Here is a 67667-nt window from a genome sequence, read left to right on the forward strand (position 1 = left end):
CAACTACCTTAAAACCTAACTTATCAGTTGTTACTCAGTCATCGCAATCCACTCCTAAAATCCTTCCACGCATATCTAATTATGTGAAGCATGGTCAATTACTAACAAGCAAATTCTTAGAATCAGGGAAAGAGGAAAAGAACACCGACTCTAAACAACAAACTGCAATCACAGGGGAAACACATGATAAGAAGGAAATTGCTGAAATCAAACGATCATCAAGGTGGGGTGTAGATGCAAAAGACAAGGAAATGGCAGGACCTTCACAATCTGCTCTAGCTTATGGATGGATCTATGAAGCGGGTCAGCCTATAATTGAATGGTTGATCGCTTGGCACAACTATAAGATTTTCGACTTGAGGACAAGTCGTGTCTCCGGGCCGGAAGTATTGATAGAAACCTGGTTCGGGTTAATACCCATAATGCCAAACGGGTTAAGTCAATTAAAGAAAAGATTCAGTTTCCCGCCTATCATTTAATTTAAAGAGTATTCAAATGAGAGTCAAAGTCAAAGGCTTAATTTGAGGAGTCAAAGGCTAAAAAGCATTGGAGAAGTTTCAACACTCATTTAGAATAAATAGGCATAGGGCCTTATCTTTATAGATATCAATGTTTATTATTATCTAAGTATTAGGTTGTCTTTAACTTTGTATTGAAGACTTCCCATCTCGAATTGGGTAATCGGAGACCTCCCATCTCGAATCGGGTTATTATGTTTCAACAATTGAATCGTTTGTTTGAGTCCAGATTCTAGACTCTATCATCAGCGTTGCTAGTGGAGGACCGATTTCCACTGACAATCAGTTCAACTAAATTAGTTAGACTAAAATAATAAAAAGTGACTAGTAATCCACACGTTTTCAAAAAAAAAAAAAAAAAAAAAAAAAAGAAACATATCAGTTTATAAGGTTAAATTATGACCAACGTTCAAATTGATGGTTGTATTTTCTTTGGTCCCCTCTATTGTTAGGTTACTTTCAACATTTTTTTTTTAAAATTTGGGTGTTGTTTGGTCGTGCATATTTGGCTGGTCAAAGGTGAAATGTTCTCCTCGGTAAAACTTAAATGTAGGGAATTGCATATAACTTCTCTAGATGTTAATGTGAAAATATATAATTAAATAGATTATAAATCAATAAACTATGGTGTGTTTCTTAAGCAGGTATTACATATAAAGCTACCTTATATATACCGTTTCATAATATCATTTGTCAAGATTAGTATGACCATCTTCATTTTCCCATATAAAACGTAACCAACTTGTTAGTAAAAAATATCCAGATTAATGCAATGCCAGAAAGGGAGAAAAGGTCATCTCGTTTGTTGATATCCTGTGGGTTTATCAGTTTGTCGTCGCTACCTACCTCTTTTAGAAAAGTTTATTTGGGCTAGCTCACTTGGTAGAGGGAAATACCTCTTGAAAGAGAGGTTTCAAAGCTAGGCAAGGAAGTAAATTTATTGGTGCAAGAATATTTGTCGTTCCGAAAAAAGAAGAAAAAAGGAAAAGGAAGGTCAAACATGGAAAGACCAAATAATCAGATGTGGCCTAAACATGTATACATTGCACTCCCATTGAAATTTTTGAAAGTTCGAGGTGTCCTAGAATATGAAGATTGAAATTAAGTTATACCATTTGTTGCAAAATATAAAGGTATAAATGCATTATACGATTTTCACGTGTCTTAACATATTGCTTTGAAAGTTAAAAACACAGAAAAATCACTAATAGATAGAATATATCAGGGAGTCGCACATGATTAGGTTTATTTGCACAACCAGTTAAATATAGAGCTTGTATTATGTAAATAATATATTATTACTATCACTATAGATAAGACAATATTGTGTTGCTTTGATTATTGTTCTAGTTGTACATCAATTTTCTTAATGGAACGCCATAATTTTTTTTAACTGGAACTATCCATGATATCTAGTAAGCCTTTCGATCATGATATCTAGTAAGCCTTTCGATCTGAGACGGAATGTCAACCGTTCATACTAACTTTGACTGTGAGAAAATCCCCGTGAGTCATGTTTCAAACATGAGACCATGAAGATCTCAAGCCATAACCATCACTCTCATGCCCTTGGGACTGAAATGATAGTTGCAAAAACAATGTCATGGATGGTTTAACATTTCTAAAACATTTGTGCCAAAATAGGACTTAATTTGGGATGATTATTGATCATACATTAATAAATCACAACACTCTGAAAGTCTGAACATAATTTTTTTTTCCTGCATGACTTTCTCTTGACTCGGTCAATATATACACGTTATAAGAATCCTTTTGATATTAAGCTCTTCTAAGTTCTAACTTCCCTAACATAATCCTCCCATATCAAAAACAAGTCATGTCCATATTCGTAGGAAAACTACTCTTATGGTTCCCTTTAATCAATTACATCATCCTAGCGCAATCGAATTTCATTAATTACAATCCTTGCGAAAACACCGAAAACTATACCCTCAACGATATGTACCAAAGGAATCTAGACGCCACCCTCTCCGCCCTCCCCAGCACCAACTCGGGCTTAGGTTCTTCAACTTTTCCACCGGAGAAGGCAATGATGCAGTCCACTCTATAGCACTTTGTCGAGGCGACGTCGACCCAGATGCATGTAGTAGTTGTCTAAATGACTCCATTGTTAACTTGCAAAAACTCTGCCCTAATAAAAAGGAAGCAGTTGGAATGTATGACTACTGTTTGTTGCCATATTCCAACTATGCCTTATTAGTATACCCACAAAATAAAGACTATTTTTTTCAGTTTAATCCAAATATTACAAAGGATGTTGATGGGTTCAATGGTGCTTTGCGACCGTTAATGGATGAGCTCATAGGTGCTGCGGCAGCTGGAGGCCAGCTACTGAAGTTCGCCACGGGGTCCACTACTGGGCCGGGTTCCACTACGATTTATGGGCTTGTGTAGTGTGCTCCGTACTTAACGGCACAGCAGTGTCGTGAATGTTTGGAGGATGAAGCCGGTCGCATTTCGTTGAATGATAATGGGAAAATTGGAGGGAAGATAGTTCTAGCTACTTGCAATTTTAGGTTCGAGATAAATCCGTTTTATAACAAGGATACACTAGTTATTCCTCCACCACCATTTCCGCCTTCAGCACCAGGTATGAATATTGAATTCAAAATTATACTAATAAATTTATTTCTTAACCTATTCCTGGTTGATCATATAAGACAAGAAAATTTGTATCAAGTTGAAGTCCACAAGACTTCTTTCCTTCAATGAGAATCTTTAAATTAACTTAAACTTAGTAATGGTTCAACCACAATATATATAATAGAACTTATAAAACTTTGTACAAGCAAAACTTGTTCCCGGCCAGTCACTCAACTGCTAATTAGAACAACAAAACTGTGTTTTCCTTCAATCCTGAGATCACCGTAATAAATTGATGGTTAATTTTGAAATTCAATCATGATCGTTCAATAAATAATTAGCTATTAACATGACTTATAAAACGATATTTAATTTCATCGTTTAAAATCTTTTTATAACATAAAGTATGCGCACCAGGACTGTCTCCGAGGATTTAAATATATCAACCGAGCCGAAATAAAAGGGCATGTAGGCCTTAATGAGATTCGAAATATATAAGCTAATTTTTATAAACGACGATTAATGTCAATAAATATAACAAAAGTATAATATGAATGTAATATCCAAATTTTCGAAACCCTAAAACTTAATACGTATACGAGCTATTAATACTAAATTTATTAAAATTAATTTAGTTATTTTAATATATGCTCAATTTTTTAAAATTGTTTAAAGGATTTTAAATGATATGTTGAAATAAAAGTTAACGGTGAAGTATAACTAAAACAAAACTAAAAAGGGTGAGTATGTAAATAATATATTTAATTTTGAAACAAAGAGCAAGAGCTATTTGTACTACGTATCTACTTGTAATTTTAGGTTCGACCATTACCACTCCCGGACCAGCATTACCGTCTGCACCACCATATATGAACTAAAATTAGAGTGAACACCATTTTATTGAAAAATCAAATTACAAGACCCGAATATATTGTGTTAATGCAACTATGAAAAAATAGCTTTCATTTTTGTTGGATTGAAACTTTCTATATGAGTAAACTCTACCAAAACAAACCTCCTCACACAGTCACACACCACATCCATCCGTCCCGATAATACCAAAAACACACACACACCTGGGACTAGGACATGTAAAAAAAGGCAAGGGGTCGGATCAAATAAAAATATACGACAAGGGCTCGAATTCGATACAAAAAAAATTAACATCTTAAATGTGTAAATAACTAAAGTAATTATTATTGCTTTACATTTTTTTTAACTAAAGTGATTACAGTATATAAAATGAAGTAAAGTAATAATAACATCTTTGTTGAAAAGCTGTAGAACATTAACAATTATTCTAGTGAAGTAATTCGAAGTAATCATTTTGGAGATTTCCCATTTAATATAACCTATGTTTATATATGTAACATACGGCCTTTCGTATCACAAATATTGTCCGCTTTGTCTATGAATAGCTTACGCATTTGTTTTTGGTTGCTCATGTTGAGACTCCTTAGGAGGTCACCCATCATGCTATTACTCTCACCTGAGCACGTTTAAATGGGGAGCTCTCCTCTCATCCAGTACCATGAAGCCAAAACGTGTTGATGATTTAAGAGGCGGAACATTTACTTATGAACCAATGATGTCTCCTATCCACAGCTAATATGAGATTTGCCTAGGGTGTTACAATATATATATATATATATATATATATATATTCTAAGTAATATGGCTTAATATATTATCAACTTCTTAATTCTAATATTTCCAATGTTTTAAAAACCGATACGTACCGGCCGGTTAAACTGGATTTCGGTAAGGGAACCAGTGCCCGATATTTTTTGGCGGTTTGCTAGAATATCGTATCGCCGATTTTTTCAAAAATACCGGTTTAAACCGGATTGGCAAGTCGGTTTTAAAGCCTAGAGATTTTTGATATTTTTTTGCGGCCCATATTTTTTAAAAATGACTTTTAACCTAGCGGATAAAATTAAAATGACTAAATACAGTAAACAACGATTTGTTAATCAACCAGTTTTGTATTATGCAAATCTAAAGTTGGTTTATTTACATATTTTTTTATATACAAAATATAAACTTCCTATTTGACTCAATCATTGTTTATGTATGATGTTTGGATCATGTGATGTTACTAATGCACTTTAAAGTTGTTTTTAAGTTAGAGTTTATTTATATGCAAGGTTAAACTATTTAACCCGGTTGAACCTTTAGGTACATTACGGTTTAACCATATTTTAATCAATTCGATCCGAGTTAAATACCGATTTTAAAACATTGAATATTTCTATTGGCCTTTTCTTCCGCTGACTACCACTTTGGCACTTTGCCATTTTAATAATACATTCTGATCGTACCGTTACCAATTATATAAAAGAAAGTCAAATGCATTAGGAACACCAAAAAGAATATCAATAATACTTGTACGTATTATAAGAAAGAGTAAACTTCAGACCGGCCGCATGACATTCTCCTGACTCGGTCGACAGTTTTTGAGTGTTTTTAAACACTATTAAACTCTTTTAACTCCCCGACCATATCCACAATAAACCATGTCCTTATTCCTAGAAAAACTGCTCTTCTGGTTCCCTTTGATTTACATATATTTAACCAATAAGACCGTCATCCTAGCGCAACCCAGTTATGTTAACTATACTTGCGAAAATGCCGAAAACTATACCGTCAATGGTTTGTACCATAGGAACCTTGAAGCGACCCTCTCCGCCCTACCCACAACCAACTCGGGCTTCGGTTTCTTTAACTTTTCCACGGGAGAAAGCAACAATACCCTCTACTCTATCGGACTTTGTCGAGGCGACGCCAACCTAGATGTGTGTAGAAGTTGCCTGAATGACTCCATTGCTAAATTACGAAAAGTATGCCCAAATCAAAAGGAAGCACTAGGACTATACGATTACTGTTTGTTGCAATACTCCAACCGTGCTTTATTGGTGTACCCACAACCAAAAGATTATTTCTATCAGCTTAATCCGCGGTTAGCAACGGATATTGATGGCTTCATTGGTGCTCTACGATCATTTTTGAAAGAGCTTATAGGTGCTGCGGCGGCTGGAGGTTCGCTACTAAAGTTCGCCTCTGGGTCAACAGCTGGGCCGAATTCCACTACGATTTATGGTCTTGTCCAGTGTTCTCCGTACTTAACGGAGCAGCAGTGTCGTGAATGTGTGGCGGATGAAGTCGGGCGCATATCGTTTAATGATAATGGGAAGATTGGAGGGAAAATTGTTCTGCCTACGTGCTATTTTAGGTTCGAGATACGTCCATTTTTTGACCGTAGTACTCGATCTTGCCACTCCCGGACCACAGTTACCTTCTTCATCACCAGGTATGAATTAAAATTAGAGTGACCGCCATGCTTATTCAAAAATAAAATTATAAGACCCGAAAATTTGTTTTAATGCAACTATGAAAATTAATATTATTTTTTTGTTGGATTGAAACTTTCTATATGAGTGAACTCTACTCATCATTAGAATAATACACATCATGGTCATCGTATGGGTATGTAAGAAAAGGCAACGGGTAGGATCTGTTATAAATAAAATTAACTTACTAAACGTATTAATAACTAGAGTAATTCTTATTATTCTACACTTTTGAACTCCATTAATTACACTACAAAAAATGAATTAGAATAATAATAATAATTACTCTTGTTTAAAAATGGCAGAATATTAATAGTTACTCTAGTTATTTGTATGTTTAGCACGCTAAGTCTATTTGTATTTGATCCAAACACTACACGACAAAATAGATTGCTAGCCTAATTTGTTGACAAGCCCGCTTTTTCAACACGTTCTCTTTCGTTACCTCAAGAGAAACACTACATGAACTATGATTTCAAGAAATTTTGTTGTTTTCATATGAAAATTAATATTTCGAACCAATGTCCTCCATTGTTGCTATTTTTACCAACAGACTTCTCACCAGTGAACTTCTTGTTTTTCAGGAATAAAGAAAAACACTACACGAAATTTGATAATTGTAGCTGCTCTTGTTGTGGCACTCATCGTTTCTGTAATAATTTCTTTGGTGTGTATCTTCATGAGATTGAGAAAGAAGACTAAGCACACTCCATCTCCGAGGATTCAATGTAAGGTCGCTATCCTCCAAATTTCATGACATGTCACTTTATTGTGTGTTTTTTTTAATGACATATTCTCTTTGTCTATATATACTAGCTGAAACTATTGATATCGGGGTTATTGAATCTTTACAACACAATTTTAGAACAATCAAAGTTGCAACAAATAATTTTTCCGATGAAAATAAGCTTGGAGTAGGAGGATTTGGGGTTGTTTACAAGGTAGACAAGTTTATCTTGCTATTTGCCTAAGCCAAAAGTTAAAAAATTCTTCTTATCATCTATCGTATGATATGCAGGGTAAGCTTGCAGATGGTCGTGAAGTAGCGGTAAAGAGGTTAGCAAAGAATTTTGGACAAGGTGATCTAGAATTCAAGAATGAGGTTTTGCTAGTTGCAAAGCTTCAACATCGTAATTTGGTTAGGCTACTTGGTTTTAGTATAGAGAGAAGTGAGCGACTTCTCATATATGAGTAACTACCAAATGGTAGTCTTGATAAACTTTTATTTGGTAAGTTCCTGGCATTTGTTTGCTTGTTTTTTTTCTTTTTTTTTAAATTCCACATGCTAATAGTCAAAAAGAAAAAAAAGAAAAAAAAAGCCATGCATTACAAAGTTTCGTGGTTGTATATTGTAATTTAGAAAAATAAAATAAAGAAGGAAAAAACCAATATAGATTCTTACGTTCCATTAAGAAGTCCTTTTTGAAAATCATAAATAACATCATCAAATTCCTAGAAAGGATTTAAGAGACAATGAGCAATCTAACATACTAGTCCCACAACTTCATGGTGATGTTTGTAGATCCGACTGAACATACACTTCTTAATTGGGAAAAGTGATACAACATCATCAAAGGTGTTGCAAAAGGACTCTTATATCTTCATGAAGATTCACGTCTAAGGATAATTCATCGTGACTTGAAAGCTAGTAATGTGTTATTAGATGAAAACATGAATGCTAAAATTGCAGATTTTGGCATGGCAAGATTATTTAAACCTGAGGAAACACAAGGCAACACACGACGAGTCGTTGGAACATAGTATGCTTCCTTTCTTTAAATATTTTTTCATCATGACAATATTACTGCAATTTATTTAGTTGTTCATTGTGACAACTAGTTGCTATAGTAGAAGACTTATGCTTGCACGTTTAGAGCATTTCTAGCGGTTTCTTTATAATTATGTGAGAGAGTTCTCTAACTTTTTTGTAGAGGGTTATAAGTGTGTTTTGAGTGAAGAAAAGAGAAAAAAGATTGAAGATATGAGTAAATTTAGAGGAATACTATTCATCATCTATTTATTTTTTAATATATTTGAAAGTGGTTGTGAGTGAGGATAGAGAAAAGATAAATGATAAAGATATAATAAATTATTATTTAATTGTATATAAGAGAGAAAATGTAGTGCTTTTTAGTGTAATTATAGAGATAGAGATAAAGAAGCTGTTAGGAATGCTCTTAGAGCATTCCCAACCCGTTCCACATCTCTATAATTACACTAAAAAACACTAGATTTCTCTTTACTGTTAAATTAAATAATACTTTTTATACCTTTATAATTCCAGTTTTCTCTCTCTACTCCATAATTTACAAAAAAATCATTACCTTTTTCCCAAATTTACAAAAAATCACTACATTTTCTCTCTTCACCTCATAATTTACAAAAAAATCATTACCTTTTCCTCAAATTTACAAAAAATCATTAGCTTTTCTCTTTCCACCCTATAATTTACACTCACAACCACTCATAACCCCATCATATAATTTACAAACTCTTTTCACATAATTTTAAGGGATGAGTTGGGAATACCACTCATGTAACACCCCGACCAAAGGCGGATTATACATCGGGGCGCCACATATTGTTTCATTACTCGTGACACTATTGGGTGTCAATATTTAATAAATATATTCATTCACGCATGCGCAACGTATACATAAGATATAAATAAACCAACATAAATCAATATATTATAAATCAAAATATTCGAACAGCAATAACTTGTCTTGATACATTTTAATCTAGGTCCAAAATAAAGAACTTCCTACGTGTCCTCGAACTCCAAAACAGCTACTGCAAACCTGAACATGTGTTAAAATAAACGTCAAACACTTGCGTGTTGGTGAGAAATCAAGTTTAATAGATAATAATAGATAACAATAAATCTGCGCGCAACATGTGTATGTCTGGTTTTCAACAAGGGTGTAATCTGATCGGGACCAACTCTAAGATTCATAGACTGCCAGTGCTCACAATTGAGCTCACAAACAAGACAAACTGTGCATGTGTAAACAAAAGAGAAAATCATAAACGATAGTTCTCCCGTGTTCATCTAATGGTACCATGAGAACTGCGGAATAGACCGACAAGACGGTTAATGATCCACACATACAAATAAACAACCAAGTCTACGTCCTCAACACATGGGATACTGCGCGACTAAAGTTCATAAACAAGTTTAAGACTCTAAGTTTGTATGAACACATGAACATCCCAAAACATTAAAAGCAAAAAGGGATTAGGTACGAGATTACTCACTTGATAAACGATGCGGTGTAAGATAAAGCAAGAACCAACTTTAAACAAGCACAAGTTAACCTATAAATAAGATTATTGTTTTAATGATTGGTTTTAAGTCTTGATTATAAGTTAGCATAATTAATAAGTAAATTATTATATATAATATATATATATTACCGGAAGAGCAGGACAGAACAGGGAGGAAGACGGAGGCAGAGAGGGAGGCGGCAGAGAGAGCAAGGAAAACAGGAGAGATTAAGTGTTTTGTGTGCGTAGTGTTAGGAAAAATAATACTATTATTTATAGGGAAACCCTAGGGAACACAATCCCTAGAAAAGGGGAAAAGATCTCAAAAAGCAAAAGATTCCAAAAGCAAAAGATATCAAAAGATATGGCAGCAAGGAAAAAGAGAAAAAGGCTGACAGGGAACAGTAAAAAGGCATGGGCAGTTCAGAAAAAGGTACTGGTCAAGCATGGCAAAAGCAGATCTCAAAAGATTATGTCAGTCACTTTATCTGCCAACCAATGGGGTTGGTGCGCATGCTGCGCCGAAAGTAACTTTTCAGACATAAAGCAGATTAGGTCAACAGCTCAAAAGATAAGACATCACAAAAGCAAACGGCTAGATTAAACAGAAGAAAAGACTCAAGACATAGCGCGAGAAGGCTGACACAGAAGGTCAAGAGAGCGCGAGCGCGAAGGCAGACAGAACTAACCTTAACGCGTCGCGGAAAGAACTACATTTCTAAGCGCGCCGCGGGAAGAATCACATTTCTTAGCGCGCCGCGGGAGGAACTAAAATTCCTAGCGCGCCGCGGGAAGAACTATAATTCTTCGCGCGTCGAGGGATGAACTACGATTCTTAGCGCGCTGCGAGAAGAACTACAAATCCTTAGCGCGTCGCGGGAAGAACTACCGTTCTTAGCGCGCTGCGAGAAGAATTACAATTCTTAGCGCGCTGCGAGAAGAGTTCGTCTCGCGTATCGCTGAAACAGGTGGTCTTCACGCAGGATTCCTTGTAAGGGGTCTGGCGCGTGGAGCTGCGCAGACAACCTTAGGCGGGAAGGAACAAAGGACAAGCAAAGAGTTAGAAGAAAAAGAGGGAAACAAGGCGTAAGGGCGGGACGGCGACAAGAGGGAAAAGAAGGCGGAAAGAGAGAAGGAGAGGGACGGGACGGCGGAAAGAAAGAGAGAGAAAGAGGCGGGAAGGAAAAGTATATTATTATTATTAAAAGTAAAATATAGGTATAAATAAATATTAAATCATAAAAGAAAGAGATCGGGTCAGAGAAACGGGTACCTGGGTCGGGTCGGATCGGGGCAGATGTCACAGTCTCCCCTACTTTAAGAAATTTCGTCCCGAAATTTATCTCGAAGTAGGTTGCGCAGAGAACAGGTGCGGGTACTTGATCTTCATTTGATCTTCCCTTTCCCATGTAAACTCGGCTCCGCGCTTGGACTCCCATCGAACTTTCACGATAGGGATACGACTGCGCTTGGTTTGCTTTACCTCGCGATCCATAATCTCAACAGGCTTCTCAACGAAATGCATAGTTTCATCAACTTGAACTTCATCAAGTGGAATGTGAAGGTTCTCGTCAGCTAAACACTTCTTGAGATTGGATACATGGAACGTTGGATGCACATTACTGAGAGCGGGTGGCAGGTCAAGTCTGTAGGCAACTTTTCCCACACGCGCGAGAATCTTGAATGGTCCAACATATCGAGGAGCAAGCTTACCTTTCTTCCCAAAGCGGACAACACCTTTCCAAGGCGACACTTTGAGGAGAACAAGATCACCAACTTGAAATTCGAGAGGCTTCCGCCTACGATCTGCGTAACTCTTCTGTCGGCTTCTGGCAGTCAGCAGATGATCACGGATCTTGGCGATTTTATCGGTTGTCTCTTGAACAAGTTCGGGTCCTGTGATTTGAGTTTCACCCACTTCGCTCCAACAAATCGGGGAGCGGCACTTACGACCGTAAAGTGCTTCAAATGGGGCCATACCGATACTGGAATGATAGCTGTTATTATAAGAGAACTCGATCAAAGGCAGGTGCGAATCCCAATTACCTCCAAAATCAAGAACACTAGATCGGAGCATATCCTCAAGAGTTTGAATAGTTCGCTCAGACTGACCGTCAGTCTGAGGATGATATGCCGTACTCATGTCCAAGCGAGTTCCTAGCGCAGATTGGAGAGATTTCCAAAAGCGAGATATAAAACGGCCATCGCGATCGGATATGATGCTCAAAGGAGTACCATGGCGGCAGACAATTTCCTTGACATAAAGCTGCGCGAGTTGCTCAACACGGTAGTTTTCACGAATGGGCAGAAAGTGAGCAGACTTAGTCAACCGATCCACTATTACCCAAATGCTATCATGTTTGCTTGCTGTCAAAGGTAACTTGGTAATAAAGTCCATCGCTACACATTCCCATTTCCACGTAGGAATTTCTGGTTGTTCGAGCAAACCAGATGGGCGTTGGTGTTCAGCTTTTACTTTAGAACAAGTCAGGCATCTAGCTACGAACACAGCAATATCCTTTTTCATACCGGGCCACCAATAAGTAATGCGCAAATCCTTGTACATCTTATCAGCGCCAGGATGAACGGAATATCGAGATTTGTGCGCTTCACACAGGATATCAGCGCGAAGATTCTCATCAAAGGGAATCCAGATGCGATTAAGATAGCAGAGAATTCCACTCAGATTAGGGACAAAGTGCGCTTCCGCGCCACACGCTAACTCGGCGCGAAGGTTACCATTACTGATGGATGCGCGCTGCGCGTCACGAATACGCGATTCAAGGTTGCTTTGAATCGGCGCAAAGTGAAGATGCGTGCGCGGCAAAATACAGTTAAGCTGGCAGGGTTTTCGGCTGAGCGCATCGGCTACCACATTAGCCTTACCAGGATGATACCGGATCTCACAATCGTAATCGCTGATGAGTTCGTTCCATCGGCGTTGCCTCATGTTAAGTTCCTTTTGATCAAAGATATGCTGAAGGCTTTTATGGTCAGTGTAGAGGATACACTTAGTACCATAAAGGTAGTGTCTCCAGATCTTCAAGGCAAAAACAACTGCGCCTAGTTCGAGGTCGTGAGTTGTATAATTCTTTTCATGAACCTTAAGTTGCCTTGATGCGTAAGCGATAACCTTGCCTCGTTGCATAAGAACACAACCGAGACCTTGGTTGGATGCATCGCAATACACGACAAAATCTTCATTACCCTCAGGTAGCGCAAGAACAGGAGCTTCACACAACAATTGCTTGAGCGATAGAAAGGCTTCTTCTTGCTTCGAGCCCCAAATATACGGTTTACCTTTGTGCGTTAGAGCTGTTAAAGGCAAAGCGATCTTCGAGAAGTTCGAAATGAAGCGCCGGTAATAACCAGCTAAGCCCAAAAAGGAACGGATCTCGGAAAGAGAGGATGGCGTAATCCAGTTCTTGATTGCTTCAATTTTGGATGGGTCGACATGAATACCCATCTTGTTAACAACATGGCCAAGAAACTGTATTTCATCAGACCAGAATTCACACTTGGAAAGCTTAGCATAGAGCTGCTCGGTTCGAAGCTTTTGCAACACCAACCGGAGATGTTGCTCATGCTCGGCCTTGGTCTTAGAATACACCAGAACATCATCGATAAACACAATCACGAATTTATCCAAGAAAGGCCTACACACCCGATTCATTAGATCCATGAAAACGGCGGGTGCGTTGGTTAAACCGAATGACATGACCAAGAATTCAAAATGGCCATAACGAGTTCGAAAAGCAGTCTTTGGAACATCTTCATCGCGGATGCGCAACTGGTGATAGCCAGAGCGGAGATCAATCTTGGAAAAACAAGAGGCACCTTGGAGTTGATCAAAGAGGTTGTCAATGCGCGGTAAGGGATACCGGTTTTTAATAGTGAGTTTGTTCAACTCGCGGTAATCAATACACATGCGAAACGATCCATCTTTCTTCTTAACGAACAACACCGGAGCACCCCAGGGCGAAGAGCTAGGGCGAATGAATCCTTTAGCTGTCAACTCTTGAAGTTGGCTTGCCAATTCTTGCATCTCAGCGGGTGCAAGACGATAAGGAGATTTAGCTACGGGGGAAGCACCAGGGACAAGATCAATACGGAACTCGACTTCACGAGCGGGAGGGATACCAGGAAGATCATCAGGAAAAACTTCAGGAAAATCACGCACAACAGGGATATCGCGAAGCTTCTTCTTTTCTTCAGCAGGTTTGACCACATGGGCTAAGAATGCAATACACCTTTTCCGCATGAGCCTTCGGGCTTCGGCGCAAGACATAAGTTTAAGACCGCGGGAGGGTTTTTCGCCGTAGATATGAAGATCACCATTTTCCCGAGGTATGCGAATCATCTTCTTGGCGCAAATAACTTCGGCGCGATTCTTCGAAAGCCAGTCCATACCAATAATAACATCAAAGCTTCCAAGAGGCATGGGGATGAGATCGATTAGAAAATCGTTTTCGTTAAGGTTAAGCGTGCAATCTTTAATCACTGAGTTAATTAAAACAGTTTCACCGTTAGCCAATTCAACTGAAAAATCTTCTTTTAAATCGCTGCGCGGTCGCGCAAGCTTCTGCTCGAGGGCGCGAGAGATAAAACTTCGATCGGCGCCAGTATCAAAAAGTACAGAAGCATAAAATCCGTTAAGCAAAAATGTACCATTAACTACGTCATTATTCGCTTGCGCTTGGTGCGCGGTTATGTTAAAAGCTCGTCCGCGTGTCACTTGGTTCGAAACCTGGTTCACCGGTTTCGCTTGCGTGATTTGCACTTGTAGTCTCGGGCACGCGTTCCGGAAATGACTGGGATCACCGCAGTTAAAGCACGATCTGGGTCGTGGGTTTTGGTAGGTTGGTTGAGGGTTTTGCGGGTAGACTGGTGGTGTTGGCGCAATTGGATTGGCGGGAAGGACTCTACAGTTTTCTGCAAGGTGACCAGCGCGGCCACATCGGGTACAAAGTCGACATGGGACTTGAGGTGGGTGGTGGAGTCTACAGGTTGGGCAAAAGGGGTGGTTTCCTGTGTAAGGTTTCTTAGTTGGCGGGGCAGGGAGTGCTGGATTGGTTAAGGCATAGTTGTGGACTACAGGAGGTGTTGGGTAGGCTGACAGAGGGTTAGGCGCGTAAACTGGAGGTTGGTAGATGGGTTGCTGGACTATGGGCGGGTTGGTAAGCGCGTAAGCATGTCTGCGCCTACGTTTCGGGTTGTTATGGTGTGAGGGTTCAGGTTTGGTTTCTGTTGGTTCAGGGACAGTCTTGGTGGGTTTGGTCTTCTCAGTTCCTCGCAGGAACATGGTTCCTGCTCTGACATGGTTGTCGCTGAGTACAGCGGCCAACTCGATGGCGTCAGAGAGGGTTACTGGGTTTCTGGCCCATACAGAATCTTGAATTTCCATGGGGAGACCCCCAAGGAATTTCTCTATGGCTCGGCGGGAAGGGGTAACAAGGTGAGGGACAAGCAGGCTTAGTTCATGGAAGCGCGTCGCGTACTCGCGCGCTTCACCACTGTACTGCTTAAGATTCCAAAATTCCTCCTCCAGGCGCTTAACTTCGTTGGGAGGGCAGAATTCTCGCGTAAGAATTTCCTTGAATTCCTCCCATGTCATGCTAGAAGCAGCCTCTGCGCCACGCGCATGAGCTACTCCATTCCACCATGTAAGCGCTCTGGATTCCAGGACACTGGAAGCATATAGGGTTCGTCTGTCTGAGGGGCATTGGGTATGGAGGAAAGTGTTTTCTATTTTCTCAAGCCACTGGAGCATCACAGTGGCTCCTTCAAGACCTGTGAACTTTGGAGGGTTACCCGCATTGAAGGATTTTATGTTGTAACCGGAGGTGTTGGTATTGTTTTGGCTCAAAGCTTGGGCTATTGCGGCGGCCATTTCCTGGGAACGTTGCTGTCTACGCATGCGCGAGGCTTCTCTTCTCTGAAATCGGCGAGATAGCGGAGGCATTCTATAAAATTTTTAATTTTAGTTAATATCTTGGTTTTAGCACAAAGTATAACCTCGAAAAGCTTGGTTTTACGGAGTCAGTTACTGTCAAAAGTTAAAGTAAAATAAATGACCCTAAATGCAGACTTAATAAAGGTAACAAATTCGAATCAAGAATCGACAATTCATGTATCACCATGACTTTCCGAATTCTAAATTTAAAATGACGAGCAAACGAGTATTGGAGATTGACGATTCATGTATCACCATGACTTTTCAATCTTCAATATAAAATACACAAGAAAATGAGTATTGGAGGTTGACAATTCATGTATCACCATGACTTTTCAAGTCTCCAACCTCAGAACATAATCGTAAATGGAAATTGAAAATCAACTATTCATGTATCACCATGACTTTTCGGATTTTCAAACCCAACAAACGAATATGTAAGAAAAATCAATAAAAATCGAAATTCAACAAAAAAATCGAAATATCGCGAAATAAAATCATATACTGCGCAAGCGCGAGCATATTCATAAATAACGAGTAATTAACAATAAGCGCGCAAACATGAGATTTCTCTCATGCGCGAGAAGGGACTCTTAGGTATTCTAGGCCGTTACGTCTAACCACCTATCCTAAAGTCAACGAGCTCTGATACCAATCTGTAACACCCCGACCAAAGGCGGATTATACATCGGGGCGCCACATATTGTTTCATTACTCGTGACACTATTGGGTGTCAATATTTAATAAATATATTCATTCACGCATGCGCAACGTATACATAAGATATAAATAAACCAACATAAATCAATATATTATAAATCAAAATATTCGAACAGCAATAACTTGTCTTGATACATTTTAATCTAGGTCCAAAATAAAGAACTTCCTACGTGTCCTCGAACTCCAAAACAGCTACTGCAAACCTGAACATGTGTTAAAATAAACGTCAAACACTTGCGTGTTGGTGAGAAATCAAGTTTAATAGATAATAATAGATAACAATAAATCTGCGCGCAACATGTGTATGTCTGGTTTTCAACAAGGGTGTAATCTGATCGGGACCAACTCTAAGATTCATAGACTGCCAGTGCTCACAATTGAGCTCACAAACAAGACAAACTGTGCATGTGTAAACAAAAGAGAAAATCATAAACGATAGTTCTCCCGTGTTCATCTAATGGTACCATGAGAACTGCGGAATAGACCGACAAGACGGTTAATGATCCACACATACAAATAAACAGCCAAGTCTACGTCCTCAACACATGGGATACTGCGCGACTAAAGTTCATAAACAAGTTTAAGACTCTAAGTTTGTATGAACACATGAACATCCCAAAACATTAAAAGCAAAAAGGGATTAGGTACGAGATTACTCACTTGATAAACGATGCGGTGTAAGATAAAGCAAGAACCAACTTTAAACAAGCACAAGTTAACCTATAAATAAGATTATTGTTTTAATGATTGGTTTTAAGTCTTAATTATAAGTTAGCATAATTAATAAGTAAATTATTATATATAATATATATATATTACCGGAAGAGCAGGACAGAACAGGGAGGAAGACGGAGGCAGAGAGGGAGGCGGCAGAGAGAGCAAGGAAAACAGGAGAGATTAAGTGTTTTGTGTGCGTAGTGTTAGGAAAAATAATACTATTATTTATAGGGAAACCCTAGGGAACACAATCCCTAGAAAAGGGGAAAAGATCTCAAAAAGCAAAAGATTCCAAAAGCAAAAGATATCAAAAGATATGGCAGCAAGGAAAAAGAGAAAAAGGCTGACAGGGAACAGTAAAAAGGCATGGGCAGTTCAGAAAAAGGTACTGGTCAAGCATGGCAAAAGCAGATCTCAAAAGATTATGTCAGTCACTTTATCTGCCAACCAATGGGGTTGGTGCGCATGCTGCGCCGAAAGTAACTTTTCAGACATAAAGCAGATTAGGTCAACAGCTCAAAAGATAAGACATCACAAAAGCAAACGGCTAGATTAAACAGAAGAAAAGACTCAAGACATAGCGCGAGAAGGCTGACACAGAAGGTCAAGAGAGCGCGAGCGCGAAGGCAGACAGAACTAACCTTAACGCGTCGCGGAAAGAACTACATTTCTAAGCGCGCCGCGGGAAGAATCACATTTCTTAGCGCGCCGCGGGAGGAACTAAAATTCCTAGCGCGCCGCGGGAAGAACTATAATTCTTCGCGTGTCGAGGGATGAACTACGATTCTTAGCGCGCTGCGAGAAGAACTACAAATCCTTAGCGCGTCGCGGGAAGAACTACCGTTCTTAGCGCGCTGCGAGAAGAATTACAATTCTTAGCGCGCTGCGAGAAGAGTTCGTCTCGCGTATCGCTGAAACAGGTGGTCTTCACGCAGGATTCCTTGTAAGGGGTCTGGCGCGTGGAGCTGCGCAGACAACCTTAGGCGGGAAGGAACAAAGGACAAGCAAAGAGTTAGAAGAAAAAGAGGGAAACAAGGCGTAAGGGCGGGACGGCGACAAGAGGGAAAAGAAGGCGGAAAGAGAGAAGGAGAGGGACGGGACGGCGGAAAGAAAGAGAGAGAAAGAGGCGGGAAGGAAAAGTATATTATTATTATTAAAAGTAAAATATAGGTATAAATAAATATTAAATCATAAAAGAAAGAGATCGGGTCAGAGAAACGGGTACCTGGGTCGGGTCGGATCGGGGCAGATGTCACAACTCATAACCCCATCATATAATTTATAAACTCTCCTCACATAATTTTAGGGGATGGGTTGGGAATGCTCTTAGAGCATTCTCATCCGGTTCCTCAAAATTTTGTGAGAGGAGTTTGTAAATTATAGGGTGGGGTTGTGAGTGGTTGTGAGTGTAAATTATAGAACGGAGAGAGAAAATGTAATGATTTTTTGTAAATTTGAGAAAAAGGTAGTGATTTTTTGTAGATTATATGGTGAAGAGAGAAAACTGTAAAAAAAATATTATTTAATTAAAAAAAATATATAGTATAATTATAGAGATGAAGATGGATGATTGGTTGAGAATGCTCTAGTCCCTTTAATTTAGGATGGAACAATTGACTTTTGGAATTTGTTACGGTAGAAAATTCGGTTTGTTTTGATGTCATCTTTGCATATTTAGTCCCTTGACTTTTGGATATTGCAATTTTTTGTGACTTTTAATATTTGTTTGCCATAACTAAAAGAACTTTTGTAAACAACTTTCCAACATACTATCCAATGCCCTATGAAAACGGACAACCACCCAAGAACAGCGTAGCACACCTGAAAAACATTTAGTTCCATACATGGTAAACTTTTCTAATATTTTGACTTTTGATCTATATAGTGGTTACATGGCACCGGAATATATTAAACACGGTAAATTCTTGGAGAAGTCAGACGTCTATAGCTTCGGAGTGTTGGTACTAGAGATGGTAACATGTCAAAAGAATCAGTCTTTTCAGAATGAAGACAACACATAATTTCTTCTTTGCTTTGTAAGTATCCAACTACATACTTCTAGCAACTCTAAATTATCTATGTGTGTGCATGAAATGTTTGTTTAATTTGTTAGAAACTATACCTTGAAAATTCAGTTTTCATTCAAATGTATGCATCTTGAACAAAAGCTTTCTATTTCCTCCCAGGCATGGGAAAGTTGGAGAAATGGGGCGGGGGCAAATATGATAGATCCGACATTAAGGACAAGATCATGTTCATTACGTGACATCATTAGAAGTATTCATATTGGGCTCTTATGCGTTCAGGAAAATATCATTGATAGACCAACCATGGCAATGGTAGTTCTAATGCTTAATAGCTTGTCCATCACGCTACCTGCACCTTCAAAACCTGGATTTTATAATATACGAACTAACATATCAGAAGCAAGGCAAAGATCATCTCAATTTTCAGCAAATGATGCTACAATATCTGATATATTTCCTAGATAGCTGTGTTGAAAGCTAGTACATTGTTGAATTGTTTTTGTGAAAGTTTCTTGTATTATATCATAAAGGGGTGGTGTGTGTTATTTCTCCATTGGCTTTGCCTTGTTTGAAAATTTAGAAATTGATCGCCTGTATATTCTGTAGAATTCAAAGTAAACATTGTCTATGTTGAAGATTTTCCCATTAATATGACGTTTTAATCTTAATCTTAAATATATATACACGAAACCTTCTTAAATTCTTTCAAACCACCAGATTGTTTTATTTGTAAATGAATGCTTCTTATACATTTGACCCGAATTCACGGATATGGGTCTCACCAAACCCAGATAGCTGACGGATTATAACATCTCATTATATTAAAAATTAATCTAAAAAATATTTGATATGAAAATCCTATAAATAAGGATATACTAAAAATTAGTATCCAATTTTTTTTTTAAAAAAATATTATTTATTATTAAGAAACAATTTTATAATAAAAAAAGGGTAATAGGTTTCACTAAACCTAGATAGCTTTAAACCGGGTTATAATATCTTATTTATTTGTAAACCTTTTCATCATCAAATACTAAGTACATTAACTTCTTTACAATAAATAAAATTAAAATCCTAAAAAATATATAAAAAGTAGAAACGAATAATGTAAAACAACCCCGTTATACGGAAGATAAAAGCTAGTATGTTTATATATGTTCAAAGTAATCTAGCTTAACATATTCTCAACTTCTAATATCGGTATGCAGTAGTTTGCTTGTAATCTAGCTTAACATATTCTCAACTCCGGCTACCAGATCCGTCATCACCAAGTTGCTAGAAACCGTCACCTCTCTCATCGGCCACTGCCAACAACATCCTCCGGACTTCACTGCCGGAAAACTCGAACGCCGTAAAAAGGATTCGAATAGCGAATCGAATCGAGTTCCAATCAAGTTCGATTCATTTCGAACGGATTTTACGATTCGATTCAAACGACCTCGATTTTAGAGCCGAAAGCCGGCTGCCAACATTGTGACCAAATCTGACCCGCTGGAAAACCAATTCCGGTGACCAGCCGCCGGAAAAATGAATTGCAGAAAACGCAGCCACCACCACTACCGCCAGCAGTTATCGGCAAACCCCTCGGTCACATCTTTATCCAACACTTGCCACGATCAGACATAACCGACGCTCACGCACATCGTGGTTTGATTTTCACATATTCAACCTCTGAAATCGTCACTAGGAAGGACCGTAGGGTCGCCGGATTTTCGGTGTATGGCGGAATGGTTCCCGAAACACTCGGAGTTGGCACTTGTAGATCCTAAACATCCGGATCTACAAGGAGAAGATTCAAACACGCTTATTTCCCACTTTATTTCCAATCTTATTTCTAGATCTAGAAACTTTTTTTTCAAACTTCAACTAATGTCTCAGTTCGGGTAATCTTGGAAATAGAACCCGAATATCAAGAGCAAAGTTGAATCATAAGATTCAACCCGCTCTCATACCACTTGTTGCCCCTAGCCGGATCCGAAAAAAAAAACGGATTTGTTTTTGATAACATGCGAGACAAGTGTGGTAAATCAAACGACCGAACATAAATATAAAGAAAGGTAGATGAACAATCAAGTAATCGGTTAAAAGATTTATATATTGAACTAGAACCGACCCCACCCAAGGTGAGCTCTCCTTGGGTGGGTGATTTACACCATGAAAAAACACACACAAAATTAGAAATACAAGTCCCTATTTATAGCTAAACATAACATATTCTAGAAGCCTTATCCCATTGAAGCTAAACACGCGTGCCGAAGCCCTCGTTTCGTGTCCGGCTTTCTCGCCAACATAAATTATTAACTTAACCGTAAATATATAATGGATTTCGTAATTTGATGTTCGTAAGTCACAACATTTTTGCCTTACAATTTCCGTCTTCCTAGGTATGAATATTAATTTTCTTTCTTAACCTATATCTGATTGATCATGTAAGACAAGAAAATTTATATCAATTTGAGGTCCACAACACATCTTTCTTTCAATTAGATACTTAAACTTCAACTTGGTAATGGTTCAACCAAAATATAATAGAACTTATTATAAAACTTTGTACAAGCAAAAGTGAAGCCTAATTATATTGATGTATAGTTCCCAGTCACTCAACTGCTAATCAGAAGAACAAAAACTGCATTTTCCTCACCGTAATAAGTCGATGGTTATTTTTGAAATTCAATATGCATGATCGTTCAATAAATTAGCTATTAACATGACTTATAAACGTATCTTTACATTTCATCTTTTTTAACCGTTTTATAGCATAGAGTATGCACACCACCTTGAAAACACGTACATAAAGGGGTTAGAACTCTCCTGATCTGATCTGCTACATTTCAATCTCAACGAGATTTTTCACGAACTGGACTTTTGATCAACTATACGTACAAGGCCACATGCAAAACTTATCGCTAAAGCGAAAACTATAGAGTTATCAAAGGAACCGCTCCAACAAAACTTTTTTTTTACTGCGTCAAACAATCATTTTCGTGTTAATGATATACAAGTCGAGAGAGGTGTGGTTGAGGGATGTACCTCTTGATCGCACTTGTGATATAATCATCAAACACTTTATGTCACACACCAATAAGTCGATAACTAAATTGATAATAAATGTAAGTAATCCAGCTTAATTGTGGTATCGCTCAGTCTACTTGGATTTCAGTTTTCAAGTGGCTAGAGATCCATTTTACAGGCCCGTATCGCTCTGCTGCTCTCTTAGAATGGTTAGATTGTCCAAAGTTGAGGGTTTTAAAAAAATCAGTGGTGGAAGGCCTCTTCTCAACGACATGGCGGGTGTTATGGAATTCCAAGAATGAAGCTGTGTTTCGAGCCTCGAAAAAACCTTCTTCTAGAGACGATCATTCATTATTTTTATCTTTGGAACCGTAATAGGAATAGTAAAGTTAATATTGACGGGATCGAGTGGATGAAAATCCACTTTTATATATGTAATTCCTTTTGGCTTTGGTTAGTTTTTCCTAACCATTTTCGGTTGTCTATATATAATATAATTTTTTTTGCTGTTAAAAAAAAAAAAAATCTAGCTTAATTCTTACCTTCTAATATTGGTATTCAACTATTCCCTAGTTAGTTGGTATGTTCCATTTCTAAATTTTCTATTTGGCCTTTTCCCGTTGACTACCACTTTTAGTAGTTATCTTTTTATAATACATTCTAATCGTACCGTTACCAATTATATAAAAGTCAAACGCATTAGGAACACCGTAAAGAATATCAATAATACTTGTTACGTATTATAAGAAAGAGTAAACTTCAGACCGGCCGCAATGACATTCTGCTGACTCGGTCAACAGTTTTTGAGTGTTTTTAAGCACTATTAAACTCTTGTAACACCTCACCTCATCTGCTACAAACCATGTCCATGTTCACTGCAGGAAAACTACTCTTCTTGTTCCCTTTGATTTACATAACCTTAACCAATACCGTCATCCTAGGGCAGCCGAATTTACGTGAACTATACTTGCAATAATGCCGAAAACTATACCGTCAACAGTATCTATCAAAGAAATCTCAACGCCACCCTCTCCGCCCTCCCCACCACCAACTCTGGCTTAGATTTCTTCAACTTTTCTACAGGAGAAGGCAATAATACGGTCCACTCTATCGCACTTTGTAGAGGCGATGTCAGTCCAGTTGCGTGTAACAGTTGTCTGAAGGACTCAATTGCTAAGTTACCAAAACTCTGCTCTAATCAAAAGGAAGCAACAGGACTCTACGACTATTGTTTGTTGCAATATTCAGATAATACTTTATTATCATACCCACAACCAAAAGATTATTTCTGGCAGTTTAATTCACAGGATGCAATCAATATTGATGGTTTCACTCGTGCTCGACGATCACCATTGGAGGAGCTAATAGGTGCTGCGGCGGCTGGAGGTACGCTACTAAAGTTTGCCTCCGGGTCAACAGCTGGGCCGAATTCCACTACTATTTATGGACTTGTGCAGTGTGCTCCATACTTAACGGAGCAGCAGTGTCGTGAATGTGTGGAGGATGAAGTCACTCTGATAGGGGTTAATGATAATCGGAAAATTGGAGGGAAATTTGTTCTACCTACTTGTAATTTTAGGTTCGCGGTATGTCCGTTTTACAACCATAGTATTCTTGTCACTCCCGGACCTTCACCACCACCACCACCAGGTATGAACTAAAATTAGAGTCAATGCCATTTTTAATCAAAAATAAAGTTAGAAAAACCCGAAAATACTGTGTAAACTCTAAAACTCACCATTAGCAGCTATGTACGTACAGAAACAAGCCTCCTCACACACCACATCTAGGGCCGTCCCCAATGATAATAATAATAATAATAATAAACTTGAGTATGGGACATGTAAAAAAAGGCAAGGGGTTAGATCAGATACAAATATTTGACAAGGGCTTGAATCCAATACAAATGAAATTATAACACACTAAACATACTAATTGTATAAATAACTAGAGTAATTATTTAACAGTTTTGAACTGGAGTAATTACACTATAAAAAATGAAGTAGAGATAATAATTAATTTAGTTTAAAAGGTGTAGAGACTAACAATTACTCTAGTATTAGAATAGTTACTGTAGTTCTTTGTATGTTTAACATGCTAAATATGTTTGTACGTGATCCTAACGTTATACGACAGAATAGATTGTCAGCCTAATTTATTGACAGGCCCTTTCTATTCAACACGTTCTCTTTCGTTAATTGAAGAAAAACACTACACGAACTCTATGATTTCAAGAAATTATGAATTGTTGTTTTTATATGAAAATTAATATTTCTAACCAATTAAGGTCCTCCATTGTTGCCATTTTAACCAACTGACTTCTCACTAGTGAGCTTGTTCTCTTTTAGGGATAAAGAAAAACACTACACGGACTATGATAATAGTAGCTGTTATTGCAGCAGTCATCGTTTCGGTAATAATTTCTTTAGTGTGTATCTTCATGATATTGAGAAAGAAGAGTAAGCACACTCCACCTCCAAGGGTTCAATGTAAGGTTCAGATACCTCAATGCATCAATCACTTATTTTATGATTAACAAAATATATGGCCACTATACTCCAAATTTCATGACACAACCCACCTTATTGTGCTAATTTTTATGATATATTCTCTATACTCTATACTAGATGAAACCATTGATATCGGGACTGTTGAATCTTTGCAATACAACTTTAGAACAATCAAAGCTGCAACAAATGATTTTTCTGAAGAAAATAAGCTTGGAGTAGGAGGATTTGGAGTTGTTTACAAGGTAGACAAGTTTATCTTGCTAGATACAAGCCAAAAGTTAAAATTCTTCATATTATTTATCGTATATATGCAAGGTAAGCTTGTCGACGGTCGTGAAGTAGCGGTAAAGAGGTTAGCAAAGGATTCGGGACAAGGGGATCTAGAATTCAAGAATGAGGTTTTGCTAGTTGCAAAGCTTCAACATCGTAACTTAGTTAGGTTGCTTGGTTTTTGTATAGAGGGAAGTGAGCGACTTCTCATATATGAGTACCTACCAAATGCTAGTCTCGATAAATTTATATTTGGTAAGTTTCTAAGAGTATTTGTTCTTTTAATTCCAGTGTTGATAGCCAAAAAAAACGTGCATCACAAATTTTGTTGGTTCTATATATGTTCTGTTTTAGTAAGGAAAAATAACAAGTAAAAAACCAATATAGAGTGGTTAACAACTTAGCATTTTCTATGTGCGTTCATTTAAAAAGTTCTTTTTGAAACATTATGAAAGTATGACTGTATGAGCAATCTAACATACTAACACGCTTCCTGGTGGAATTTATAGATCCGACTGAACATACATTTCTTACTTGGGAAAAGCGACACAACATCATCAAAGGCGTTGCGAAAGGACTCTTATACCTTCATGAAGATTCCCGTCTAAGGATAATTCACCGTGACTTGAAAGCTAGTAATGTGTTATTAGATGAAAACATGAATGCTAAAATTGCAGATTTTGGCATGGCAAAGTTGTTTAAACATGAGGAAACACATGGCAACACACGACGAGTCGTTGGAACATAGTAAGCTTCCTTTATTTAAATATTTTTTCATCATGACAATTTTACCATAATTTGTTTAGTTGTACTTCATGAACGAAATTTACCCGCTTAATTTTTTGTGACGCATCATTCATAAACTTGCGGTTACTTGTCACGACCAATTTGGTCTAGTTGCGTTTGTGACTCACATCCTGGCTTGCTCTATTGGCTTTAATATAGTTTTGTATCCACCATATAGTTATAAGAATATATTTGTAGAAGTCTATATATTTTTCCTTTTATTGAAATATATGGTGCATATATATAGGATAAAAACAATACTGCTTTCCACGCTTGTACTTATTTCTCACAATCACTAATGATGGCTTCTAAAAGAAATGATACAATGCTTATTTTTGCTACAACAAGGTGAGTGGTAGACTAAAATTCGGTTACTAATACTATTTACAAATCAACAACTGGTTGCTATAGTAGAAGACATGTTTGCATGTTATGTCCCTTTAATTTAGGATAGTACAATTGACTTTTGGAATTTACTACAGTAGAAAAATCGGTTTGTTTTGATGTCATCTTTGCATATTTAGTCCCTTGACTTTTGGATACTGAAATCTTTGAACTTTTAATATTTGTTTGCCACAACTATAAAAAACTTTCCAACATAATATCCAATGCCCTATGGGAACGAACAACAGCCCAAGAACGGGTTAACACGCTGTTAAAACATCTACTTTATAGAAATGATAACTTTTTAATATTATGTCTTTCGATATAGTGGTTACATGGCACCGGAATATATTAAGCATGGTCAATTCTCAGTAAAGTCAGACGTCTATAGCTTTGGAGTGTTGATATTAGAGATGATAACAGGTCAAAAGAATTAGTCTTTTCGGAATGAAGATAACACAGAGTTTCTTCTTGGCTTTGTAAGTATCCAACTACTTCTAGCAACTCTAAATTATAATATATATGTATGTGTGTGTATCAAATGTTTTTTTTATTTGTTAGAAACTATATATACCTTTGAAAATTCAGTTTTCATTCAAATGTATGCATCTTGAACAAAAGCTTTGTATCCCAGGCATGGGAAAGTTGGAGAAACGGGGCAGGGGAAAATATGATAGATCCGACCTTAAGGACTAGATCATGCTCATTGCGTGACATCATTAGAAGTATTCATATTGGGCTCTTATGCGTTCAGGAAAGTATTATTGACAGACCAACCATGGCAATGGTAGTTCTAATGCTTAATAGCTTGTCCGTCACACTACCTGCACCTTTAGAACCTGGATTTTATAACATACGAACTAACATATTAGAAGCAAGGCAAAGATCATCTCAACTTTCAGTTAATGATGTTACAATATCAGATATCTTTCCTAGATAGCTGTTTTGAAAGGTAGTACATTGTTGATTAATTTGTTTATAAAAATTGTGAAGATTGTTGTAAAGTTTGTAAAGAGTGTTTAAAAGTGAGGAATTTTGTAGATATTTGGTGATTATATAGGAAAAATAATTGATTTTTTAAAAAAGTAGCCGTTAACCAATTGCTAGTGGTACCAACACACCGGCGCTTTGTGGGAAATGCTCCCCCCCCTCCAAAGCGACCCGGGGGCAGTGTTCCCGACGCTTTGGGGGCGCCTTCGGGGTGGGAAGTGCCCCATTATGTTTGGTCTTATCCATTTATTGGGGGATATTCAACCTAATCAATGCACCAACCATCAAGGATATCTATGTTATGATCTTCATAGTCACTATACCTACACCTTCCGACTCCGGCCTCTCTGTCTGGATAATGTTTCTAACCCTTCCACTACAAGCATACCTTGTCTCTAGGTATTTCCACCATCACACGTTTTTGATTTTTCGTTTGACTTGCATGCTTTGCATCCTAATTATGTTTGTGTTTTATTCAAACCCTAAACACACATATATGTGTGCGCGAGCGCGCGTGCTGTGTAATAGTAGTAATGATTGCATACTAAATCTTAGTTCAATGATGATGGCCCAATTTATAACAGAAGAATTTCCGTTATAACTAAATCTTAGTTCATGTTTGTACGGCCAAACAATTAATTGTGGTTTGTTTCGTATGAAGAATTTCCGGGTGCTTATAAGGATGCTGTAAAAGTTTTTTTTTTTTTTTTTTTGGGGGGGGGGGGGGGGGTTTAAGTTTTAGGCATTAACAAAGTATTTTACCAAAGAGCTTGTAAACTCTTTCAAATTTTAAATCTTCAGGTAGGGGAAAGTTAACGTACAAATTAAATTAATATGAGTCGTGTAATTATATAATCACATTGTAATATAATTAATCACATAGCCCTGCTTGCGGTGCGCACATATGATGTATATATGTGTGAACCCTCGGGTGGGCAAAAGTGAAATTGCACTAATTTTGACGTTATTTTACTAATCTCGTGAAAATAACGTTAAAAGTGACGGACGGTTAATCAGGCATCATGTAGTGGCGTTGATAGCTGAAAGTTAAGGGTACATGCACCGATCAGCTGGTGTCCCGATGATTGAGTGCTATGTGCCTTATGTCCAAGGCTTGATGCAAAACTACTATCGAGCCGGGGGTCTCACCGGAAGCAGCCTCTCTATCCCTATGGGGTAGAGGTAAGGCTGCCTACATCTTACCCTCCTCAGACCTTACCATAGCTTTGCTATTGGTGGGATATACTGAGTACGATGATGATGATGATGATATTGTAATATAATTACACTATGTTGTAATTAAACTAAACTATAATTACAGTATGTTCTATATAATTATACTACTTGATTCTTACAGTTAGCACATTAATTTAATTTATATTTAATCCAAACCCTGTACAAGTATCATAGTTGACAAAATATTTGTATGGTATTTCTAGTAATACCTTGTGTATTTATAAATAACAAAAATTAAGGTGTTAAGATATAGGAGATATCCCACAAATTCAACATCATTTGTGGTTCAACTGTTCAAGTGGATTTTGAATAGTCAAGCCTACGCCTGCTCCATGATTCGATATTTTTTATTCATCGTATTTTCTCGGCTACTACTGGACTAGGGATCACCAAGTCTTCAATATATATATAATGAATATAAAATCACTCTCACAAACATTATTTATAAGTTAGTAGAAATACCTTTACAACCTTTTCGTAATACCTTGGTAGGGATCTCTACATAAATACAAGTATTGAGAAGTATATACCAAAGAAACGTTGTCTCGAAGTATAGGTTATAATTAGTCTGCAAGGGGGTGGTTTAGTTTTTGAAAGAATATTTTTCCTACATAATTTTAAAATGTGACAAATGCTTTATGGTTTTCTATAATTGATCTATGGCACGTGTTAAAGTTTAAACTAGCTAAATTCCACACATGCAAATTTTATTAACACCAATTCTAATTTTCGAATGAAATTTCCAAAATATTTTGTACGTTTGAGAATTAATGTTTTAGAAAACCTTGACTACGTACTTTCTGAACAAATAAATTGAGAGTTTTGAGATGTCTTTAAACTAAAAATTGGTGCTGGTGCCTGGTATACCAGATGGTTTAGTCTTTTTTGAATATGTATTATTATATTTTCAAAACCTTAAAACATGTTGTAATACTTGTTCTAGAAGATTTTTTGAATCAATTTTATTTTATATTACCATTTTCAAAAGATAAAAGTTTTTCATAAAATCCATTACCTTTAGTAATAATTCCAACGTATTTGGTTTCTTATGATTAAAACTCTATTTTTGTAAAACTATGTACTATTAATTTATAGAACTTATTTTGGTAATTAATCACTTTGACTTTCCATCTTAAGCTATTTATAATTTTTGAACGGGGATGAGCATCCACTTAAGGTGCTTATATATATGAACTTAATTAGCTAGCGGAATTCTCTTAAGTGTTATAACGAAATTCATGCCGTATCGATTTGTTACAGTATTTATACGGTATCAGCCCACATTACAACAATCAAACGAGAATTTCTTAAAAACTAAGATTGTTGTTGAGTTTGAAAATTAAGCATGATATTATCAATTAATTGATTTATGGTTGGGTAGCATTCAATACAACTAAATTAAAGAGAATTTTAACTTTTTATACTCGATCACCCAAATACATTTCATCTAACGTATCTAATTAGTAAAGGGTGAAATGTGAACGACCACTGTGCGTGGTCCCTATTTGGCACACATTTTTGTTTTCTTTCAAATTTTGCATTCATTCTACATAGTCTTAGGTTTAAAGTAAGAAACTTACAATTGGACATTTTGACTTTGACCAGTCAAATATCTATTATGATAATTTTTTTCTTTAGTACGTAATATCTTCTACCGAACCAATAAAAAGAACAAACAGTTTATAAATTAAACCAGGAAGACCGTGAGAGTTATCAAAATACTGACGTATATAACTTGAGGCCGCCGGCATGACTTCTTCCCGAGTCAGTCAATATATTCAGTTTTAACCTTTAGGCCTTCATACGATCAAACACTTTTAACTTTCTTACCATCGATCATCCACCACAACCCATGTCTGTAGTAGCCGTAAACCAGCTGCTATTCTGGTTCCCTTTGATTTACATCTATTTAATCAACAACATCACCCTAGCGCAACCCAGTTTCGTTCAACAGCTGCGGGAGCACCGAAAACTATACCATAAATGGTGCCTACCAAAGGAATCTAGACGCCACCCTCTCCACCCTCCCCGCCACCAACTCGGGCTTAGGTTTCTTCAACTTTTCCACTGGAGAAGGCGATAATGCCGTCTACTCTATCGCGCTTTGTAGAGGCGATGTCAATCCAGATGTGTGTAGCAGTTGTCTGAATGACTCCATTGCTAAGTTACGAAAACTCTGTCCTAATCAAAAGGAAGCACTAGGACTCTACGACTTCTGCTTGTTGCAATATTCGAACGATCCTTTATTATCATACCCACAAAACAAAGATTATTTCTTTCAGTTCAATCCGCAGATTGCGAAGGATATTGACGGCTTCAATGGTGCGCTGCGTCCATTAATGGATGAGCTGATAGGTGCTGCGGCGGCTGGAGGTCCGCTACTAAAGTTCGCCTCCGGGTCAAGGGCTAGGCCGAATTCGACTACGATTTATGGATTTGTGCAGTGTTCTCCATACCTAAGGGAGCAGCAGTGTCGTGAATGTTTGGAGGATGAAGTCAGTCTGATAAGGGTTAATGATAATGGGAAAATTGGAGGGAAAATTGTTCTACCGAGTTGTAATTTTAGGTTCGAGATAAGTCCGTTTTTTAATCAGAGTACTCTAGCCACTTCCCCAAGGCCTTTACCGACAACGCTATCGCCGCCACCACCAGGTATGAATTATAATATTTGAGTGAATGTTCTTAACTTCTTATGCGTAGTTTATACGTACATGGAATTATCCAAAATTTTCTGATATTTAAAATTCCAGATACCGCATTTGAACACCCTAACTGAAACCCATGATCTAATGGTAATAGTATAGTGTTTGCCCTCACAAAAATGATATGCCTGGGTTTTAATTTCTATACTAATTTAGAAAAAAGGTCTTCTTTATTTAGTTAAGTATATTTTAGTTTGGTTTGGTTTGGTTTACCTAGTATTTAATTTTGTCTATTTAGTTTATTGACCAGCGTAAAATTGTTAATGAAATACTTCGTTTGTTTATGTTTATAATGATTATTTGAAGTTTTGAACTATGAAAACACTGATTGTATTCGTGATAGTTTTTCTACCACTTACGTAATTTGTGTGGTAAAAAGATTTTTCCAATGATGAAAGCACCTAGATCACAATTATAAGATTTTGATTTGTATAATTCGTGTGGTTTTATATTATCCTATAATCGCTTGATGAGGTTATGAAGTAAATGACAATTTGATTCTATTTTGATTTTATGAATGCGTACACGAAATAATATTGCTTCTTGTGGTTTACGTTGAGACATGCTATTACAAAGCATGAGCATTTAACTATGTAAGACTACCTAGAGCCGCACACTATATGTTTAACTATGTAAAATATATGTTTAACTATGTAAAATAAATCATTTTGCTACAATGATTTTGTTCTGTTTTATTGTTATAACAATTATTGTCATAGTTTTTTTTTGTAGTAGCTATAAGGACCATCAATTTACATGGTCACATTAGGCATTTGGGTCATGTTACTAAAAAAGCGATGCTCAATAGTGATCAGGCTATGTTAGACAAAGTGAGTTATAGTAATTTTTTTTTTATCCTTTGCATTTCAGTTTTACGGAACATATCTTTAATATAATACTGAAATTCGATAAACTAACTCTAGAGTTTAAGAATCCACTTCCTCCATTTATATGATGTTTGCTACATTTCTTCACACGTAGAAGTTTTTAATTTCAGGAAAAAGGAAAAACACAAAGCGGACTTTGATAATTGTAGTAATTGCCGCAATCATCTTAGCGATAATTATTGCTCCACTTTGTATCTTTATGAGGCTGAGAAAGAAAAATAAGCAAGCTCCATCTCAACTTCTCCAGAGAGATCAGTGTAAGGTCCATCAAACTGTATAGTGACTCTATTCCGAATAAGGTTAATTATATAGGAGTTTAGGAGATAAGATTGACAAAGTGTTTATTAACTCACTTTGTCTTTCTCTCAACTAGCCGAGACCATAGATACCGAGACTATTGAGTCTTTACAATACAACTTTAGTACAATCAAAGCGGCAACAAACGATTTTTCTGATGAAAATAAGCTAGGAGTGGGTGGTTTTGGAGTTGTTTACAAGGTAGGCAATTTAATCTTTCTATTTACGTGTGTGCAAAAAGTAAACAAATCTAATCATATCATCTATATATGATATATAGGGTAAGCTTGGAGACGGTCGTGAAGTTGCAGTGAAGAGGTTAGCTGATAATTCTGGAAAAGGTGATCAAGAATTCAAGAATGAGGTTTTCCTAGTTGCAAAGCTTCATCATCGTAACTTAGTTAGGCTACTTGGTTTCAGCGTAGAAGGAACTGAACGACTTCTCATATACGAGTACTAGCCAAATGAAAGTCTTGATAAATTTTTATTTGGTAAACTCTTAAAAGCATTCCTCCTTTTTAATTTCATAAGATGCATTGTGTAGAAAATAGTTACATTGCAGCCAATACGTTACAACGTACTTTTGGTGGTTGGATAATGTATTTTTGCAAAAACATGTTGGTTAGTATAGATTGATTTGCGATGTATATGCACAACAGCTTTAAAAAAATTTCTTTTTCAAAAATAACGAATAACATCATCAAAGTTTCTAGTACTTTCGTATGGATAGATTAAAAACGTTTAAGCAATTTAACATAGTTTTATGCCAATAATTTGTGGTGGTTCTTGTAGATCCAAGCAAACGTATACTCCTTGACTGGGAAAAGCGATACAATATCATCAAAGGAGTTGCAAAGAGACTTTTATACCTTCACGAAGATTCTAGACTAACTATAATTCATCGTGATTTGAAAGCTAGTAATGTGTTACTAGATTCGAATATGAATGCTAAAATTGCAGATTTTGGCATGGCAAGGTTATTTAAACCAGAGGAAACTCAAGGAAACACACGTCGAATTGTCGGAACATAGTAAGCGTCATAACTAAATATAATTTATTATGGAAATACTACTAGAGTTGGTTTTGTTAACCAATAGAATCACTTTTATGACACAACATCATTCATATATTATAATTCGACGTCATTACCTTAAAATTTAACGCAGTCTTTGTTACCACCGTATAATTACATAGAGAATATTTAAAAAAGCTTACGTTTCTTTTTTCTTTTTGTGTGAAAAGTATGATATTAGACCAAAACATACAATAATTTCTAGTCTATTACTTTTTGCCTTACTTGCATGATGACTTTCAAACACCATCATTAATGCCTTTATTTGTCAATTAAGATCCTCTTTGTGATATACCAAGATTTTAATATTCAAACAAACAAGGTTATTTCAAGGCATTCATGTAAGCGCTAACTTTTTTTAATTCTCATTAGTGGTTATATGGCACTAGAATACGCTATGCATGGCCAATTTTCGGTAAAGTCGGATGTCTTTAGCTTTGGAGTGTTAGTTTTAGAGATGGTAGCGGGTCAAAAGAATCAGTCCTTTCAGAATGGAGAGCACATGGAAGATCTTCTTTGCTTTGTAAGATTCCGCTCTTTCTAGTACACCCTAGTTTGACAAAATTGTTTCATTTGGTATTGGTGAAAGCCAGTTTCGTTGTAATGCAGGCATTCTGAAAATATACATTTTATTTCCTTCTAGGCATGGGAAAGTTGGAAAAATGGGGCAGGGTTAGATATGATAGATCCCACACTAAAGACTGGAGCAGGTTCATTGCACAACATCATTGGAAGTATTCACATTGGCTTATTATGCGTTCAAGAAAATGTTATTGACAGACCAACCATGGCAACAATAGTTCTTATGCTTAATAGCTTATCTACCACATTACCTGCACCTTCAAAACCTGCGTTTTATATGCCAGCTAACATATCAGAATCAAAGCAAAGAACATCTCAATTTTCAGTAAATAATGTCTCAATATCTGTGATCTCCCCCTAGATTGGTTTTTTTTATTTCAATTACTATAGATTGTTTGGTTTTTTGAAACCTATTTGATTTATCATTCAATGGTATATGTTGAACCGGTATGTGCAAAATAATAAAACGCTGATCATATTATTGCATCATTTTCACTATACCTCTCTTTGGCCTAGCTTGTCTTTTGTTGGTCATGCTTTTAAAAGTTGAACTTTATATAATATATTTTACTGTTTCCAAATAAACAACGTATCTGTGACATTTGTCAATTTCGGGTTATTTTATACTTGTATTCTTAATGTAAACCCGACCCGTTTTGTATCCCGAACCTTTCGATATTATCAAAATGATGAATTGTATGTTAAATATTTGTTTTATAGTTGTTGGATAAAAAAAAACACCCTTTTCGGTTCTTAAAATTCCCCGAAAACGCTCAAAACGAACTCCAGGGACTAAAACTACCAAAATGGAGACTTGAAGGACCCATTTGTAGTTTGTGCTTTCTTGGGTCTATAACCAACCCATTTTCATGAAACACTCTTTATGAAAGACCCATTCAACTTACCCTATATATACACACCCATCTTCTTCATTTGTGCTTGCTCATTTCTTCATTTCTCTCTCAAATTCTTGAATTCTAAGGTTGTTCTTCATAAGCTAATCTTTCATTTTAACTAACTTCTCAATACTTAAAGCTTGATGTTACAACATATATATAATATACACTCCTTGTTTACCTTCGGTCTTTCATTTCTCCGGTCTCGGCCGGTTGAAATGTCGGGCTAGTAAGGCAAGGTTACATGGAGGACTTTGTAGTCCTTGTTTATATATTTAACAAATCTAACCATATAACTTGTTATACTTGCTTAACTTCTACATATTTTAGTTTATTGTTCATATTTGTCAAGTTCCATGGTATTGGGTATGTGGTGACTAGCCTCGGTTTCATCCCGAGTTGAGAACCGAACCAAAAACCGAACTTTTGTTTAAAAGCATTATTGTTAACTTTTTGAATGTAAAACTTGAGTATTATTATTTATAAGTTATTTTACAAGTTCCATGGTAATTGGGTATGTGGTAACCATCCTCGGTCTTATTCCGAGTCAAGGACCGAACCAAAAACCAAACTTTTGTTTAAAAGCTTTATTGTTAACTTTTTGAATGTAAAACTTGAGTATTATTATTTATAAGTTATTTTACAAGTTCCATGGTAATTGGGTATGTGGTAACCATCCTTGGTCTTATTCCGAGTCAAGGACCGAACCAAAAACCGAACTAAACCGAGTTCACTCACTTAAGACACACAAGTGTGTTTTTAGCCACCAAAACTCATATTTTTCTTCAAGATTATATTTTAAATCAATTTTAGTTAATTTCTAAACATACTTGGCATATCGGTAACCAACTTGATCTTATAACAAGTTCGAACCGATAAGGTCGTATACTCGCTTAACAAACGTTAAGGTTCTTCACAATAGAACTACATACTTGGTTAAGTCTATTTTGATTTTATTGAGTTATCTCATACCATTTATTATTTTGGGAAGTTAACTGTGAGCTTGGACAATTATCAAGTCTCGAACCGACAAACCCGAACACTCGTTTAAACCTCGTTTTGGTATTCTTATAACCAAGGGTTTTGCAATATCGCATTTTAACCCACATTATTACTTAATATAGGTTGAGTAAAAAAAGAAAAAAACTAATGAATAGAATACCGAAACCCGGTTTCGAGTAAACTTATTTTACAAAACTCGTTTATTTAATTTCTCAAATATTTACATTTTAAATCCTAAACTTTATTTATTTACTTTATTTGTCATGTATTTTATTTTAAACCCTTCCAAAACTACCTACTAACACAAGACCCGTTTAATATAGGTCTTGCTCGTTAAACCGATCTCTCCGATTATTCACGACACTATCTTTCAAATTACTTGTTAATGTGAGTACTTTTTTCATCCCCCGTTTTCCATCTTTCGTTTTGGGGGTGGCATTGCATACTTATTCAAATTCAAATGATGTATTCTTATTGACGGTTTTATTATCTAAATTGTTGCTATTATTTATTGTTTTCATATACTAGTTGTGGATTTCATACTATATACTTATTGTCCAAAACTATGAAAATTGCTCACCAACCTTCGTGTTGACAAACTCTATTTTATGCAATGTTACAGGTTTGATGTTAGCTTGATTGGATTACTTGAAGAAACTTATTATCTTGGCTTTAGAATATTAGAAAATAAAAGAACAAGTTATTTGTTTATCTATCTATTTGGCATTTTGTATGAACAATTTGTTGTGTTATTTATGATAATATGGATTTAAATGAGTTGTTTAAATATTGTAACTTTATAGTGTCATTGTGCAATTAGCAATCATGTCGCGCCTCGACGTTTCCGCCTTCATTGGTCGGGGTGTGACAGTATCCATACCCAATTAAATCTTATCATAGCAAAGCAATTGATAAGGTATATTGAAGGTGGCATGTACATAAACCGGATAGAAAGCCTGCTTCAGTGAGACCCTGGCTTTCAAGAGCTTAATATCCATTTTGCAACTTTCAAATAGGAAATTAAAAATACACGCCGTCATGAAAAGGAAAGGAATATTTAGGCCGGCAATTTAGTAATGTGGACAGCAATTTAATTTGCTGACTCGGTCAATATATACGGTCATCTAAGATTTTTACAGTCAAACTCTTCTTACTTCACTACTATCTCCTTCCTCCTCATCCACAACAAACCATGTCCATACTCACCGGAATACTGCCCTTCTGGTTCCCATTACTTTGCATCTGCTTAATCAACACCATCACCCTAGCACAACCGGTTTTCGTTTACAATCGTTGCGAAAGCACCAAAAACTTTACTGTAAATAGCACGTACCGAACGAATCTCGACACCACCCTTGCCATCCTCCCCACCACCAACTCGGGCTTAGGTTTCTTTAACTTTTCCGTAGGTGAAGGCAACAACACAGTGAACTCTATCGCGCTTTGTCGAGGTGATGTTGATCCAGATAAGTGCATCGGTTGTCTGAATGACTCCATTGCTAACTTACGAAAACTCTGTCCTAATCAAAAGGAAGCACTAGTACTCTACGACTACTGTTTGTTGCAATACTCCAACAGTACTTTGTTAGTATACCCACAACCAAAAGACTATTTTTTTCAGTTCAATCCAGAAATTGCAAAAGATATTAAAGGGTTCAATGCTGCTTTGCGACCACTAATGGACGAGCTGAGAGGTACCGCGGCTGCTGGAGGTCCACTACTAAAGTTTGCATCCGGGAACAGGACGGGGCCGGATTTCCTTAGGATTTATGGTCTTGTGCAGTGTTCTCCATACTTAACGGAGCAGCAGTGTAGCGAATGTTTGGAGGATGAAGTCAGTCAGATAGGGCTTCATGATAATGGGAAAATTGGGGGCAAAATTGTTCTACCTGATTGTAATTTCAGGTTCGAGATATATCCCTTTTTTAACCAGAATTATCATGTACCCACTCCCGCACCACCACCAGGTATGAATACTAAAATTAGAGTGAACGTTGGAGTGTGATAAATGTACTATATAAACTTTGCATTTATTGAATCTAAAATAGTAGTGTTCTTATTGGGTTGAAACCTTGATTATTATCAAACTCTAATAATGAGAAGATTTTATTTTAGAAAAATTCTCAAAATAATCAACTAGTTTCCAAGTTATGTCTATGGTTTTCAGAAAATTCCCTAAAAGTCCACTTCAAAAAACCGCCTTTTTTTCATCTTTCATTCGACCGATTTGTTGTCCATTAAAATCTATTCAAGTGTAACTAGAGTGGTCGGTCCGACCATTTGATAAATAAAAATGGTTGATTCGCCCGTATTGAATGTTTTGGGATTATCGCTTTACACGTCCTTGGGAAGAGCATCAACTCAACCTTTGATCAGCTGACGGGAAGAGCATACACTTCTGAAACGGCGTGAGGTCCACTTGTCAGGAAGAGCATCAACTCAACCTTTAGATTAATCAGCATGGAGCTTCTGTTGCAGGTGCCACTGTAAGCCTTGTCGACGAACGCAAATGCTGGAGCAATCAATACAAAACTGCTACTCGTAAAACCAAGCAACCGCTACCCGGAAAAATGCTCAGAAAACACCATCACCGGAAATATGATCACTATTGTGCCATCTTTTCCGACCACATATTTACCGTACATTATTACGAGCAGATCTTGAAAGGTAGTTCCATCGGATCTAGCAATTTTATTAGTTTAATTAATATTGCCAGATTTTCTTTTCAAACCAGTCGGATTTTAATATATATTATAAATGGTCGGATTGACAAATTTTTATTTTGAAAATGGTCGGATCGACCAATCTAACTAGCACGTGGATGAATCTACTAGATTATAAATCGGGAGGATGGCAGATAGAATGGGTGATCCGCCGAGTTTTGAAGTAGACATTTTGGGATTTTTCAAAACCATAGACATTCTTATAAACAAGTTGGTCAAATGGTTAATTTATGAATTTTTTTGTAAGACTTCTTTCATTTAATATACATATTATTTCCTCCGTTCCGGTCAAAGTGTCTTAGTTTGAAAAACACAAAGTTTAAGGTAAATTGAATGATTACTCTTTTTGCTAACCAAATGACAATAATGCCCTTGGAAAATAGGTCCACCATATTGCTTATTAATGCTAGTTGTGTGTGCTTAAGGGTAAACATGAAAATTGGCTAATAAATTTTGAAAGTGGACATTTGTAATGGGACAAATAAGAAAGGAAATATGAACACTTTTAATGGGACGGGGGGAGTACTATATATAGCGTGGAGATTGTTCTAATTTTTTTTTATCAAGTTTAATAATGCCCAAAGACTTTTTTCCGTCACTAATGTCTTTTGTAATGTATCATAAAGAATCAGTCCAACAAAACAAAAATATATATTTTTTAACAAGCCATTTGACTTGCTATGAAAGTGAAACTGACTAGGGGTTATCTGAGGGAAAATCATTCATGTTGCGGTGTTGAATATAAAAGCTACCTACATGTTATCTAGAAATATTCTTTCTTTAACAGTGATTTTTGAAAGTAGAAACTAATAAAAAGAAAGTGACACCATATTACCATTGGCTTAAATCTTGAGTATGCTACCGTGATAAAACCTTTATGTCAACAATCACAATGTCGCCTTTTACGCAGGGAATTGACTGTTGAACCATGGTGCAGCGTGGTCGCACTTATGACGGGTTTGAGCTTATGACACCGAGTACAACACAGCCACGTAACAAACAGTAACACTAACTAAGGGTGTATTTGGCTTTATTGTAATTAAAATGTATTTCATTTTTCAATGTTTCTGGTTCATGTTGTAATTGGAACCTATATTCCAACATTAATGTGTTTGCTAATAAATGGAAGGGATTTCGAACTTGGATTTGTTATCTTAACTAGGATTTTACCCTGTTTCACGGGCGTGCCAACGTTCGATCAATTCATTATACTTCTATATTAATAAATGCAATTATCACCGTAACTAAAGATAAATTCAATAGTAATACAATCATATTATTAAGGAAATTTATGATAAGAAAATATAATGAGAGAGAACATATATATGATGCTATAGTTAAAACCTCTTTTCATGTTCAATTGCATTTTCATACTTTATAACTTGACAAAAAATGTATTTCCATTTATGGGATGGCATAGTATTTAATCATCTGGCTTTGGTGCTCAGCTTTGTAATGCATTAACACTTTAAAATATATCTTTTAGACATGTAACTGTATAATCCCATTCCAAGATCCTTTTTTGAAAAAGAATCAAACAGACAACACAATAGCATCATTCCTAATAAGTCAGCATGTATCATGTATTTATCCTCTACTTAGCTTGTATGTTCCGTGTCTCTTGGGTCCTTGTCTTTTGCTACTCCTGCTGTTAGCAACAGTTGCGGAATCAAGACGTCTCTCATATTATATATATAAAGTTTCAATAAATCCGAGGGCCAACGTACACTCTTGACCCCCTCTAGTTTAGCCCATGGTCAATGTATAGAAAATGAGAAAACAATATATATTCGATAGTGACATGAATTTGAAAGAAAAACCCAGGCCGGCAATTTAGTCATGAGGTGGACATCATATATGTTGACTCTGTCAGTAGTCAATATATACGGGGTTTAAGTGCATCTTTACGGTCAAACTCTTCTTACTTCCCTACCATCTCCTCTCTTCTCATCATCCACAACAAACCATGTCCATACTCGTCGGAAATCCGCTCTTCTGGATCCCTTTAGTTTACATCTTTCTAATCAATATCATCACCCTAGCACAACCCATTCTCATTTACAATCGTTGTGATACCCCAGAAAACTATACCATAAATAGTACGTACCACCGAAATCTAGACGCAACCCTCACTGGCCTCCACACCACCAACTCCGGCTTAGGTTTCTTTAATTTTTCCGTAGGAGTAGGCAACGATACAGTCAACTCCATCGCACTTTGTCGAGGTGATGTCAATCCAGATGCGTGTAGCAGATGTCTGAATGGCTCATTAATTACCATACCAAAACTCTGCCCTAACAAAAAGGAAGCACTAGGAATATACGATGTATGTTTGTTGCAATACTCCAACAATACTTTATTGGCGTACACACAACCAAAAGACTATTTTAATCAGTTTAATCCAGAGATTACGAAGGATATTAACGGGTTCAACGCAGCTTTGCGACCATTAATGGACGAGCTGAGAGGTGTTGCGGCTGCTGGCGGTCCGCTACTAAAGTTTGCAGCTGGGAACAAGACGGGACCAGATTTTATTAGGATATATGGTCTTGTGCAGTGTGCTCCATACTTAACGGAGCAGCAGTGTAGCAAATGTTTGGAGGATGAAGTCAGTCGGATAGGGCTTCATGATAATGGGAAAATTGGAGGGAAAATTGTTCTGCCTACTTGCAATTTTAGGTTTGAGACTCGTCCGTTTTTTGACCAGAGTTCTGTAGCCATTCTCCCACCACCATCTCGGCCTTCATCACCATCATTACCATCACCACCACCACCACCACCGCCACCGCCACCAGGTATGAATACTATAACTACAGTGAAAACTTGATTATGATCAAACTCTATAACTGATTACTTAAACTTTTCTAATAATAACTTCTTTGGTATAATAAACATTGTGTTATATAGGGTCTGGATTAGGTACAAAACAGAAATTTCAGTGCGTAATGTATGAAATAAACGGAACGATGGCATTTCGTATATTATGCAATAATAATTGCGTGATACATTTACAACTAATGGAATAATTAATTATTACACCTGTTCATTTTGGTGTATCTTAATGTATATTACGCTATAACACATTTGCACTAGCATAGTGGCTACAATGTCACAGCACACACCCCACCTCCGTCAATCGCAAAGCAGCAACATGTAGCTTCCATGCACACTTATGATAAAGTAAATGAACAGTCCATACTGATTTTGACTCCCGATGCCTCACTCACCCAATAACATTATTAAGGTGGAAACCCACAACTATGGGAAAATCCCCCTTAGTCAATTTTGAACCAGCTAGATCATAAAATTTCAAGCCTTAATCATCACTCTCATGTCCTTGGAGTAGATGGTCTGCACATCAAACATTTAGCCACAATATTCACCCTCCATATGAAGCCTTAAGTTAGACTTTCAACAGGAACTAATAAAGTCAATATATCAACCCCTAAAGTTTTAAAATTAATGTCCTTAAATTTATTTATATCTACATGACTTCTCACTTGTGAACTTATTGTTTTTACAGGAGAAAAGAAAAGCACGGCACGGATTGTGATTATAGTAACCGTGACAATCATCGTGGTCATAATAGTTTCTTCGCTTTGTGTCTTCATGAGATTGAGAAAGAAGAATAAGCGAATTGCACCTCCACACATTGAAAGGATTCAGTGTAATTTCCACATTCTTAACTCAAACCTAATTTCTTGATTATCCTTTGATCCTATATTATGACCATAAAACTATAGTAGTATAGCCATTATATACTCCAAATCATATGAAACAAACAACATATATTAAGGACCACACCTATCTGCTAAAGCATTTCTAACTTTCCTTATCTCTAATAGCTGAAACTATTGATATCGGGAGTGCTGAATCTTTGCAACACGACTTTAGTATAGTAAAAGCTGCAACGAATAATTTTTCTCAAGAAAATAAACTTGGAGTAGGTGGATTCGGGGCTGTTTACAAGGTAGGCAACTTAAGCTTACTAGCTAGCTAGTTGCTAAAAAAAAACTTTTTATATTCATATTATCCATCAATATTTATATATAATATATAGGGTACGCTTGGAGATGGCCGCGAGGTAGCAGTAAAGAGGTTATCGAAAGATTCTGGACAAGGTGATTTAGAGTTCAAGAATGAGGTTGTTCTAGTTGCAAAGCTTCAACATCGTAATTTGGTTCGGTTGCTTGGTTTCAGCATGGAAGGAAGTGAACGACTTCTCATATATGAGTACTTGCCAAATGCAAGTCTTGATAACTTTTTATTTGGTAAATTCCCATAGTTTTCCAATTTCTCAATTACACAAGCCCATTGAAGAAAAGCATTACAATTAAATCATTAATATATTACAAGGTGGTTTGGATAATGAATTCCGGCAACCAAGTAACAACCTTGATTGGCTTGCATTTGCTATGTTTGTCCTTTGGGAATATTCTCTTTACAAATCACAAATAATATCATCGAAATTCTTACAAATTTTGTATAAAGGGAAATATTTAAAAACGTATAAGCAAATAAATTGGGTAGAAATTTCTGTTTAACTACTGACATACCACTATTTAATGGGATGCTTGTAGATCCGACTAAACGTATGTTTCTTGATTGGGAAAAGCGATACAATATCATCAAAGGCATTGCAAAAGGACTTTTATACCTTCATGAAGATTCCCGTCTAAAGATAATTCATCGTGACTTAAAAGCTAGTAATGTGTTATTAGACGCAAAAATGAATGCCAAAATTTCAGACTTTGGCATGGCAAAGTTGTTTAAGCCAGAGGAAACACAAGGCAATACAAATCGAATCGTGGGAACTTAGTAAGATTTTTTTCTTTAAATACATGAGGTCTTCTGACAATTAATTTCCTTTTTGAGAAACGTATGATGTGCGATAAAAAATTGCCTATTTTTTAATCATGAGGTTTTCTTTGTCATTGATTAAGATTCTATTACACACTTAGTTTCAACTTTTCACCACATTCAAGCAAGTACTAACCTTTTGCCACTGTATGCTTTCTTATAGTGGTTATATGGCACCAAATACGCAATACATGGTCAATTCTCTGTAAAGTCGGATGTATTTAGCTTTGGAGTGTTGGTATTAGAGATTATAACAGGCCAAAAGAATCAGTATTTTTGAAATGGAGAGAACATCGAAGATCTTCTTAACTTTGTAAGTATCCACATCATTTGTTAGAAATAGTTCCCTTGCAAGAGTCAGTGTTCATTCTATTACTGTATGCATCCTAATATTAAGCATGTTATATCCTTTTAGGCATGGGAAAGCTGGAAAAATGGGACAGGGCCAGATATGATAGATCCCATATTAAAGACGGGACCAAGTTCTTTGCGGAACATCATTAGAAGCAGTCACATCGCATTATTATGCGTTCAAGAAAATGTCATTGACAGACCAACCATTGGAATGGTAAATCTTATGCTTAATAGTTTGTCTATGACACTTCCACTCCCCTCAGAACCTGCATTTTCCATGAGAAGTAACATTAATCCGGAAAATCCACTCCTTCAAGAGTATACTTCTTCAACGAGAAGTAGTTGTTTTGGAAACCGTAACTCAAAAGCAGGGCCAAGATCACGTGATCAGATGTCAGTAAACGATGTTTCAATATCTGAGATTGTTCCTCGGTAGGTGTTTTAAATGCACTTACATTCGTTGGTTACTTTTATGAAACTTAAATTGATATATCATTGAGGGTTGTGTGTTGAACGTAAATTTAGAATGTGTGAAATAATAAAAATCCAGTAGTAATGATTATTCAAATATTAGATTAGTTTATCATTTATTAATTGTGTTTGTCTAGTTATCAAGTAGGATACTATATATAGATACATGTTTTCGGTTTTCCATTCCTGAGTTATTAAGTAAAGAAAATAGTTGAGGTTTGGGTTATCCTCAAAGTTCCTGTTTGGTTCATGGTTCTTCTATACGTGATACAATGTGTTTGATACCTTCAATTGGCATCGGAGCTTCACGGGGTTGTTATATGCCCAAGTACCTTTTGTTTTAGTTAAAAATCAGACTAAGGATCAAGGAACCAAATTCGTATGTGAGGATTGGTGCTCGTATGGATTAATGTAATCAAAGCAACAATTATAGACAATGAACACGAAGATTTATACGAGAAAAAGCTCTTGGTAACTAGTATCCCGCCGGCATAAAAACCTTGGGTAGTGAAAACTATCACTACCAATTATATTAAATTCGAAAAGATTACAAATGGTGGAACAATAGCTGATCGTGAATACAAGTTTGTATGCTAAGTGTTCTAAGTGCTTGAGAGTTGTGTAACAAGTTCCGTGATCAGCTATAGTTCGATGATTAAATACACAAATTTACAACGGCTACTAACTAAACTCCTACTAATCCGGCCACGTTCGTTTACTCCTTCAGCTTGACCGTTTTGGAGCGTTGACACCAGGTAAATTATCTCGTCCGCAAGAATAGGGATTCCAGTAAGCACGTATTATATCTGCAAAAAAAAATATATTAAAATAAAGATGAAATCGATTATTGAGGATCCTTAAACCATTAAGGATCCTTGGTCCTGGAAACAGCTGCCAATAATAACTAATCTTCGAGGATCAAAGATCCTGGTCCCTGATTCAAGAATATATCAGCTACCACTGACAATGTCCATGTGAAAGAAGCTTATTCAATCTAGTTACCCCTTGCTTACATTGCATTCATGTTCGGGATACCCCGTAATGACAACATGTCATCAGGGAAAATGGGGTCAGCAACCTTCGACACTAGAGCTCAAATATTGCGTCGCCATAAATTTTGTCAATATACCCAGCCATCTATTTACCGATACATGTCATCAAGATAGATTCCATCCCCTTTTATTGGAGTGTGGGATTTTAAACTATTAATTAAATGATTTTGTAATTAAATAGTTTTATTTCTTTCCATTATTTTGTGATTGAGTCTCCTTATTTACAGTAGAGAATTTTATACCAATTGACAATAAATTAATATACATCCCTCAATATTTTTTTAGGTTTTACATGGTATCAGTCAGAGTTTAACTACCCCTCCCCTTCATCGTAGCCTATTTTTCTTTTTCTTTCATGGCTGCCCTAACAGACACCAACTCTCCCACCGCCTCTCATCTATCCCCACCCAAACTCACATCTTCCAACTACCTTATATGGTGTAACCACATGAAAATTCTTGTGACCACATCAGCGGCGCCTCTATTGCACCGCCGCAAACCGTCACCGTTAATGGCAAAACCAGCCCGAATCCAGCCTTTACTACCTGGAATATTTCAAATTAGAAAGCTGTCCTCCTTCTTCTCTCTTCCTTATCTGAGGAGGCTACAACCGAAGTGCCTGGCCTTACCACTGCCCATCAGATCTGGGTCGCTCTCCAGGATGCTTACAGTAATGCATCGGTTGAACGGGTTCAGTCCTTACGCGACTCCCTCCGACAGCTTTCCAAAGGTACATCTACGGTTACTGAATTTTCTCGTCGATTCAAAATTTTGTGTGAACAACTTGCAGCCATTGGACATCCAGTTGCTGATATTGATAAATTGCATTGGTTTCTTTGTGGCCTTGGTCCATCCTTTGAGGTTTTTTCTACCGCGCTACGGGCAACCAAACCCGCACCTTTGTTTCGGGATTTGGTGGCGCAAGATGAAAGTCATGAACTTTTTCTCCAGTCGCTACATGGCACTTCCACTCCCCTGGTGGCATATAATGCTCAACAGAGGCGTGATTCTTCATCGTCTGCCCGGGGTCGTGGTTCTTCGCGTGGCTATTATTCCCGTGGAACTTCCGGCCGAGGTCGTGGTAACCGTCGACCACCACATTGTCAACTATGTCGTAACAATGGTCATTACGCATCGGCTTGTCCGAATCTATATAGATATGCTACTCAGGCCCCTTCCTTGGATGACTCCTTAGCGAAGGCGTTTCATGCTCAGTGTCATGTGACGCATGACACTCCGATTGGACTGGTGATTCTGGGGCTACGGATCATATGGCTCCCAATGAAGAATGTCTTCATTATTCTGCTCCCTACAAAGGTACTCATAAGGTTATTTTTGGTAATGGTAAACAACTTCCCATTACACATACGGGATCTACTAAACTTTTCAATAATATTCACTTGCGTAATGTACTTGTGGTTCCAAATCTCACCAAGAAACTCTTATCTATCAGCAAGTTGACCGCTGACCATCCTGTTGATGTCTTATTTTCTCAATATTATTTTCACATTTAGGATCGGAAAACAAAAGAGGTACTTGCTAAAGGAACATGTGTTGATGGACTCTACGTGCTTAAAGATGGACCCAAAGTTTTTGTTGCTGATGTTTCGAATAAGGCCTCCTACGAGTTATGGCATGCTCGTTTAGGTCACGTTTCTTTTGATGTTATTTCAGTTTTGAACAAGTGTGGTTTCTTGTCAGTTACTTCATTATTACCTAAACCTGTTATTTGCAATTCGTGCCAACTTGCCAAGGGGCAACGATTATCTTTTAATACTAATGACAAACGTGCTTCTTTCCATTGGATTTGGTTCATTGTGATTTATGGGGTCCTGACCCTATTGCCTCTATTGATGGATACCGTTATTATGTTATTTTTATAGATGATTATTCAAGATTTACGTGGTTTTATCCACTAAAAACAAAGACAGGTTTCTATACGGTTTTACCCGTCTTCATCAAACTTGTTCAAACTCAATGTTCAAGGAAGATCAAAGTTTTTCAGAGTGATGGTGGCACGGAGTTTCTTAATCACACTGTTCAAAAAATACTTGAAGACAATGGCACTTTTCATCGTTATTCATGTCCGTATACGCCTCAACAAAATGGGCTTGCGGAGCGCAAGCATCGTCATATTGTTGAAACTGGGCTTGCAATGCTATTTAATGCTCATGTTCCGACTCATTTTTGGGTTGATGCTTTCACTTCGGCAACTTATATAATCAACCGTGTGCCATCTCCAATATTAAAAAATGTGTCGCCATTTGAACTTCTCTTTAAACAAACCCCGCAATATAATAATTTTCGGGTATATGGGTGTCGAGTTTTTCCTTATTTACGCGACTATGCCAGACATAAGCTTGAGCCGAGAAGTCTCCCTTGTATCTTTATTGCTTATAGTACACATTACAAGGGGTATCGTTGCTTGGATCCGGCCTCTTTAAAGGTTTTTATTTCCAGACATGCTCGGTTCAACGAACAATCATTCCCATTTAAAGATTCCTCTGGCCAAATGGACCTTCATAACCTTGACCTTACTACCTTCTGTGATGAGTTCTCTAGTCCATCATCTACCACATCCTTATCAACAAACCCGAACCCCACACCTCCTACACCTTTACATACCACTAGCCCATCTAATCCTTGTCCTTTATGTCATCCTATTGGCCCAACTACTCAAAATCATTCCCCACCACCGGATCCACAACCTTCTGACCCAACTCCACAAAACCCTTTGCAAACCCCTAGCCCAACAAACCCAAACCCACCCTCAGCCGAAATCCAACCTATTCCTCAACCCGACAACCCACCATCGCCGAACCAATTTTCCGACCCTGACCCGACCGTCCATCATACGCCTGGCCCAATCCCAACCACCTCTACTAACTCTCACCCAATGACCACAAGGGCCAAGGATGGAATCTTCAAACCGAAATACCAGGCCAACCTTGCCACTCTCAATACCTATGCTCTTCATGCTGCCTTACATGCTATTACTGAGCCACGTGGTTTTAAAAAGGCAGCCAAAGATCCAAAATGGATGGCAGCAATGGTTGAAGAAATTGAGGCATTACATCAAAACAATACCTGGACGTTAGTTCCACGACCTTCCTCAACAAATATTGTTGGTTCCAAATGGGTTTTTCGTGTCAAATATCACTCGGATGGGACTATTGAACGATACAAAGCTCGTTTGGTCGCTCAAGGCTTTACACAAATTCCAGGCTTGGATTTTACCCTTACTTTCAGTCCCGTGGTTAAAGCATCAACTATAAGGATTGTCTTATCCCTTGCTATTCTAAATAACTGGAAGTTACATCAACTTGATGTCAAGAATGCCTTCTTAAATGGCAATCTCACCGAACTCGTCTTTATGGAGCAGCCACCCGGCTTTGTCAACTATAAATATCCGAATCATGTGTGCAAGTTATCCAAGGCGATTTATGGTTTAAAGCAAGCTCCTCGTGCTTGGTTCCAACATTTAAGCACGTTCCTTACTTCTTACGGCTTTATGTGCAGCCGTGCTGACACCTCTCTTTTTGTCTTTCGTAAAGACTCATGCATCATGTACCTTCTAGTCTATGTTGATGATCTTATACTGACAGGTAATGATGAAGAACTGATCCGCACGTTTATTAATCATCTAGATCTTGAATTTGCTATCAAAGATCTTGGGGGCTTAAGTTATTTTTTGGGTCTTGAAGTAGCCTACACTTCTTCTGATTTGTTTCTTACACAGGCTAAATATGCCAAAGATATTCTTCTACGGGCGAATTTATATGATGCTAAACCTGTCAGTACTCTTCTTTCTCCTCATGAATCCTTTACGGCTGATGGTGTTGCATATTCTGACCCTACGCTTTATCGCTCTTTAGTTGGTGCTCTACAATACTTAACTATTACCAGGCCGGACTTATCGTATGCTGTCAATCAATTATCTCAGTTTCTTCAAAACCCAACCATTGATCATTTTCGAACTGTTAAACGTTTACTACGGTATGTCAAAGGCACCCTTTCGTTTGGTCTAACTTACAGCCGTCCTCATGCTTGCTCTGTTATTGGCTACTCTGATGCGGACTGGGCCCGTTGCCTGGATACAAGACGTTCTACCTATGATTATTCTATCTTTCCGGGTGGAAATCTTGTCTCATGGAGCGCTAAAAAGCAACCAATGGTTTCTAGATCAAGTTGTGAATCTGAATATCGTGCTATGGCTAATACTGCTGCAGAAATTGTATGGATTACCCACTTGTTACGAGAACTGCATGCTTTACCTCCCGATCGCTCGACCCTTTTATGTGACAACAAAAGTGCCTTGTTCATGACCCAAAATCCAGTTTCACACAAGCGTGCTAAACACATTGATTTGGATTATCACTTTATTCGTGAACTAGTAAATTCTGGCAAACCTTATACAAGGTTTGTTCCAACCAATCTTCAGGTGGCTGACATCTTTACAAAAAGTCTTCCGCGTGCTCAGTTTGAAGTTTTTCGCTCGATGCTTCGTCTTGGGCCGCCACCGTTTCGATTGAAGGGGGGTATTAAGTAAATGATTTTGTAATTAAATAGTTTTATTTCTTTCCATTATTTTGTGATTGAGTCTCCTTATTTACAGTAGAGAATTTTCTACCAATTGACTATAAATTAATATACATCCCTCAATATTTTTTGAGGTTGATTCTCAAATCCTTTACATAAACTATAGGGCGATATTGGAAGATGACACGAAGTGTATCCTATAGTGTTTTGTTTTTACTTTTTATGACACCAAAATGATGACACACAAAAGTTTTGTGTCATGGTTCTTTCATATTTTATAAAAGATGACATTTTTTAATAGCATAGCTTGCACGATATAAAATCAGTGTGTGTCATAATTCGTGTGTCATTATATGTCTACTTTCTAATAGTGTTATTAAAAATAAATATTTAAAAGAATAAAAGCTCACTTTTACCGACGACATGTCATCTGGAAAGGTCAGCCTAGCTAATTTATTTATTAATAATAAGCGTTTAACTGAACATTGATATAATGTAGCTTAAAAAGGGGGGAGGGGCGATTTTTCAAATAATCCAGCCCTCCAGAAACTTAAACGTCGAATTCATCTCATACTCGTATTCCTTGCAGGCATCTTTCTAAGTACACTTGCCAGTCTCGCCTGTTCGGGGGTTCCTACGAACGACAGTGTATGCCATATGAAACATCATGACCTTGTCTTAATCTTCACTCAGCTAGACTTTACACATTTAGATATACAATATTCCGTTCATTCCATTTAGACATTTTACAAATTAAAAGGGAAACTTGTAACCAAAAATAACCCTTCCCCGTTATTGACCAAGTCGGTCAGGACACTAAATTGACTTTTATGTGGTGTAATCAATCTCCATAGCCAAGCTATAGGTCTGCCCTTTTGATTAGCTAAATGCATTTTTTACTTGCATTTCGGTTTCCAAGTTGCATTTCCTTTAGTTACTCTAGTAAGCCTATAAAATGGTATAGATAGTTGAAGTCAACGTATGAATAAATTAGTAAGAAAATGGTCTTCATCCTTCTTTAAATTGATTGACTATGGTCTCTATTTACATGGTATAGGATTGGCTGTTGCAATGTGTCAGAACTACAACTTCGTCTTTACCAGAAAAATTACAACCATGAACAATAACACTCAACAGATCTTAGAGAAGTGGTTTTATGCCTACAAACAATATCTTCACAAAAAACTCTAAACTTCGTTCTCTGTTTATAAACAAAAAACTGATATGGGCCTGCACACCACCTAGCTCCAAGAAATAAGCCCAGCCAGAAGCCCATTAGCCATTCAATTCATCCATAAGCCCAACTTTATATTACCTCACAAAAAATATAAAAAGTCATAAATAAATATTGAATTGACATTAAAATGTTTCACATTTTTAACACTTCCCCTCAATTCAATATTTAATACAATCTATCACACCTAACTTTTCATAAATAAAAGATAATTGAGTTGGAAACAAACCTTTTGTGAAAATATCGGCCAATTAATCGTTTGATTTGGTTTGTACCACTTTAACCGAGCCAGCAGCAATCCTTTCTCGCAAGTAAAATAGATCCACTTCAAAATGCTTTGTTCGATCATGAAACACTGGATTTGCTGCTATGGATATTGCAGCAGTATTGTCACAATACAAGTGAACTGGTAAAGACACATCCACTTTCAACTCTTTTAACAACTTCACTAACCAAGTCACTTCACACGAAGCATCACACATGGCCCTGTATTCAGCCTCAGCTGAAGACCTAGACACCACAGGTTGCTTTTTACTCCTCCAAGTTACTAAGGAAGAGCCCAACATAACACAATAACCGGTTACAGATCTCCGACTAACCAAACATTTTGCCCAGTCAGAATCAGAGTATGCAACAAGATTTAACCCACTAGACTTACCTATCATCACACCAGCCCCAGGAGACTTCTTTAGATATCTTAGTAATTTTATCGCAAGTTCAAAATGAACATTTGTCGGGCTATGCATAAACTGACTTAGATGTTGAACGGAATAAGAAATATCTGGGCGCGTATGTGATAAGTAAATTAATTTTTGATATTTTGAAACATTTTGTAAAAGAGTTTGATTTTTTTTACTTAAAACATTAAGAACATAATTCTGTTCTATTGGAACATTAACGGCTTTACATCCGGTTAAACCAAACTCCTTAAATAACTCAAGACAATATTTTCTTTAAGAAAGACAGTACCCTTTCTCAGATTTTAAAACTTCTATTCCCAAAAAATATTTTAACAACCCCAGATCTTTAATAAGAAATTTTGTTTTTAACAAACCTTTTACCTTATCTATTTCACTTGGACTGTTTCCGGTCAACACTATATCATCTACGTATACCAACAAAACAACAAAAACATCTTTGTTACTCTTAATAAACAAAGAATAGTCACTACAACTTTGAACAAAACCTATGCTCAACAACACGCCAACAAGTTTTTCATTCCACATCCTTGGTGCTTGTTTTAGACCGTACAAGGACTTTTGTAATTTGCATACTTTAGTTTCATTTTTAGAAAAGTATCCCTCAGGTAGAGACATATATACTTCCTCGTTTAAATCACCATAGAGGAAAGCATTATTAATATCTAACTGAAATAAAGGCCAATCATTTTGTGTAGCTAAGCAAATAACACATCTTACAGCAACCATTTTAACTACGGGAGAGAAGGTTTCATCAAAATCAACCCCTTCCCTTTGATTAAAACCCTTAGCAACTAATCTAGCTTTATATCTTTCTATTTCTCCTGTGGATTTATATTTTATTTTATATACCCATTTACACCCAATAGGTTTCCTACCACTAGGTAAATCAACTAATTCTCATGTATTGTTCCTATTCAAAGCACTCATTTCTTCATTCATAGCTACAACCCAATTATTATCAGTTATAACTTCACTAAAATATTTAGGTTCAACACTTCTATCTAAAACTGACACAAAACATAAATTCTCTTTGGACAAGTTAGAGTAATTTAACACCTTTTCTAAACCATATTTGACCTTTCCTTCAACAATAAAGTCATCTAAACTTTTTGGCAAATTAGAACTCCTCGTAGATCTCCTAACAGTTACAGGATTAGAAGGGACATTCAAATTTGTGCCCTCAGTTGGACTGGTTTCATCATTTGAACAAGCAGGACCTACCTCACTAGTTGACTTCGTAGTGTTAGAAGGTTGCTGATCATCAGCCCTCCTTTCTACACCAGATTTATCACTATGTGGCTGGTCAACTAACGTGTCATAAGAAACACTCCCTCCTTCATCATTGGGACTTTCATTAAAAATACCTTGGTTGTCATTATCACAATACAAGTCAAAAAAATTAAGATTGTTTATAGATTTGTCAAAAACAATTTCAAAATCATGTAGTGAAGAACTATCTTTGAAGGGAAAAACTGACTCGTAAAATTTTACATCCCTAGAAAAAACAACCTGTTTCAAATCAATATCCCACAATTTATAACCTTTTTTGTTGAAAGAATATCCTAAAAAAACACTTTTATTGGCACGACTATTAAACTTGTTATGATTATTTAAAAGAGTATAGTAACAAAGACAACCAAAAGTTTTTAAATGTTTCAAGGAGGGTTTAAATCCAAATAACTGCTTATATGGAGATCTACCATTCAAAACCGAAGAGGGAGTCCTGTTTATTAAATAAGTAGCAGTTAAAATACACTCTGACCAAAAACTCAAAGGAACACCCCCTTCAAATAGAAGAGCTCTAGCTACATTTAACAAGTGTCGATGCTTTCTTTCTACTATTCCATTTTGTTGAGGTGTATGAGTACAAGAAGTTTGATGTTGAATACCGTTGTTTCTAAAAAAATTTTGCAATTGATGATTTACAAATTCAGTTCCATTATCACTACGAAAAACTTTAATAGTAGTATTGAATTGATTTTTTAACATATTAAAAAAATTTTGACACTATAAAAAACCTCGGTTTTATCTTTTAATAGATATATCCAAACAACCCTAGAGAAATCATCGACAACTGTTAAAAAATATCTAAAACCTTCTTTACTCTTAAGTCTATAAGGACCCCAAACATCAAGATGAACCAACTCTCCAACCTTGTGTGACATATGGTCACTTAATGGAAATGGTTCATGATGTTGTTTGGCCTTATGACACACATCACAAGGTAATGATTCATTTATTATTTTAACATTTAGATCATCTTTTAAAATAGACAACACCTGAGTAGCAGGATGACCTAGCCTAGAATGCCACAAATTTAATTGATCACAGCTAGTAAAACACACCTTCACAAGATTAGAACTAACACCACACAGATATAAGCTATCTACTTGACTACCAGTCACCAGGGTTCTCTTTGTGAGAGAGTCCTGAATATAACAATTATTCTCATTAAATGTCGCAGACAACTTATTATCACTAGCAAGTTTGTAAACAGATAAGAGATTAACATAATAATCCGGAACAACAAACACATCAGTTAAGGTGACTTCATCATGTAGTTTAAAACAACCTATTTTAGTCACAACAGCATTAGAACCATTTGGATGTTTTACACTTATATTGAAATTAGAAACATCTATAGAATTAAAAATATCTTTGTCACTCATAATCATGTGTTGGTTGGCACCTGAATCTATAACCCATCCAGTGTTTATAGATGGATTATAGTTACTGTTAAAACAGAACACGTTATTTTTCATTAAAGAAGTAGAAGAAAAACACATAGAGTTACCTCCAACATTAGCACTTAGTCCATCTCCATTCTTTTCATTTAATACACCTAACAACTTAGTCACTTGATCAGGGGTAAAAGTACAAGCAGTGGAATTAGACGATGAGCTTAGCCTTAGAGTGATTAGAACTATTAGAATTCACAAAGTTTGGATTACCCTTAGGTCTAGGACCTTGAGGGTAACCTACAATATCAAAACATCTATCCATAGTATGACCTATCATATTGCAATTTGTGCATTTAAAATTTGGATTAGGTCCACGATAAGAGTGACTAAATTTCTTTTTATTATCAACAACATGATTAGCTTTAGAGACAAAACCAACATTTGAACTTTGTGTTTTAGAACTAGCATTTGAATACCTATGTGATTCTTCCCTGGACACTATTGAAAAAGCGGTCTTAACAAACGGCAGTGGTTCACGTGTCAACAAATTAGTTCTAACATGTTGGTAAAAATCATCTAGACCTATGAGAAATTGCATCAACTTTATTAGTGTATTGAAATTATTAAAGCCTTTTGAGGCTTGACAAGAACATAAGGGCAACTGTACCATAGCATCTAATTGTTTCCAAAAAGTATTCAGTTTGTTATAATACTTAGAAACGGTATCACCATTTTGCTTAATGAGTTAATTTTTTGAAAACTATTAAAAATTATTGAACCATCAATTTTTTCGTAAGTCTCCCTCAAATCTGTCCAAACCTCATAGGCAAGTTGAGAATACACTTGCCCAACATACAACTCTTCACAAACGGAATTTAAAATCCAAGTCAAAACAATATAATTACACCTATCCCACTGACTCTTAAGGACCTCATTATCAGTAGGTCTTTCACAAGTTCCAGTAACAAATCCTAGTTTATTTTTCACTTGTAGTGCAAGTTTATTTTTTTTCATCAGTAGGTCTTTCACAAGTTCCAGTAACAAATCCTAGTTTATTTTTCATCAGTAGGTCTTTCACAAGTCAAAACAAGACAAGGGCACATGCACCAATCAGCCGGTGTCCCGATGATTGAGTGCTATGTGCCTTATGTCCAAGGCTTGATGCAAAACTACTATCGAGCCGGGGGTCTCATCGGAAGCAGCCTCTCTATCCCTATGGGGTAGAGGTAAGGTTGTCTACATCTTACCCTCCTCAGACCCTACCATAGCATTGCTATTGGTGGGATATACTGAGTACGATGATGATGATGATGATGTAGTGCAAGTTTCATAGCATTAGCCCACATAGAATAGTTTTCAGTACCTTTAAGTTTAAAGTTTATAATAGTCAAGGTATTCGAGTCACTAGCATGTAAGTATAGTGGATTGCTCACATCAAGTTTACTTATCAAAGTTTCAGTACTAACACCTGAACTAGAGTCACCACTCATTTTAACAAGTCAAGATCAAATAAGATATGATTTTCACACAAACACACGCACAAAAAAAGGTCAATCAAGGCTAGAGCCAGGTATTCTGAACCACTCAATTGATGGCAGATCAAGGATTAGCCAATGGACTTATGCAAACACACAAGAAAAAGATTCACACAAAAAATGCACAAGTATTCCTAGAATGCCTAAAGCACCAACAAACCAGGCATTGATCTTCTGGCATCAATCAAAAATACATGCCTAGATCAAGAAAAAATAATAAAAAAACTGAACAGGAAATTAAAGAACGATCTCACCAATCAAGTGCTCCGATAATATGAAGGTCGTAAATTCAACGTCTTCAACAACGAAACAGGTTGATAGAGAAAATATCTACAATCAATCAACGAAGAACACAGTTAGGGTTTCAAGATGGAAACCCTAAAATACTCCAGAAGAGAATCCAAGCGGAAGCGATGGATCAGAGCCTCAATTCTCTGATACCATGTCAGAACTACAACTTCGTCTTTACCAGAAAAATTACAACCATGAACAATAACACTGAACAGATCTTTCAGAGAGAAGTGGTTTTATGCCTACAAACTAGAGATGGCCAAAAAAACCGGTTGGGGAACCGGTTTAAACCGGAAACCGGTTTTTACGAAAACCGGTTTTTTAAAAACCGGTTTGACCGGTTATTGAACCGCCGGTTAGTACTTCGGTTACTCATTCGTGGACAAAAACCGGTTATTGAACCGGTTAGTAAAAAAACCGGTTAAATTTAAAAACCGGTTATTAAAAAACCGGTTAACCTAAAAACCGGTTAACCGGTTAACGGTCAAAAACCGGTTAACCTAAAAACCGGTTAACCGGTTTTTAGGTTAACCGGTTTTTGACCGTTATAAAACGGCCATATGACCGTTTGGGTCCTTTTTTGCCCGTTTTTTCTTGATTTCTAGCCGTTTTTTTTAACATTTTACCCCCACAAACAACTATATATAGTTTAGGTTGGGTAGGTTAGCTCACACTCGATTATACAACTCTACTAGCTCTAAACGTTTATTTCATACGCGATTATTTTGTTATCTCACACTCAATTATACCACGTTACCACTCCATACGCTCTTATTTCGTAGTCGTTTATTTCATACTCGATTATACGCTCTTATTATCATGGCCTCCCAAAGTGTTGCTTCATCCGTCAACATGGGTGCCTCGAACACAGACATAACGGTCGTTCGGATCATCCCCACGAAACGAAACCAAGATGTGTGGCAACATTTCGACCTATGCGAACTGTCTAACGGTCGCCAAAAAGCTCGATGCAAGCACTGTTTGAAGTTCTATGCCAAAGATGCAAACTCCACTTTAAAAGCGCATATACAACAGCGCTTTTGCAAGGCCTTGAAGGACGAAGCGGGAAGTAGTTCGCAGCCGGAGATGACGAATCAAGGAGGGGTGTTTACGTACGACGTTGAAGCGGTACGTCAACAGTTTTCAAACTTTGTGATTCAACAAACACTTCCTTTCAACCACTTCGACAACCCTCAATTCACGGAGATGATGCAAAACTATGTTCAACCACGCTACCAACACGTAAGTCGTTCGACCCTTAGAAGAGATTGTCTTAAAGCATGGAAAAACGCTAAATCCGAACTAATTTCATACTTTTCAAACTTACAAACTGGTGTAAACTTAACAACGGATGTTTGGTCGGTACCTCATGGTTCGCCCGACTCATATATTTGTGTGACGGCTCATTGGGTTGACCCCGAGTCGTGGCAAATGATGAAACGAACCGTTGCGTTTCAATTGTTTGATTACCCGCACACGGGTAGAAATATTTTTCAAATCTTGGATAAAGTCATTCGACAATACAAAATTGAAGATAAAATCTTTTCAATTTCGTTTGATAACGCGTCCAACAATACGGCCGCGGTTGGCCATTTAAAATTAAAGTATAAACCTATTTGTGATTGAGCGCTTTTTCATAGCCGATGCATTGCACATATTATCAACTTGGCCGTGCAAGATGGGTTAAACGTGATCGAAACGCAAAGAAACAGTTTTAAAAGAATGTTACGAGATGTTTTTAGCAACAATAAAACATTTTCAAGATACAAAAAATTTTGTGTAGAAGCTAATTGTCAATGGTTGGGGCCAAATTGGGATTGTCCAACAAGATGGAACTCGACTTGTAATATGTTTGAGAAAGCCATCCAACAAAAAGAATCATTAATTGCGTTTCATCAAATTTTGTCAAGTAGGGGTAAATGTGCACCATATGATCCTAGAAACTGGTTATTGATTGAGATCGTTACGGAGGTCCTTCAAATTTTTAAATCTTGCACAACTAGTTTATCCGGGGTTTACTATCCAACAAGCCCCATTGCTTTACCAAAAATTGTTGTCATGTGCACAAAGTTGAGTGAACTTGATTGTAGGGGTGCACCTTATTTTGATATGGGTGTAAAAATGAAAGAAAAATTTAGAAAATATTTTCAACAACTACCCGCTGTTTTGACATGTGCTGCTGCGTTAAACCCTTGCATCAATGTTGGTGGTGTTGAAGCTTTAATAGAAAAAATTTGTGATGAGCTTGGGTTAAACGACGATCAAAACCCCTATTATAGCCAAACTTTAAAGAATGCTTTCAACACCACCTTGTCAAACATGTATGATGTCTACCTTACAAAATACGGGTCGTCTTCCCAAATTCATGACTCGTTAAGAGCTGTTGCCCAATCCCAATCCCAAACCGACCTTGAAATGGGGATGTACTACATGATTTGGGAAGACGCCGGTAAACGTCAAAGGGTAAACACCCCAAGCAGTGAACTTGGAAGGTATGGTGGTACCAACTTTGTGAAACACATGACTCCGGATGAATTTAGAAGTCTTGATTTGCTGGCTTGGTGGAGAGGTAAGGAGGATGAGTTTCCAATCCTCGCCGCCATGGCCAAAGATTTACTAACGGTCCAAGCTTCCACGGTAGCTTCGGAGTCTGCTTTTTCTGTTTCTGGCAGGGTTATATCGATTAGGAGGACTCGACTCACTGCACCAGCTATAGAGATGTCGATTTGCTACAATGATTACTTGGACTCTTTAGATAGGGCACAACATCAACGCTCACTCGAGGGGGAAATGGAGTATGAAGCGGGCTTGTATGAAGACGAGGTCAATGAAGGACACACTCAACCAATGACCGATGAAGAAGCCGCGTACGACGATTACCTAAGAAATAGCTCGGGATCGGGTAGCGAAGAAAATTAGTTAAAGAAACATCAAACATGGAGGCAAATCATGAGTAAGAAACAGCAAGTTGTTCATGTAATCGTGTCTAAGCATTCTTTTTCCTAATATGTGCTCTTATTTACTTGTTGATTTGGATTTTTCTAATTTAGTTAAAGAAACAGCAAACATGGAGGCAAATCATGAACAAACTGCGATTGGGAACAACAGGAGCATCTGCTAGTTCACGATTTAATGTTTGTATTTTTGAGTTAAATCATGAACAACAGTTCTTGGCAGAGATTTCTTCAGTGTTAATGATTTAATGTTTGTATTTTTGAGTTACGAATATGCGATAACGATTTAATGTTTGTATTTTTAATGTAAAAACTATAAATGAAAGTTATGTGTTTTTAATCTTTGGTTTGTTGAAAACACATTCACCAACACACACTCATACTCATCTTCCAAGCAAAGAACCCTAACAACGAAAGCAAAGAATGGCTTCGGTCAGTCCAAAAACTCTAACACTGTGTTCGCGAGTTTCGTTTAAAGAGGGGAGGAAAAGAAAAGAAATTAGGAGAGAAAAGAAATGAAAGTAAAAGTTTTATTTTGTATTCCCGAGTTTAAAAGAAAGGAAGGGAAAATAAAGGATTTTAAATATTTTATGTGTTCCCGAGTTGGAAGGAAAATAAAAGAAAGTTATGATTTTACTATTATGCCCTTTAAGTAAAACTAATATAAAAAATACATTGAATAACATTTGTTGCCTCTTTTCGTTAACAAAATTCGGTCAAATAAATGGCACTTTGATCAAATTACATTATCTCACTATCATAGTTTTTTTTATAGTGCAACATGGAGTTTATAAAACACACATCACACATTAATGAAAAAGAAAAATATAACAAATATAGACCGCACATATAACATCATATGCTCCATGTGTAAAAGATATATATATATATAGGAGACAACCAGGCCCGACATATAAATAGAATAAAAACATAAAAACTCTTTGGATGAAGATGAACTATCTTGCGTGGATGATAGCTGAGTTTAATAATAATAATAATAATTCAAGTTCACTAGGGCTGTGGATGTGGTAAATTATTCAAGTTGCAAGAAAGTAGAAAATTAACAACAATAATAATACTATTCAAATTTTATTCATCGTTCACAAAATCATTAATTAATTACATTCATACCTACCTGAAATAAGAACGTATGCTGCTTGGTATGCGATGGAATGAATGGAAACAAAAGGCGGGAAAATGTAAAAAAGTAAAGGCGGAAGAGAAGCATAGACTGAGATCTACAGTTCTTTACACTATCAGGGTATATTAAAGTAGACAATAAAACCAAATAAGCACAACAACCATTAAAAAAATAATCCTTAAACAATTAATTGCTTTCAAGATCCATGAACAAAAGGACAAATAAAGAAGAAAGAAATAAAAAGGTCATAAATGTACTAAGATATCAAACAAAATCATAAATAAACTTTACTAGATAAATGCATTCTTAAATAGCTTAATTACGTAAACCCAACATACCTTTCAGCAAACGCAACCGCATATTAGGAGAACAACTAAATAATGATCTTGCTTTAGCTTGATTCTCCACCAAATAATTGAAAGCCAGTGATATTTCATCAGGTCCCAAACCCATCGGCTCCAATTCTTTAATAATTTCATCACCCGTGTACTCGAGATGATTAACTCTTTCAAGTATTTTATTGCTCACATGAATAATTTTATTACCTTCAGCAATAGCATTAGCCACACTGCCAACACTATTCATAATCATTGAGGTTAAATCATCATCTTCTTGTTCGACTTTTCTTTTTCTACTCTTACATTTCTTTGCACTTGAAGATTGCTCAGGTAGAGAAGACACAAGATCAATCACATGGACATCATCATCAAGATTGTATTGGCTCTCTAGAATTACATCATTGGCAGCTAAGAATTCATCTACATCTGGAGATGTTTCTGTGTTATTGCCATCATCCTTCTGCAATCGGGCATTTCTTTCTTTAGCAGTTTCAGCTTGTGCACCGGATGCCCTATCCTTCGCAAATAAATCTAGCATTTCATGATAGTTTGTGACTTTCTTCGTCTTCAATGATGCGACTTTTGGCTTTCACTATTAAACAAAATCAAGATAACTAGTATAATAAACGATAATCGGAATATTCAAGTAAATAATTAAAAAACTTACTTCTATTAGTTTTTTCCAGACTTCATCCTCAGCTTCAATTAGTTGAGTTTCAGGATTCCATGAGAACCCACTTAATGATGTTCCGTTAAACATATCATACCAGGTAGAAAAATGACTTTTCAAAGTTTTTAGACGGTTCTTCAAATGACTTTTGGTAAAAGTCATTTGAAGATTTGTGCTAAGTTCTGCAACCATATTTTTGTATGCTTGTGGAGTAAAATTGCCACCAATCCTATAACCGTATCTGTTGTGTTATCATGGATTGTATAAGTGCATTATCCATAGTTTCTGTCCACGTCATGTTTTCTTTCTCACCGGTATTTTCACTGGCTTCATGTTTGCTCATGATGACTTGCAATTGATAAGTATAACAATTGTTAGTGATACAAATTCAACAAGAATACATTGTTAGAACAATTAAAAGCTTGCAATTGATAAATGTAACAACAATTACTAATACAAAAACCAAATAACATAAATGTTCCCAAACACCAATCAATACTATGTCAAAACAAACAACTATAATGTACTATTCTAAAACTAATCTGGCATATCTATTTCATCTTCTTGTAACATCAAATAGTTAGTCCAAATTTGATTTGTGATTGAGTTCCTTAATTGGTCAGCTTCGGTACTACTCTCTCCTATGCCTCTAGTACTATGACGTTCTTTCTCTACTGGTCCATTTAACACCTCATGTAAGACTTCATCTTCAAGATCTTTGTCACGATCTTCCTCTAGTAAAAAGTTATGTAAAACACAACATGCCAAAAAGATGTCTGACTGTGTTTGACAAGTGTAAAATGGTTCTGCTGTACTTCTAATGATTGGAAACCTCTTTTTTAAGACACCAAATGCTCGTTCAATTGCGTTACGTAACGATGCATGACGAAGGTTGAACAACTCCTTTTGGTTCTCCGGGGCACGAGTGGAGTACTCTTTCAAGTGATACCTAACGCCTCTATATGGTGTCATAAGTGAGCTTGTATGAGGCAAACCCGCATCTACTAAACAATATTTACCTATAATTAAAATGTAATTAGTATTTTTAAAATATTATAACAATTAAGTAAATTTTGTTTGAGAGATTACCCGTTGGAATTACTAGTTTATCATCTCTACTAAGTGCATTTTTTATAATTCTCGAATCTGATGCAGTCCCCTCCCAACCAGTCAAAACATATGTAAATTTCAAGTCAAATGTGCAAGCCGCCAATACATTTATTGTTGGGTGTCCTTTACGACCACGATATCTGGCAGCATCTTTGTTTGGTACTTTGACACAGACATGTGTTCCATCAATTGCCCCTATACAATCCTTGAAAAAAGGATAAAATCTCTTTTTCTCTTGAATTTCTTTCGGGACAATATCACCTTTAGGTTGTTGAATATAATGACTTTCTAACGATATAATCGCTCTTAGAACTCTATGGAAGCACCGAATGGTTGTTGATCTAGAACGACGGTATATCCAAGAGGCTAACCTATTTCTCATGTCATTACCTACAATATGTAAAAATCTTGCAACTTGCTCTTCAACGGACATTCGTTGAGTAGGTCGGAGACCAGCGTTATGCTTTAAGATATTGCACAATGTCATATAAGCTCTCTCACTCATACGAATAAGTTCACGACACTTACCGCTTTTTGAAAGGTCATGTAACATCTCTTCTCGTACATACCGCCGCTGTAAAACTACATCTCTAGTAGGTATATTAGCATGTTTTTTGGTAGACAATCTATGTCGTGTAATGAAAGCTACCAATAAGCAAATTAGGCTAGTTGCTTGCAATTGTCTAGCTTGCACAACATGAATAATATGGAGTATTTGATCACAAAGTGTTTGATCATCCATAACAAAGTGTCAAAATTCACTTTAAAAAACAAAACGAAACATCTATGAATATTTAAAGACGCTTAATTATTATGAGTAAAAGTCCAAAGTAATAAACAAAAAAATAACCAACCTAGATTTCTATGAATAGAAAACGAAAATCCTAGCACTATCAAATTCATAATACAACTATTTATATTATACATTTTTTGTTAATTTTGGTACCATATATTAATCAAACTATGAGTTAGTGTTAGTCCCATTTTTGTATATTTAGTCTTTTGTATTGTTTAAGTTATATGTTTGGGCCTACGGGTCATTCTGTATATTATTGGGCCACGGTCCATTGTAAAGAAGCCCATTGGGCATTTGACATATCATACTTCTCATGCATGCTTCACTATAAATAGGGAGCATGCCATGAGAAGCAAGTTAGTTGAAGTTGTTGAAGTTTGATATACAAAAGAAAATCTTTTGCAAGAACTCTATCACTTTCTTTCTCTCTAACCTCTCCTTTCCTTAACCGAAAATAAACTCAAGATCCGAGACCTCTTGGTTGCTTAGTGTGATTTCCGCTAGCACTAATTTAGGTTGATCCAAAGACGTTGTTTGATCCACCCAACTTGGGACCTACAATTGGTATCAGAGCTTCGGCTCACTAGTTGAGGGTTTTTGGATCACAACCTTGGGTTTTGATCTTGAAAAGAAGAAGATAAGTGTTCAAGTGTTCTTGACAAAGAAAATTATAAAAAAAATACAAAAAGAGTTGGCAACAACTTCATAAGGTGGTACTTACGGGTTCCAAGTTTGTTGGGTTGATAAGAAAATTTTTCGCTTCGCTCAGGCATTGTACCAAACATCATACTTGAACTGACAAAAGTGGGTGAAACAGATCTCAAGGTAGATTTGCTTTCTGGACAATTTCGCTTCGCTTGAGTTTCTTTCGCTTCGCTTGAAAGTCTTCGGCTTCGCTTGAAAGTCTTTCGCTTCGCCTGAGTTTCTTTCGCTTCGCCTGAGTTTCTTTCGCTTCGCTTGAAGCTATTTAAGCGAAAAAGTTAACTGTTTGGAAGATTAAGTTCTTTTGAAGATTTACACCATGGCCAGTACTGATTCAGAATTATTGAAGGGTTATTTGCTATTAGAAAATCAAGTTGGAACTCTTCAGAAACCTCCTAAGTTTATGACCTTAGATGATAACTTCATTGATTTTAAATGGAGGTTCATGAACTTCATCTCATTAACTGAAACTGATTTAATGAAATGTTTTGAAGTTGGTCCTCATGTTCCAACAACTCGCACTGATGCTGGAGAACAACCTAAGGCACCGGAGAATTATGATGAAGATGATTTGGATAAGTTAGCACAAGATAAGAAAGCATTTCTGTTGTTGACAGTCTGTCTATCAAATGAAATCACAGAAACACTACGAGAACACAGAAGTGCCAAGGGATTATGGGAAGCTCTTGTTGAGATGGTTGAAGGAAATGCCGAAATTAGAGAAAACAAGAAGGCACTGTTGAAGGAAGAATTCAATATGTTCAACCATCGTCAAGGTGAAGCTGTGCTTGACTTAGTGAAAAGTTTGAGAAGCTCATGGTCAAAGTAAGAGCTGCAGGTGTTAACATTCCCAACACAGAGATAAATCACAAGTTGATGAACTCTTTGCCTTACAGCTGGAGTGTAAACACAATAACTATCAAAAGAACCACAAATCTAAATGTGATGACAAATGGTGAACTAATATCCACCATCAAAACATTCAAAATGGATGAACAGATGAGGATGAACAATCACATGAATTCTCTGAATCAAGCCGGAGTAAGTTCTACATCCTCAAGTGTGCCAACAGCCTTTGTCAGCAAACCCCAACCGAATGTATATCCCGTGACCAATCCCAAGTATTCACCAACTGTCCCTTCACAATCAACCGCTTTCATCTCCACCAGCAACCCATCAACTTCATCCAGTGCAAGTTCATTTCAAAAGGCAGTTGACAGTGCAGTTGCTCAAGCTCTGAAAGCACATGGAATTTCAGCAACAAAACCTCAAGCAAACAAGCCATCCAGCTATTGTGAAGCAATTCCTATGCTAAATGATTCAAATGTGACACTCGTTAAAGCTTTTCTGTCTTGTCATGAAGAGCTGTTGCAAGGGAATTTGTTACCTGCTCAGTTTGAAATAGGTGATCTGAAAGACATAAATCAAAAGGATCTTGAGAAAATGGACATCAAGTATCAGATGGCCATGGCTGTGCAAAGGGCCACCAACTTCATCAAAACCTACGGAAAAGACAGCTTCAATGATTCGGATCGAAAGCGAATTGGTTTTGACAAGAGCAAGCTTCGATGCTACAACTGTGCAGAGATGGGTCATTTTTCTAGAGAATGCACAAATCCTCCCAAACCAGCAAACGATATACAGGTGACAGAAGTAACTGAAGAAGAGGACGCAAAAGCTGCTGGAAAGAGGCCTGATGATCAAAGGGCAAACAACTCAGCTCAAAGAATCGGAAATCGTTCACACAAGGGCAGCTCAAGCTCAAATTCAAGAGCCCTTGTTTCTCAAACAGGAATCCACACCGATATGAACTGGGACGAACAGTTTCAAGAATTGCAGAATCCTTTAAATATGGCTAGCATGGCTTTCACTTCAAACGATGAACCATCTTCATCTTCTGTTGTCGATTCTTGTGCATCACACCTCGATGAGGTAAAACGAAATCTCTGCACAGAAGCATGTGTCAACAAAGTTACATACTATAGATATTTGCAAGACGAAGTTTTGAAAGAAAATGCAAAACTTCGTCAACTGAACACTGAATACGTAAAAGCTGATAAGATCTACATTGAAAAGATCAAAACTCATCACGATGATGTCGCTAATCTTAGACTTAAAATTTTTCGAGAAAAACATAATGTCACTTACTATAAGGACATAATCAATAATTTAAAAGAAGAAATTACGAAATTAAGACTCAAAGTTACTAATAAGAAAGAAATGGAAAAACAAGTCGAAAGGTTTGAGGCATCATCTGAAAAATTAGATGATTTATTGGAGCCCAGAGAAGTACTAAAGTTAAAACGGGGTTTGGGTACGACTACACTGCCGTACCACCACCATTCAATGATAACTACACCAGTTTGCCCCATTTTGATTATAATACTTCTCCTGATGAAAAATGGCATACGGTGTTGGTAGGATACCAAAACCTGTGACATTTATTCCCGCAGCATCTCAAACTGATGCTCCAATTCAATCATTTGAAAATGCTAACGTCAATGTGTCTTGTGAAGCGGGAAATATAAACAATGGTGATTGTAGGAAAGTTAATCAGGGTCTTAAGCAACATGGTGTATTAGAACCACGTTTTGAGTCATGTGTGGGTCTAACCAAAAGCATTAATAACCCTGTCTGTAACAAAGTTTGTGAATCAATGTTGGATTGTTTAATGTCAGAATCAAAACCTGTATTTTGTGAAACCACTTGTGAAGAAAATTGTAAAGAAGTATGTAATGAAAGTGAATGCTCTTCATCTGATTCTGAGTGTGAAACAATTTTTGATGAAACAAATGTGACTGAGGTTAATGAACAAACAAGTTCTAGGTGTCTGTCAACTGATCATGATTTTGAGGACTTACGAAAACAAGAAATTGTCTTTGAAAATGAAAAACCAAGCACGTCATGTAAATATATGCCTTCAAAGAAAACTTCATTTTCACAGAATACCACTAATAGAAATAGTTCTCAATCTTATGATCAATTTAATAGCACCTATTACTACACTGGTCATAAACCCAGGCAGTCAAATTACATTGCATCGAATCATTCAAATGTGTTCATAGGTAGAGGTTTTCAAGCCATTAAATCTCCCACATCACCTCACCCCACATATTTCAGTGATCAACATGTCTATGATTGTAACAAAAGAAAATGTTGTTTTGTGTGTGGTAATCCGTCTCATCTTGCGAGACACTGCAAGAACTGGCATAAGCAACAAAGAGACGCCACAAGCAAGTTTGGTCAGACATTTGCTGAGTTAAACGTTCAAACTAAGAAAATGTCTTATCAAACTTGTACCTCAGCCAGTAAGACGGATTCAACGATTAAAAGAAGCGACAAACCCAAGAAACCTTTTTGGCTTACACAAAGAGAAAGGAAGCGGTTAGCCAAAGGGTCAGAAGCTGAAAACTCTAAAAACCTCTCTAACCAATTTTCAAAAGCAAACAAAGAAGATTTGACAATCAAACCCAGGTCAAAACGAAGGCAATCAAGAAAATCTTTTAAGAACCGAGGGAATCCCAACACCAGTTACTCAAATGATTGCACTTCAGATTCGGATTCTCCAAAAGATTACATTTTCAAACATCATAGAATAAAATTGGGTGATTTTCTGTTTGCTTTTCCCGAGACAAGTTCGTCTCGGGACCCTTCTAATAACTAGCTGCTCATGTATGTAGGGTCAGCCTGGAAGGCCTGTCAACAGTATTTGGTACTTGGACAGCGGCTGTAC

General features: G+C 36.8%; 1 protein-coding gene and 3 pseudogenes across 2 annotated transcripts; all 4 read left to right on the forward strand.

The window, feature by feature from the left end:
- The first annotated feature begins 2355 nt into the window (after nt 1–2355).
- LOC143567655 (cysteine-rich receptor-like protein kinase 7) lies at nt 2356–19636 on the forward strand (annotated as a pseudogene).
- Nucleotides 19637–23030: 3394 nt separating this feature from the next.
- LOC143567656 (cysteine-rich receptor-like protein kinase 28) lies at nt 23031–34416 on the forward strand (annotated as a pseudogene).
- Nucleotides 34417–36655: 2239 nt separating this feature from the next.
- Nucleotides 36656–37787, forward strand: LOC143567657 (antimicrobial ginkbilobin-2-like protein). Its single transcript, XM_077054028.1, has one exon. It carries the CDS (start codon nt 36975–36977, stop codon nt 37785–37787), a length of 813 nt encoding a protein of 270 aa, XP_076910143.1. The 5' UTR covers nt 36656–36974.
- Nucleotides 37788–40471: 2684 nt separating this feature from the next.
- Nucleotides 40472–44270, forward strand: LOC143567658 (cysteine-rich receptor-like protein kinase 10; annotated as a pseudogene). The gene is made up of 7 exons (XR_013141449.1): nt 40472–41300; nt 42029–42172; nt 42351–42475; nt 42566–42776; nt 43086–43323; nt 43529–43678; nt 43781–44270. The product of XR_013141449.1 is annotated as a cysteine-rich receptor-like protein kinase 10 (transcript).
- The last annotated feature ends 23397 nt before the right edge of the window (nt 44271–67667 follow it).

The sequence above is a fragment of the Bidens hawaiensis genome, unplaced genomic scaffold (genome assembly GCF_021521415.1).
Source record: "Bidens hawaiensis isolate Kalapana, Puna unplaced genomic scaffold, B.hawaiensis_p1.1 tig00023470_1, whole genome shotgun sequence".
In the NCBI taxonomy this organism is placed as follows: domain Eukaryota; kingdom Viridiplantae; phylum Streptophyta; class Magnoliopsida; order Asterales; family Asteraceae; genus Bidens; species Bidens hawaiensis.

Bases quoted from the DNA above. Each gene is read 5' to 3' on its own strand.
- LOC143567657 (XM_077054028.1), top strand. From the start codon at position 36,975: ATGTCCATACTCACCGGAATACTGCCCTTCTGGTTCCCATTACTTTGC.